Source organism: Lynx canadensis, chromosome F2, assembly GCF_007474595.2.
Source record: "Lynx canadensis isolate LIC74 chromosome F2, mLynCan4.pri.v2, whole genome shotgun sequence".
Lineage (NCBI taxonomy): Eukaryota > Metazoa > Chordata > Mammalia > Carnivora > Felidae > Lynx > Lynx canadensis.
Genome location: NC_044320.2, coordinates 27694294 through 27766382, shown reverse-complemented (window position 1 = coordinate 27766382; position 72089 = coordinate 27694294). Strand labels below are relative to the sequence as shown.

At 34.5% G+C, this 72089-nt stretch overlaps 1 long non-coding RNA gene and 2 pseudogenes across 1 annotated transcript; 1 reads left to right on the top strand and 2 right to left on the bottom strand.

Moving 5' to 3' along the window:
- Positions 1-29604: 29604 nt before the first annotated feature.
- Positions 29605-47172, bottom strand: LOC115505918. The gene is made up of 3 exons (XR_003966180.1): positions 47118-47172; positions 43567-43568; positions 29605-29617 (listed from the first exon to the last, which is right to left on the bottom strand). It is a non-coding gene; the product is annotated as an uncharacterized LOC115505918 (long non-coding RNA).
- Positions 47173-62418: 15246 nt separating this feature from the next.
- LOC115506270 lies at positions 62419-62812 on the bottom strand (annotated as a pseudogene).
- Positions 62813-70026: 7214 nt separating this feature from the next.
- Positions 70027-70470, top strand: LOC115506021 (annotated as a pseudogene).
- Positions 70471-72089: the final 1619 nt, after the last annotated feature.

Here is a 72089-nt window from a genome sequence, read left to right as displayed (position 1 = left end):
AATTAAAAATAGAACTACCATATGATTCAGCAATGCAACTTCTGGGTATAAATCTGAAGGAAAGAGAAACAATATCAAAGAGATATCTGTGATCCTATGTTCATTACAGCTTTATCCACAATAGCCAAGATAGGGGAAGAACCTAAGTGTCCACTGACAGAAGAATGAATTAAGAAGAAGTGATTATACCTACACGTATATGCCTCCATATACCTAATGTATCTATCTATCTATCTATCTATCTATCTATCTATCTATCATCCATCCATCCAATGGAATATTATTCATTCATGAAAAAGAAGGAAATCTTTCTGTTTGCATCAACATGGATGGATGTTGAAGGCATTACACTAAGTGAAGTAAGTCAGACAGAGAAAGATAAATACAGTATTATCTCACTTATATGTGGACTCTAACCAGTCAAACTCATAGAAGCAGAGAATGGAACATGTTGTCAGGAACTAGGGCATGAGAGAAATGGGTAGATGTTGGTCAAAGTGTACAGACTTTGTGTTATAAGATTAAGTTTGAGGGGCACCTGGGTGGCTCAGTCAATTGAAAGTCCAACTCTTGATTTTGGTTCAGATCATGACCCCAGGGTTATGGGATCAAGGCCCACATTGGGCTTGGTGCTGAGCGTGGAGCCTGCTTAAGATTCTCTCTCTTTCTCCTTTTGCCTGTCCCCAACCCACTCACATGCACGTGTCCATTCTCTCTCTCTCTTTCTCTCTCTCCCAAATTAAAAAAAAAGAAGAAAAGAAAAGAAAAGAAAAGAAAAGAAAAGAAAAGAAAAAGAAGAAGAAGAAGAAGAAGAAGAAGGGGAGGAGGAGGAGGAGGAGGAGTTAGGTCCAGGTAAAAGTTAATAGTACTCTGTTGACAGTAGTTATGAGAATAAATTTTAAAAATTTTTAATTTTTTATTTTAGAGAGAGAGAAAGCAGTAGAGGGACAGAGAGAGGGAAAGAGAGAATCTTAAGCAGGCTCCATGCTCATTGCAGAGCCTAACACAGGGCTGAGTCTCATGACTGTGAGATCATGACCTGAGCTGAAATCAGGAGTCCAACACATAACCAACTGAGACACCCAGGTACTCTGGGAATAAATTTTAAATGTTCACCAAAACAAAAACAATATGGTAATGAAGTGAGGTGAATGATGTGTTAATTTATCTTATTGTGGTGAACACATGATATATACTTGTATCACATCATCACACTACGCCTTAAACTTATACAACTTTACATGTTAAATACATCCAAATAAGTCTGAAAAAAGTGGTAAAATACAAATATTTTATTATTATAGCAATAAAGATGTGGTCAGAAAAAGGATCTTTTGAGACAGGGAGCCTATTGGGATTATAGTATTTCAGAGAAACAGAAGCCGTCTCATTTATAGAATTTAGGACACTTTTACAGATACCATGTTGTCTTCTAACATTAAAAGAACAATGCTAAGGATGCTCCCAGTCAAAACAAAAAGAGTTGTATGGATCAGTCTGTATCCAATTATGTCTTTATACTTCCTCCATCATATATCACCAAAATAAACCAGTAATCATAAAACAAACAAAAAACACTGGATCATTATCCAAACTGATGAGAAATACTAGCTTTGCAATGCAAATTTCACTCACAATTTGACACTTGAATTATTGCTTAGTTCTTTCAATTCTGTAAGTGTAACAATACTAAGTAACTGGTAAAACTTGGATCCATTGGAAAGCTTTAAGAACACAAAGGATGCACCTACTTGAAAAGGAAGGATTAGAAGTAAAAAATGTGAAGTAATAATTTACAGATTAAGTTCTGGCATAAAACAAGAAGTGATGAGATCAAAGTCACTGCTAGAAGGATAGATTTTGGAAAAGAAATGAGATTCTTCTATATTTTAATTGAAGAAAGAAGATATAAAAAGTAGAGATATTATAAAAAGATTACAGAATTTGAAAAATTATATTCAGTGCCTATTACATACATGACCCTCAATGCATAGTTACTGAATGATTCAAATGGTAAGTGCTATGCATTTCAAGAAGACAGCTATTATTTAATAATTACCAAAATAACTACTTTTAACAATTCTGTTTTTATTTATTTTTTTTTAATTTATTTATTTATTTTGAGAGAGAGAGAGAGAGAGAGAGAAGGCATGAGCACTGGAGGGGTAGAGAGAGAGGGAGAGAGAGAATTCCAAGCAGGCTCTGTGCTGTCAGTGTGGATCCCAAAGGGGGCTTGAACTCACCAATGTGATATCACCACTTCAGCCGAAATCAAGAGTTGGACACTTAAAAAACTAAGCCACCCAGGCACCCCAATAATTCTGTTTTTAGAAAAATACATTTGAAAATAGATGCATATTCCTTATGGTGTACTTTAATCATTTATGTATTAAAGTATTCATGGTCAATTAGGCTTTGGTGATGAAAGGCCCATTGTTCACCTCCTAATGGCTACCTAATTTTTACTTTGTTAACTAAGACAGAGAAACAGATTCTGTGAGGTTTATGTAACAATGAAGAACTGAAATGTTGCTTAAAGAAGATGAGACTTAATTTTTGTGATGCCAATATACCAAGTGGATTAATTAAATATATGATTTTCATCTGTATTTTCAGCTCTACAGTGTTATATATTTTTATAGCATTCATTTTTGTTATTTTTGTGTTTGGTTTTTTAACTGATGTAATATGAGAAAGGGAGAGATAGAAAAACAAAAATAGATGAAGACATATTCATTGGGAATGGAAGAGGGAAAATCTAAAGCTGTAGGAGAGGCTTTGAGAAACTTCCTTAAACATAACCTTGAACATAACTATGGTAGGGGGTGAGGATAAAATTCTGTACTATGTGCTTATTGATCTTGATGAATAAGTAGTCTAAGAAATTGAGGAGATATGAAAAGAAAATGAGAAGACAAAAATAATTATTGTTTAAGTGCTTAATAAACAGAACTTTTGTTTAATGTCAAGTATTATATTTCTATTAAAGGAATTAAACCTTAAACATACAGCCACATATAAAATTTAAAACTATAAATAAGTGTGTCTCAAACTTGATAAATTATTCTTAACAATTGTGTAGAACATATGGTTTCACCATGTCACTTTAATTTTTAAATATTTTATGTGTGAAATAAAAAAATATCCTTTTGAACTTCCTTCTGTAATAATGAGATCCATTATTTTTCCTATCAGAGTATATAAATTGCATTGTAATTGTTTCCTTGTTATTATAAACTTCTCTAATCTTAACTTCCTTCTCTGCTTATAAAGTGTAAAATTGGATTTTATAATATTAAAAATAAATTTTATTGACCTTATATAGTGAATATTAATCACTTTTCTGCAGCTCCTGGCATCCAAAATTTAAGCTCCAGTGAAGTGACTTACACTGTCATGGTGTTATTAATTAGCCCATTCACTCACTCATTATTCATCATGGCCCAAAGCAGTTTTGATCCTCAACTGTTCTCCCATAGCTGAATAGTTTGGCTAATTGGGGCATGAACCAAACTCCTTAAAGCATTTTGCATTTGTTTCTGAAGTAGAACAATGGGTTGGCTTTAACGTATTTTTTTCCCCAAATATTCTCAAATCAAAGAACAAGGCTACATCTTGAGAGATGCTTTTGCTCCTGTTCTCTAAATGCTATTTAGAGCTCTACTCTAACATTAGAAGAGATACTCTTTCCATTTGAGCATGTCTTGAGGTGTCTATTTTTTTTTTTTGAATGAGGGTGTGGAATGGATAATATTTATGGTGTTTTGAAGATTCAATGTTTTATAATTCCGGTCATCTCAACATATCTATTTCTTTTATACTACTATATGAACCAATCTATGGGCCAAAAAAGAAAAAAAGGAAGAGAAAATGACATTCAGTATCATTATAGAGACCTCAAAGTCATTTTATTTTACTCACAACCCAATCACATATTATATTTGTTAATAAACAGAAAAGCTATCATATTTATATTTCTCTTAGGTTCCTTGAACTTATTCATATTCTGAAAGAAGTGCTACTAAAAAATCAATGTCCAAAATACAATAGAAGGAGGGATAAAAAAAAATCAAATACAAAGAAGGTTTCTACCAGTTAATGGTTATATAACGTCATGAACTCATTTTAATCTCCTCAATAGATTATCATTTTGTAGGAAAACATGATGGAGCTTGCAAGCAGACTGAAATGAATGACAGTGATTTAGTGATTTGAATACTGTCTCATCTGAGAACTGAGAACATAAAAAGAAGGTCTGAAAATGGACAGTTTATATTGCCAATTATCACAGATTCTGTGGGATAAAAAGAAAATATTTGGGGGCAGCGCGGGCCAGGGATGGCAGGCATGGAGTACGGAAGGCACAAAAAGAAAAGAAAAAAAGAAAACAGAAAATACTCTGTGGCAAGACAGTTTGCAATGTTACCCTTCCTATCACCGAGAGCTGATCAAGAATCCAAGATCTAAAACATTACAACAGTGGCTAAAACATGAAAATATTGTGTTTGTGGGGAAGCTTGTGGAGTGCAAAGATATATTAAAGAATAATGTAACTCTTGTTAAAGTCTGACCCTTTTAGAGTCATCGATGTTCCCAATTACAGGCTTTTCCCAATAAAGAACTATTAACTTTGTTTTATAAGAAGAGGCAAAGGAAGCAAAATTATGACATGAAATGAGCTCCAAAATATCTTCCTTGCAACATTTGGCTTGAAACATTCCTTCCCGTTGTTTTCTAAGCTTTTAGCATATTTTTACAATATAATTTATGAGGACTGCTGATGATCCAGGCTTCACCAGAAATATTATGACTTGGGTTCCTCTCCATATCTGGCATCAACAGATTAATAGACAAATACTACTAAATTACTGACATTACATAGAATCTAGTGCTGGGCTTCTTAACTTTCATTGCATTTTAGAATTACCTAAAGAGATTAAAAAATAAAATAGAGATTTCAGCTATCTAACCAGAACAATTAAATCAAGAGCCCCAGCAGTGAGGACTAGTGTTCCAAATATCAAGTCTGGCTTCACAACCATTAAAAAGTTCGAAGCATTCTAATGTAGTTTAGATTATTTCACTAGCCTTTCTAGTGGATGAAGAGATTTGGTTAAACAGACTGTAATATGGCTTAATAATTCTGTAGTTATTATGAGTTAAGACTTAAAATATATATGTGTAAAATATATTTCCCCAATTCAAATGTTAGCTATTCTAACAAGGTAATATCTGTCATATATTTATTGAAATACATGTGCAAAAAATTGCTATTTTCTGCTTAGTGGATTGGTAATATGACCCACAAAAGGGTTAGCCCCGTAAGGAAACTTATAAAATGTAATTTTTTAAAATTAATTGTTTATTAAGAACCTACTGATTTATTCTCTATGGTTCCATTAGTTTGGTTTCTATCTTTAGTAATTTTAGGAAAAATATACTTTAAAAAAAAAGTAAGCCACATTAAAAAAAATAAATTTCAGAGCCTGATAGTGATTTCTTATTGATGTAAAAAATAATTGAATACAGTGGTTAGAAAATTTTATTGGTATTAAAGAAAAGACATAGTCCCTGACTTCTAGAAACTGATCTAATTCTCACATCTAGACCCTGATGTCATCACACATTTATTTGATGCTTATAGCTAAGCCTTATTTTTCTCTTGTTGAAGATAAACAATCTCACAAAGCATTTGCTTCAGACAAGGGCACGATGTAACCCACAAAATATTGAACATCTCCCTTTCTCACTAAATGGGTAACAGTTAAAATTTTATTCTTCCAGCTTGTCCTGTTTATAGATAATAATTGAGATACACAATGAATCTTTCCCCAGCTCTCTGACAACAATCTAGAGTGAAACCCTGGTCCCTTAAGTACTCCTGGAAATTACCTGACCAAAGCCTAAATCCTTGACAGATTCCTTGTAATTCTTGTTTACTAAGACATCCACCCCATGCTTCCCATTGGTATATGTTTTTCTCATCGAAATGAGCAGTAAATCCACCTTGTTTAACTAAACAAGTAAATCCACTTTAACAGGTACCTGTTGGGCTTTGGATGAAAAATATTGATAAGTTCTCTAGGAGTGAATGGCTGACTGTCTACACACTGGCCTCGGCAGATGGCATCACTTTATAAACTCCTTTCTAATCTCGCAAACTCAGAAAGCATACACTTGCTCAATGAAATAATTTATCTTTCACTGGTTGCATTCCCAACCAGCTGGTAACAATGCATGATGGCTGATACTAGAATGAAACATGGTACTTCCAAGAGTACCTGAAACTTGAGGTCCTTTGGCTGTTTGTTTTTTTTTTTCAGCAAGGAAGGTTCTATGGTAAAACTAAACTATCAAATTTTATCTAGAAGGTATTTTAATAAAGCATGGAATTATACCTGGTGGGATGGGCATAGCAAATAATGAATTGAACTTTTATAGAATCAAGAAAAAATAGTCTCAACAGAGATATTAAATCCTTTGGATGGAGGACACTCTTCTTTGGACCTTGCTTGTTAAAGAACTGCCACTCTTATATGGTGAGACTATTCTCTACTGAACTCTGCTTTCCTTTCTGATTGGTATATTCATTATGTAGATTGGAATATATTAAATCAGGTCAATTCAAATATCACTAGCTTAGAGCTATTCTACTTCTCTTAGATTTGCTTCTATCTTTCGAAAATCATGATGTATTGATATTTAGAGTAAATCTCAGTGGGAAGATTATTTCTTTGAAGACACTAAAGTTTTGCCTCCTCTCCCTTTTACTTCCTGCTGTTAAAAAGGATTTCGTGCATAAAATAATGTAATGTGGCTTGGGGCTTTGAGGTTCCTTTATTATCCTGATACTTCAACAGACATTTGTATACTTTTCTCTTCTTGTGTATGTGTCTCAAGCATGTCAAACTCTAAGGTACACAACTGGTTCTTTAGATTGTTCAATCAGGAAACATATTACTCTATGTGCACACAAAGTTATGACATTTTTAAACGTGTCTTTCGATGTATGCAGCTCTCATGTAGACCACTTTTCTATCTCCCTGTAGTCATTTTTTATTTTCATGTCCATATACAGTAAACCTCCATTCTATATAATTGCGAGAGTTTCCAATTATTTCAGTTGTCTCTGAGAACTCTGACATACTTTTGTAATCAGATTTCACTTTCACTCCAAATTGTTCCTTGAAGCTTCTAACTATCCATAGCTATTTTGTTATAGCTTACCCTCTGGGAGGCAGTGTAAGAAGTAATGACTTACAAGTTACACAGAGAGATGCAAATACATGAACTATTCAGGCACAGTTGGTTAAAATTAATAGTCACTGTAGTATATACCTTAACTGCATTATTTCAGTTAGTTCTTATAAATATCTTATGCTGAACTATATATAAGCATTGTTAAGACCATCATTTTACAGATTAACAAACTCTATCTTAAGGTTAAATTACTTATTTAGGAATACATGTAACATATGATAGAATTTATATTTGAATGTAGTATTTTAGACTTTGGAAATTAACCTATCTCTATAATAAAGGTGCTGGATTGCATCCTACTGGTTGAGTTTAGATTTATTATAACGACTCCCTTTGAAATAATGATTAAGAGAAAAAGTGAAAGCTGTGTTCAAGTTTTAATAAAACTGTATAATAAATAAATCCTATTTTTAAAAAATATTTCATTGTTTTTTAAATAATTTTTTAAGTTTTAGTTTCTTTATTTTGAAAGAGAGAGAGAGAGCATATGGGAGGGGCAGAGAGAGGGAAAGAGAGAGAATCCTAAGCAGGCTCTGTCAGTGTAGAGCTCGATGTGGGGTGCAAGCTCACGAACCATGAGATCATGACCTGAGCCGAAATCAAAGAGTTGGATCTAGGGGTGTCTGGGTGGCTCATTCAGTTAAGCGTCTGACTTCAGCTCAGGTCATGATCTCACAGTTCATGGGTTTGAGCCCTGTGTTGGGCTCTGTGCTGACAGTTCAGAGCCTGGAGACTGCTTCAGATTCTGTGTCATCTCTCTCTGCCCCTCACCCCCCCGACTCTTGCTCTGTCTCTCACTCTCAAAAATAAATAAAAAACAGTAAAAAAAATCAAAGAGTTGGATGCTTAACTGACTGAGCTACCCAGGTGCCCTCAAATCCTGTTATTTTGATTTATAAATTTGTTAATTAATTCAATATCAATTGAGTACCAACCATGTGTCAGATGCCAGTTCAAGCACTGGAGTTTTAAGTGATTAAAAAAAAAAGGGGGAGGCAAATAAATAAATAAAATAATCGCATAAAATAATAATAATAAATAAGAGTAATTCAAGCAAAGTTGTTAATAGTTTGGAATAAAGAGGAGGAAAGAGATGGAAAAATTTAGACACAGACCTTGAAAAGGACTTGTTGACAGATAGGTTGTATAAGTTTTAGGAAAGTAAGGATGTACAAATGAGATGATTTTCATTTGGATGAGTAACTGGATGGATGGTGGTGCCACTTACTGATATAGAAAATTCTAAAAGAAATACCAGTTTGAGGGGAGTGACAAAGAATTTTGAGGGGTTAAGTTTTAGGGGTGAGTTCAAGTAAATATTTGGAAATAGTATACTGGAGATCAAAAGAGAGGTTCATGTTTGAGATATTATTGTATCAATATAAGATGGAATTTAAAGCCACGGGGCTTAATGAGGTCATCCTGGGAGTGAAACTTGATAGAGAAGTGAAAGAACCCTGATATGCTTTCAAGCATTTAGCAATTGAGCAGTGAATATAAAACTAAACAACAGATATCTCTCTCTGTCTCTGTCTGTCTCTCTCTCTCCATATATAGATAGACAGAGATATACATTCTTTATATATATATATATATATATATATATATGTATATATATATGTATATATATATACATATATATGTGTGTGTGTGTATATACATATGTATACACACACACACACACACACACACACACACACACACACACATATCTGAAGCAGGTTCTGTGCTGACAGCAGGGAGACCTTTGCGGAGCTCCAACTCACACACTATGAGATCATGACCTGAGCCGACGTCTCATGCTTAACTGACTGAGTCATCCAAGAGCCCCCAAGATTTTTATTTTTTAACACTTAACTGCATCTTGGCACTTAATTACTCAAAAATGAATTAGGACAAGTTGAAGGAAAACATAAAGGTGAGGACAGAAGAATGCACACATACACTCACACAATGTCAGAGTTTGCAAATAAACTCTAGATTTCTCATCTTTTTGGAAAAAAAACGACAATTTCCTTTGTTATAAAATGTAGGTCTAGATCAAATAAGATCTATATATTTAGAAAACTTTTAGTTCCTCTCACTTTTATCTGTACTTAATATTCACAAATCAACATAATGATGCTGGTGTTTTGTCTGTCTTTGATTTGTTTCTTATTGAAGAATATTTGCTATTGTTTTGAACCCACAAACTAATTTTTCTTCCATTTGAAACACAGAGATATAATTGGCTTAACATATAATCTAACAGAGAATGAATAAGGCTGCCAGGTTAAAATCATAGCCTTTTTTCAAATCATATCAGTAAGAAATTATCTTGATTATAAAAAGGCAAAAGCAGAATTTCTGTTATCCCTGTCAATGTACTATGGAATATGAAGCATTCTTAAGTATTATAGAAGTAAGCCTTGTGCACTGACCTTGTATACAAAAATGCATTATTTTAAAATAGTTCGTTTATCTTTTGAAATTGAATGAATATAAGCTATCAGTAAATGCACTTATACAACCTGTTTCACTTAAAAAATGAAACAAATATTTTTATATTTTTATGCCTTTTAAAGATAGAAAAGTATATTTATTTCCCAATTACATAACATTTTTCAGAATTATTAGTGTAAACTGAAAAGCTTGGTTTTCAAAGAGACCATGGACCATTAGCACTGTCTTACTGTTGCTGAATAGTCAAATACTAGCTATTTTTAGAAAAATGAAATGTAAAAATATAAATTTTAAAGAAAGGGATGTTTTTAAACCAAATGAACTCTTTTAAATATTCAGGAAGCAATTTGCTGGTGTGCTTTACACTTCTTCATATTTGGAAACCAGTAGATTACTGCAGAGAATAAATTGAACATAGAAAGAGCCATTAACACAGTGAAAAGTTGTTTACTACAATTTTATTTAGCACAGGTGTTTCTCTAATTATGAGATATTATGAACATTCATAGCATTCGATATCTTTCTGTGTTGTCTTTGAATGAGTTAGGACACTCATTAAAGATTATTAAGATAACAAGATGAAAGTGTTCTTAGTGAATTAAGAGTTTTAAATTATGCTTATTTATGGGTTCGTTATTTGATTCTTGGAGCATTTTTATTTCTAAGCAGCATGTTAGCCTAAAAACACTGTTAAACATATGAAAAAATGAACTTCAATCATCATATATAAAAGAGACAAGGTATGAACTCCTTATCTCATTGATTATAAGACAATTTAACGACTCTAAGGTGGAGATGCATGTTTTAACTGCTGTTTCCCAGATAGTAGATCAAGACCTACTATAGTTTTCATTGTGTGTATAGTGTATGTATATATATATATATATATATGCTCACATTCAAGCTTGCAAATAGTTATCAATGCTTTGAAGATAATACTGAAGATAATAGTGGAATACTATTTTAAGAAAAGCATCATTAACACTATTGATGATATTGGAGTGTATGAAAAACAAATTGGACATTCATAATTTGAATTAAAAGGTGATTTGGGAGAGTAGGACTCAATATGAAGAAGATCTACGATATCCTATTTTGCCTTGCTCTTTTTTTAAAAATTTTTTTTGGTGTTTATTTTTGAGACAGAAGGAGAGCACACGTGAGGGAAGGGCAGAGAGAGAGGGAGACACAGAATCTGAAATAGGCTCCAGGCTCTTAGCTGTCAGCACAGAGCCTGATGTGGGGCTGGAACGCACAAACTGTGAGATCATGACCTGAGCCGAAGTCGGATGCTTAACCGACTGAGCCACCCAGGCACCCCAATTTTGCCTTGCTCTTTTTACATATGTCGCAGGATGGCCCATGATAATTTTAAAAAATGAGTGTAAAACGAGTTTTTGGATACAACACCAAAAGCATAGGCAACAAAAGCAAACATAAATCTGTGGGACTACATCAAACTAAAAGCTTCTGGATATGCTTCAGTGCCTCAGTCTATTAAGTGCCCAAGTCTTGATTTCAGCTCAGGTCATGATCTCATTGTTGTGAGATTGAGTCCCACCCTCCATGATAAACGTGGAGACTGCTTAAGATTCTCTCTCTCCCTCTCCCTCTGTCCTTCCCCTGCTTTCTCTCTCTCAAAGAAAGATATAAACAAACAAACAAACAAACAAACAAACTTCTGAACAGCAAAGGGAATGGTCAACAAAATGTAAAGGTAAGTTATAGAATGAGGAAAAAATACTTGCAAATCATTTATCTGATAAGGGGTTAATATCTAAAATATATAAAGAACTTATACACCTTGGTAGCAAAAAACCAAACAATCTGATTAAGAAATGAGCAGAGGATCTGAATAGGTATTTTTTAAAAAAAGACATGCAAATGGCTAACAGGTACACAAAAAGGCACTCAATATCACTAATATCAGGAAAATGCAAATCAAAAACACAGTAAGATACCATCTCACACCTCTTAGAATGGCCATTATAAAAAAAACAACAAAAATAAAACAAATAAAACATATATTTTGGGGATGATGTGGAGAAAAGGGATCCCTTGTGCATTTACCTGGTCGGAATGTAAAGTGGCTCAGTCACTATGAAAGAAAGTATGGAAATTCCTCAAGAAATTAAAAATAGAACTACCATGTGATCCAGCAAACCCACTTTTGGGTATATATTGGAAATAAATGAAATCACTATCTTAAAGAGATCTCTGCACTCTTGTGTTCATTGCAGCATTATTCACAATAGCCAAGACATGGAAACAATCTAAAATGTCCAATGACGGCTGAAGAGCTAAAGAAGATGTGATACACACACACACACACACACACACACACAAACAATTTATTAATATCCTTACAGGAAATGTTGTTTTTTTCTTTTTAAAATATTCCTCAGGAAAAGCCCTGAACAGTTTATTTAATTCATTTGTTCAATCTACAAATAGTTAATTCATGAAGTGGTTGGAAATATTTACATAATTAATTATGACAACTTGGGAAAAATCAAATGTCATTACCTACAAGCACCATGCTCATTTTGTCTCACTGGTTTGACAATAAATGTGTTGTAATTTAGTTTAGTTTGTTAAAAATACAGAGCACTTTAAAAATAATTTATGTGCATTTCTATAACTTTCTTTGTAGGTGAATTATCCCAGAAATTATGCCAGATGTAGACAATACATCTCTAGTGATATACTTTAGTTAAGCTGCTCTAAGTTTTTAAAAGTTGTAAAAATGTTTGTGATCCACTAGGCTACTCATAGGGTGCATATAAAGATTAAATAATATATAATCATAATGATATAAGCACGAGAATCCAATTAGTAGTAATTTTTATTTACTAATTAAAATGTCCTCCTGATTTTAAAATTTACATGAGCAGCTTAAAATAGCATAAAAGTCTAAACTGAAAAAAAGGATTTATTTCATAATGTACATTTAAACTATGAAAAATTCTAAAAGCCAGACATAAAATATATTTTCTTGTACATTTTCTTTTGTACTATGGAAAGGCACACTTACATAATGTTTGGTGATATGCATATATTTGATGAAAAAATAAAACTAAGCCATTGCATCCTGTACTTTATTCTCATCCTACAGATGCTTTGAAAGCAATTAAAGTGTCTTCTAATCCTCAGAACTATTTTTGATGTGAAGTATTTTAATTGTTAGTCACTTCCCTCATGGTTTATTTATTTATTCAATTATTTTTAATTATTTTTATTTTGTTAATGCTTATTTATTTGAGAGAAAGAGAGAGAGAGAGAGAGAGAGAGAGCGAGAGCGAGAGCCAATAGGGGAGGAGGAGGGGCAGAGAGAGAGGCAGACTCAGAATCTGAAGCAGGCTCCAGGCTCTGAGCCGTCAGCTCAGAGCCCAACACAGTGCTTGAACCCATGAACTGCGAGATTGTGACCTGAGCTAAAGTTGGACACTTGACCAACTGAGCTACCCAGGTGCCCCAACCTCCATGCTTTATTTAAATAATCCATAACTTTAGGGTCAAAAATCAATTTAGAGGGAATGAAGAAAATGAAGTCTAACAAAATTATAGTAATTCCAAATGTATATAATATCATACATACACATATACGGCTAATGAAAAAATGAATTTCACCTGTTGTAATGAGCATAATGTCTCATTTACATTTCCAATAAAGTACATGTAGAAATTAAAGCCATATTTATGACTTAATTTGCAAATTCTACAAGTTTACAATTTCCAAACACAACTTAACACTAGAGTTTCATGAAGACAGTTTTCTTACAGTTTGCATGAAAAAAATGCTCATTTCATTTTGCTGAGTAACAGAATTACAGCACTCGAAAAATTACCTCAGTTAGTAAATTTTAACACCTAGATTTACGAGCTGAATGCTCTTTAAATTTAGAAATCTTTAAGGAATGTTTTAATAGTAATAATGTATTGACTAAGAATCATCATTTTAATGGTCTGCAAATAATGCAGATACATAACAAACTATAATATTTATAAGGGCTAAGATCCTCTGAATAAATATTTTTTTCTGTGTTCTGTATAATGACTTCTGTACCTATTTTTCTGTGATGTTTCTTTCTGAAGTAAATTTTTAAAATATTAACAAATGGCAAACCTCCACCTGTTTCCAGAGCGGCTGTACCAGTTTGCATTCCCACCAACAGCACAAGAGGGTTCCTTTTTTCTCTACATCCTCAACAATGCCTGTTGTTTCCTGTCCTGTTGATTTTAGCCATTTTAACAGGTGTGTGGTGATATCTCATTGGCGTTTTGATTTGTATTTCCCTGATGATGTCTGTTGGCCTTCTGTGTGTCTTCTTTGGAAAAATGTCTATTCATGTCTTCTGCCCATTTTTTTTTTCAAATTCTTATTTAAATTCTAGTTAGTTAACATACAGTATATTAGTTTCAGGTATAGAATTTAGTGATTCAACATTTACATAGAACACCCTGCGCTCAACACAAGTGCCATCCTTGAGGAATTGATTAAGAAGATATACAATGGAATAATACTCAGCTGTAAAAACAATGAAACTTTGCCATTTGCAATGACATTGATGGAGCTAGAGAGCATTATCCTAAGCGAAATACATCAGAGAAAGACAAATACCATATGATTTCCCTCATATATGTAATTTTAGAAACAAAACAAATGAGCCAAAGGGACAATAAAAAGCGGAGAGGCAAACCAAGATATAGACTGTTAACTATAGAGAACAAAAATGGTTACCAGAGTGGATATGGGGAGGGATGGGTGAAATAGGTGATGGGGATTAGGGAGTGCACTTGTGATGAACACTGGGTGTTGTATGCAAGTACTGAATCACTATATTATACATCTGAAACTGATATTAGGCTGTGTGTTAACTTACTGGATTTTAAATAAAAAACTTAAGAAATATACTAAAAAATAGCAACTTCAAATTAGACTGATATACTTTTGGTTAGTCAGTGCACAAAAGTATAATTATTGTTTTACTCATAGTTCAAGGCTTTAGATAAATATGTCATTTAGACTTTTAATTTTGTGATGTGTTTATTCAATTCACAATTATTTTCGAATAATTGAAAATAGCAAAAAGTAGTTAAAATATTACTTTATTTTACTTTTTTTCATTGGGCCAAGGATTACTTGAACATCAAATAAAGAACTTAGCTATAAATTTGAGCATATAGATCATCATGTATATAATCATTTGTGTTTTGATCAACACATGTCTTATTCATTATGAGTCTATTACTAAAAAAGATATGTAAAGTATATGCAACAAAAAAGCAAGATTGTTATCTTCAAGGATTATCAATTTAACGTGAAGAAATTATAGTAACCTTTAGACTAACGGAAATATCTCTTTTTAATACTAAATATCTCAGACATAGTAGCAAAAGTCAAAGAAATATTATTTTGAAGTAAAAGCCCAAGTTACTTAAATGCATTAAAACAAAACTACAATGTACCATATATTTCCCTAAGTGGTTTTAATAGATTTTTTCTGAATAAAAATTAAGTGATTTTTCTTGCAAAAAGAGCAAACTTCTAAAAACTCTTTAAGGACAGTGTCTATGACTAAGCAGAATACTAATTTCATATTGACTTGACCTACATTACCACATCTGTACTAAAAAGACATATATCTTTGTATTGCAGAAATTAGTATTCTATTCATGGATTTAGTGTTTAATTTGATTATTTTCATGTTCTCTATGTAGTCAATAAGATCATTAATTGTCATCCTAATGGTGGAATAAACTGGGGAGAGGATATTTCAGAGAACTGTTATGTCAGCTATAGAAAAGTTTTAAAATTTTGGGGTAGGAAATAGTGGTTTTTGATAATTAATGCTATTTTTAACAGAAAATTGATCAACAATGTGTAATTTTTAATTACCTATGTTATTTCACAATTCACATGAATATTCAGTGTGCCCTGAGCTTGAATTTTATCCTGGAAAAAAGATGTTGTAATGATTAAGAATTTAAAATTTACCAGGAATAAATGGAGCCTGGAGGAGTTCCTTTTCTGCGCTTAGTAGATTGTATAAAAGTTTGAAATTACTCACATGACCAAAAAAAGGGAAAAGCTACAGGTCAGAAATCTATCACATCAATCCATAAATTCAGGATGTTCAAGACTGAGCTAGAAATGAGTCCTGTAATTCAATCCAAAATGTCATGATATTTTCAAATTGTAGAAAATGATCACTGACAGGAAATATTTGACAAATTGTGACAAGATAAGCATGCACTGCTGGTCACAGTGCCTCCTGAAGCTTCTGCTATTACTCCCAGGCTACTCCTGCCCCTGGCAATACTGCCTCTTTGCCTTTTGGTCAGCAGATTCAATAGCTTTATACAAACTGAGTAACCTTTCATCTTTCAGAATTCCTTCTATGATGCCCTTGAGATTTTCGACCGGGTGTGAGCCTACATGGCAAAATTAGAACTTTGCCTGTTACTCAACATTGATGACACAATTGCCCTGGAATGATTTCTAACATAACATTTTTCCAAAAAAACTATTTATTGTTCAAAACAATTAAGAGGCACGTTTGGAGCTGGTTTGCAAAAGTGCAAGAAAATACCGCCCGGAGCTAAGTAAGATTTTCTAAACAATTTTCCAGTAGTTAGCTATGAGTGTTGCCTTTTCCAGTCATTTTTTGGATAATTTTTCCAACACTCTTTTCATTCATTTAAGTAATACTGAGTGCCTTCCATATGAGACACTGAAGTATATATACATTATAAAAAGACAGAATTTATTTGTTATATTTAATAATATAGAAATTACCATGGTGACATGAGAGAAAATAGAGAAGTCACATATTTTCAATATTGGGGGGGTGAGGTTAAGAGGTTTGTTTAGAGGGAATTATGCCCAGTCTTAAAATGTTAGTATGGCTTAGATGGGCAAAGAGTTGATATCATAAGACAGAGTTGCCAAAAATTTTTAGAAATGTGGAGCCCAGAATTGTAACCAAGTGATAATGGAAAATATATTTATGGGAAACATTGCATAACATGTTAGGATATGGGCTAAATCATAAAATCCATGAGGATTCATAAAAGGGTGTCATAAAAAGATAAAATGTTTAGAATTGCATTTTAGATAGAACATCCTGACTACTTAATGAAAAAGTATATAAAGACAACAAGGTGATATGGTTGGAATTAAGGCATTTTTTGAGTACCTTTGATATTGCAGATAGAGTTTTAGGCAACAACAATATGCTTTGGTTGATCTTAGAAAGAGGGCACAACTAATACAAGCTGTAGGAATGTGTCAGAAAGATCCAAGAAAATTAGAATATCATCTGGACCTCAATTTAATAACTCAATTTCATTAGAAATATTGCTAAACTATCATTTTCAAATATTCATTATTGCTAAAGATAAATAGGGAACACTGAATGATTCATTTAAGGAAAATGCCTTTCTCAAGAAAAAGGAAGGTAATGTGAGGTCTCAGGAACAAACAGAAAGTAGAATTTTACAGTGGTACTGACAAACAGTGACAAATAATGAAGACTAGCATGATATCCTATTGAATGTCAAGATAATAAAGTTTCCAAAGGATTATATAACAATAAAAACTATTAGATTTATGGCCAATTCAGTAGCAATTAGTTACCTCAAACCTATCTAGTCAATAGATTATGGACCTGAAATATTTCCCACTGAAAAGAATGAATGGATACTTGTCAGAAGATGGAGTAGACACACTCCTATTCTTCCCTCCAAGCACCACTAAAAATCCTGGCAATAACATATTAACCAAATAATAGGAGATGTCAAAATGTGAAAAGAAAACGGCAGACGGGGTAGAGACCTTGGGATTCAAGGGTCAACATGTTTGGGAGTTCTCTGTTTTTTCTTTTTTTCTTTTCTTCATATATCTTGACTCTGACCTTAGAAAGCTGGCAACCCAGAAACACCAGTAGAAACTGATAAAACAAGCTCAGACAGAGCCTATTATCTATAGCCAAAGGATCAGAAATGTGGCAGCCAAGCAAGATAAAAGATATTTAAACAATAACTGTTTCACTGCAGCCAAACACTACAGAAAAAACTGTGTTCTCACCCCCACCCCACCAGCAAGGCTGAGTAGGAATCACAGACTTTTATCATCAAGGGGCTGGAATGAGGAGCCCCAATACTGACTTCTACTAGGGTGAAGTAGGGAGGTTAAAAAATTTATCCCCCCTGGCACTAAAGAGTCTACAACCTCATTGTTAGTAGAGACAAAATGAGGAGATTGTACCTCCCCTCCCACCCACCAGTAATGAGGCACCCCTCTCCTATAACTGGGGTGGTATGGAAAGAGGCCTAGTAGAAAATCACGACTTTCTCTATCTCCTAGTAGTAATGAGACCACCCAGTACTTGGTGGCCAGAGCACCAATTCCACCACCACTGTAATGGCACAGTCCCTTCTGGTGTCAATGAAACCTGAATGGTGAACCTGGCAGTCATGAAGTGACATTCTACTACCCTCAGCCATTGTGCTGTCAGAAAAATCTAGCTAAAACAGAAAATTTTAGCAAGATCCATAGTCTCAGAATATAATATTAAAATATCCAGGCCTTGGGGTGCCTGGGTGGCTCAGCTGTTTAAGCATCAGACTCTTGATTTTGGCTCAGGTCATGATATCACGATTGGTGAGTTTGAGCCCTGCATCGGGATCCACACTGACCTTGTAGAGCCTGCTTAGGATTCTCTTTCTCGCTCTCTCCTTTTCTCTGCCCCTCCCCTGCTTGTGTGTTCCCTCTCTCTCAAAAACAAATAAATAAACATTAAAAAAATAAAATATTCAGGCCTCATTTGAAAATCACTCATCATACCAAAAACCAGTAAGTTTCCAAACTAAATGGAAAAAAGGCAGCCAATAGATGTTAACACTGAGAAGACAATGTGAGAATTGTGACAAAGACTTTAAACCAGTAGTGATAAAAGTGCTTCAAGGAGCCATTATAAACATGATTGAAACAAATTTCAAAAATAGCCTCAGCATGGGGCGCCTGGGTGGCTCAGTCGGTTAAGCGTCCGACTTCAGCCAGGTCACGATCTCGCCGTCTGTGAGTTCGAGCCCCGCGTCGGGCTCTGGGCTGATAGCTCAGTCTGGAGCCTGCTTCCAATTCTGTGTCTCCCTCTCTCTCTGCCCCTCCCCCGTTCATGTTCTGTCTCTCTCTGTCTCAAAAATAAATAAACGTTAAAAAAAAATAGCCTCAGCAAAGAAATACAGATATATTTAAAAATAACAAAATGGAAATCTTATAGCTACAATATAATAACTAAAATAAGAACTCAGTGGGTTGAAGTTTCCTTTACAGGATGTGAAGAGTATGAGGAGCTCTATGGACCCATGCCCAAGTGAAAAAAGCAGAACTGAAAAACAAAACAAAACAAAACAAAAACTAGTGCCAACAAACACAAAACAACCCTTTAGAACTTCTGGAAAATGCCCAAAGAGCATACAGAAAATTAATAAATATTTATTTATTCAAGAAACCTACTAAAACTCAGAGCAGTGAGATTTTGTGGCATTTGAGGCAAAAACCCCTCTCTCCCCCATTCCTAACCAGTTCAGCTTAATGAAACTTCAACTATGGTGAGATGACCAAAAAGAGAGGTTCTCTCTTCTGTCATTCCCATTCAAGACTTACCGTAATTCCCTAGGAGAGAAAGACTATTGGTATTTCTTATTCCCTCCATCTCCAAGTTGAAAGGCTAAATTTATCGTCAGGGAAGCTGAGGGATCAGGAACTCCCTTCCTCCACTGAGCCCCTACTCATAGGACTGGGCTTCTAACCCAGACATGGCAGGGCCAGAATATGAGGGCTCCAAACATTGTCTCCTCGGCATGGTCATAGGCCAGAGGTTCCAGCCAGGAGAAGAAAGCCAAGAACACCAGAGCACCACTTCCCCCCTCCATCTCCAACACGCAGCATGACTGCTTAAATTATTTTTCCAGCAGAGTACCTTAGTGAAGTACAGAGTAACCTGTAGGCCAACCAGTTCACCAAGAAGAACTAGGTAAAGAGACACTTAAGAAGAACCTTCCAGGAGTCAGTACAAATAGCAAAGACTGGACTCATAAACTATCAGTACCCAAATTTAATTGGATCTGACCAATGAGCAGTGTACACCCAGGCACTACGAGAACAATCTACTTGCAGTTAAGCGAGCTTCATGGGCTGAGTATAACATCAAATGATGCAGACAGTGTAACAGAGATGAAGAAAGAGAGGGTCAAAGAAAATCACAATTTTTTGTACTATGTTTACTGCATGTGAGATACAGACCTAAACACTGTATAACTAGATCTGATTTCTGCCGTTGGACAGGGCAACATAAAAAAAGCAACACAGAAAAGAAGTAAAGAATAAAATATCAACAGAAGAGCAATACACTGGGGGAGATGTGAAGTAGACAGTGCACTCTTAATGACTTGTTTCTCTTGTTTTGAGAGGATAGGGACTAACTAAAGACATATGGTCTAGAAAGACAAGGAAAGGAGGGTAGTAATTACCTTTAGTAGGCAGAGTTTATTTCTGGAAACAGTATGTTTAAAAAAGTCTTTTCTAGTAGAAAATCAAGGTAAGTTCAGGCTAAAGGAGCATATACAAAATGAAGGAACAAGTAAAGACGTGTAAGATAAAACGTTAAAAGCAAGTTCTCAATCCTGATTTATAACCAGTGTTTTGTGTCCTGACAATTTTAACTATGTAACAATGTAAATGCCTGACTCTTTCTTCAAGCCAATAAAAACTGAATTTCTGAGTATGGGAACAATGATCAATTTGTCCCATTATATTAGCATAGATCAGACCACATGGGAATATCTGCATCGATAAATATTTTGTATAAAAGAAATCATATCAGTATAATATAATTTTCCCAAGTTATAAATGTTTCCCAATGTGAAAACAAATATATCAACTACAATTTTGCCTTGTTTCTTTACCTTAGGTTCTCTTTGGCAACAGGAAGCCATTATCCTATAATACAAACTAGACAACTGGCTTTAATTTTTCTCCATCATGTCAGAAGTTCATAAATAAACTACTGTATTTCTTGAGGTAGGTAAATTCTTCACAAATAAACACAACCAGAAGCCAAATGTAACACAATTCTAAAGGAAATGACTGCTACTATATATCAGGAGCTGATTTAATATTTTCTTAAACTCATTTTGGAAACGTTCTTTTGAGAAAGCAATAATGAAAAAAAATCTTTGTTGTGGGTTACTGTCATAATTCTTTTGTGTTAGCAGAGATTACACTTACCTAAAACTGTTGGATTGTCAAATTTTTTCAGCCTTACATATTGACAGAATTAATCTTGAGCAGTGATATCGAAAAGGTAAGATTACTTTTATTTGCCTTATGCTTATTCCTTTTGAAAGATCAAATATTTTGTAGCTCCAAATTTTAATGAGTAAGTATATGTAGAATGATTATCTTAATAAGATTAAACAGATGTACCTTATATACAGCTTATATTTAAAAGTAAACAAGGTGTATAAATCCTTTTTGAGCATGAGCCTAATTATTTAAGAATACCCCATTTTTTTAGGATACTTAATCAAATTTAGAATTGCCCACAATTTAATATTGATTTTCATAAAGAGTTAAATCTCTAATGATCATGTTCTATTATTAGCCGTTCCTCAAATTAAGACTGTTTTTCAATTAAGTTCACTAAAAGGTTTTAAAATTTGTGTTTGTCTTTACCAAAAATAATAGCCTATGGTTAAAACCTATATATTATTCATATTTGAAACTGAGTGGACAAACATAAACATTGATAAATGAATAAAGTATTAAATGAAGTGAAACCAATATTAATGAAAATGTAAGCCTTGCATTAATCATAAATAATACAACTATCATCACTTTATCTATTGTTGTTTCTGGGTCTATAAAAATAATTATTCTACCATTCTTTTTAAAATTGTACTTAAAACTCCAATGGGGAAAAGACATGTGGGTATTATTCCAAAGCTGTATTAGAGATGAGTTCCAAGGGTTATAGGATAACAGTGAGGTTTTGATTCCAATAATTTTGCTATATTACATTACATATTGAAAGGCAGCCCTGAATAATGGTTAGCCTGGGCCCTGGAGCCCAAATCCCTATATTTAGTCATGTCTCTGACACGTACTTGGTCAAGTTTCCTACCTCTCTATGCCTCAGGTTCTCATCTGTAAAATAGAGTTAATATAGGTAACTGTTTCACTGAACTATTAAGAGATAAATGAAATAATATTAGTAATTATTTGGAATATTGTCTATAACATAATTTTTAAGTTCTAAGCAAACGTTTGTTAAAAATATTCATACTTTATTGGTAAAATGAACCCAAAGAACCCCATCCCTTCAGCATCCCCCCAGAAAGACTGTAACTTTGCCTGCCCTCTTAATCAGAGAAGGGCTGCCCCCGTGAGAACCACAGGAGCATTCAAGCTTGATGTTAAAGTTAGGTGGCTTTCCTCTATGGCTTTTCAGAATAAAATTTAGATCCATCAAATGAGAAATGCCAATTCAGTTTCATAGGTAAATTTGGTGGTATTACCTATTGCTTCTGAATAAAAGTTAATCAATTTGCATTTGTAAAGCATTTCCTTTTTATTGACTTTTGCTTTTCAAACAATCCTGACAAAAAGTGTGATGCTGTAATCATTATTTTATGATGTAGAAAATAGAAAAGCAATAATCTTCAACCTATGACAACCACAGAATAGAACATAAACAATTATTGGTAGTAGATGTGGATATTTTCCACAAATGTATACCAGTTAGCAACCAGCTGCACATCAGAGGGAGGTAACCAAGAGTATATTTGGGCACAGTATGTATTCTACAGTCAAAATGAAGGCAGATGGGGCGCCTGGGTGGCTCAGTCAGTTAAGCGTCCGACTTCGGCTCAGGTCACGATCTCACAGTCCGTGAGTTCGAGCCCCGCGTCGGGCTCTGGGCTGATGGCTCAGAGCCTGGAGCCTGCTTCCGATTCTGTGTCTCCCTCTCTCTCTGCCCCTCCCTCGTTCATGCTCTGTCTCTCTCTCTGTCTCAAAAATAAATAAAACGTTAAAAAAAAATGAAGGCAGATGATTCCCTAATTAATCTGTTACATAAATATATATGTATGTATATACATATATATATATACACACATTTGATATAGATATATCCATATGCACATAAATACATGTGTATAATATACACATAAATTATATATGCATACATAGGTATATGTTTATATGCATACATGTGTTTAAAGTATTAATTCACATTAAAACTACAGGTGATTATTGAATATACTAGAATTTCATCAAGTGTCCTAAACTTGTTAGTAAATGAAATATTTAATAATTTGCATGTTTGTCATTTGTGATGATCAAAGTTGATCACTATTATTTTCCATAACATTACTTAAATGGGTTTTTGTTTATTTGTCCTACTTTCTTACTAACACTTGATATTTTTAGGAACATTTGAATAGCAATCACTTTAATGGATTTATTAATAATAATAATTTCATGGCAGATGACTGTAATTGTTTATTCCCTTTAATCTTCACAATACCTTTATATGTAATAGCAAAAATCAGAAATCTTTATTAACAAAGTCATTTGACATTCTATATTATATTACATTACTGGTAATATGATTATATTTGGTCTTCTTTTCAATATGGCAATCTACTTTGTATTCCACAACATTTTAGTCAGTAGTCTTAGAGTTAACACCCAAGTTTTTATGTATTTCCAGTACTTAGTTTTGATGTAAGCAAGTAACTTACTTGAAATTATCAGCATTAAATAAAGGAAAATAATTTCATGAATATGAATACTTTCATATTTCATGTCCATGAAATACAGCCAGACCAATACTCAACCATCCTGCACACCTAGAAAACTTATCTGTGGATTAACACAACAATCTGCACAATCTAAACCACAGAATTCAGCAGATACATGGCACAGAGGTGAACTTGGGGACAGAGAAGCCATGGAGGGCAGGGAGCCGCTTTTGCATGTGGAGAGAGGACAGAGATGGAGAGGCAGTGGGGAAGAATACAGGAAAAGCACCCCCCCCCAAAAAAAAAGCAGCTGGAGAGAAAGTGGAAAATTGGAAACAGCTGCAGGGACTGAACTAATAAGGGAGAAAGGAGAAAGGAGAGGGCTTAAGTTCCATTAAGACTATAAATAGGGGGAGTACAGAGTCTGAAACTCTGCAGCTTGATACTTGGCAGTGCTCTGGTGGGAAGGGCTAATCCCCAGGAGCAGTGTGGGGTCTAGGAGGTTCTTGGGCCACATAGGGGAGGAGCAGTTCCACTGCTGGAAGGACATTTGGTAGAGGCTGTGAGGCCACCTGGGCCCAGCAGACCCCAGAGAACAACCACATTCACTGATGCTGGAACAAGGTTGTGAAGGGTGAAGCCTGGTGCCAGATGTGTGTTGTGATTTTCCATAATCCCTGGAACGCTGCTGCTATACTATCTCGCGAACTTTTTCTGGGGCAGGCTGGCACCTGCCCGCAGTCTCTGGGCATCTGCAGCAGCATGGTCCCTCAAACGTTCCTGGGTGCGGCTGGCACCCAGCCATTACTCGGTAAGACCCTCCGCAGGGGCAGAACGGGCCAAAGCTGCAGTCCCTCAGTAAGCATCTAGCAGCCGCATCTGAGACAAAACTTGGGAGGGAGGTGCTGCTTGGGGCTTGGTCACAGACTGTGTAAAAGCAGGGAGTGGACAGAAGCCAAAGACAAAGGACAGGTGTGTGATTGCTGACGGGGGATAACAGAGATCCAATACTAGAGACTGGGTAGCTGGGTGACACCAATTTCACCATTCCCATGCATGCACATAGGCACCTACCAGCACCACAACAATCCACCCCAGTAAGCTAAGCAGCTCCATTTAGTGGAGACTGGAGCCTTACACTAAGCCTCACACAAATGGGCCAACCTCGCTTTTCAAAAACACAAGTCAAACTACCTGCTTAGTTTACGGACTATAAAGCGCTTCATAGTTTGACTTCTAGGGGAAAACGAAGTAATTTCAGTCGTATTTCAGTTAGTCCAACTATTCAATTTTCTTTTTTTTTCGTTTTTTTTTTCTCTTTTTCGTTTATTTTCTTTTTCTTAATACAGAAAGAGAAAAAATTCATTTTTATTAAAAATGTATATTCTTTAATTTTTTTCTACTATATTTTTTTAGTTTTGTGTAAATTTTTTCAATTCTATTTTACTTCCATTATTTCATTTTAGTCTACTTCAGTGGATTCATTTTTTTCAAATTTTCAAACAATTTACTTTTTTTCCCCCTGTTTTCTTATCTATCAAGTACTTTCAACACCCAGACCAAAACACCTAGGATCTAGAACCATTTATTCAATTTTTGGTGTGTGTATTTGTTTTTAATTTTTAAGTTTAATATTTTTAATTTTAATTTTTTTAAATTTTTTCTACTTCATTATTTCCTTTTTTTCCTTCAAAATGACAAAATGAAGGAATTCACTGCAAAAGAAAGAGCAGGAAAAAACGACAGCCAGGGGCTTAACCAAAACGGATAAAGCAAGATATCTGAAACAAAATTTAGAATCACAATAATAAGAATACTAGCTGGAGTCAAAAATAGATTAGAATCCTTTTCTGCCGAGATAAAAGAAGTAAAAGCTAGTCAGGATGAAATAAAAAATGTTATAACAGCTGCAATCTCGAATGGATGCTACAGCAGCAAGAATGGATGAGCCAGAATGGAGAACCAGCAATATAGAGGACAAACTTATGGAGAAAAATGAAACAGAACAAAAGAGGGCAATTAAGGCAAAAGAGCACGATTTAAGAATTAGAGAAATCAGTGACTCATTAAAAAGGAATAACATCAGAACCTTAGGGGTTCCAGAAGACGAAGAGAGAGAAAAAGGGGTAGAAGGGTTTTGTGGGCAAATCATAGTGGAAAACTTTCCTAACCTGGGGAAAGACACAGACATCAAGGTCCAAGAAACACAGAGGACCACCATTAGATTCAACACAAACCAACCATCAACAAGATATATCATAGTCATATTCACAATACTCAAGCAAGGAAAGAATCATGAAAGCAGCAAGGGAAAAAAAGCCCCTAACCTACAAGGGAAGACAGATCAGGTTTGCAGCAGACCTACCCACAGAAACTTGGCAGGCCAGAAAGAAGTGGCAGGATATATTCAATGTGCTGAATCAGAAAAATATGCAGCCAAGGATTATTTATCCAGCAAGGCTGTCATTCAAAATAGAAGGTGAGATTAAAAGTTTCGCAGACAAACAAAAATTAAAGGAGTTTGTGACCAGTAAACCAGCCCTGCAAGAAATTATAAGGGGGACTCTCTGAAGGGAGAAAAGATGAAAATATATATATAAATGAATAAATACCAAAAGCAACAAAGATTAGAAGGGACCAGAGAACACCACCAGAAACTCCAACTCTAGAAGCATCATAATGGCAATCAATTCATATCTTTCAGTACTCACTCTAAAAGTCAATGGACTCAATGCTCCAATCAAAAGACATAGGGTAACAGAATGGATAAGGAAACAAGATCCATCTATATGCTGATGAAAAGAGACCCACTTTAGACCTAAAGACACCTTCATATTGAAAGCATCTATCATGCTAACAGTAAACAAAAGAAAGCCAGAGTAGCTATACTTATATCAGACAATCTAGACTTTAAAATAAAGACTGTATAAATAGATGAATAAGGGCATTATATCATAATTAAGTGGTCTATCCACCAAGAAGACCTAACAATTGTAAACATTTATTCACCAAATGTGAAAGCACCCAAATATATAAATCCATTAATCACAAACGTAAAGAAACTCGTCGATAGTAATACCATAAGAGTAGGAGACTTCAATACCCCACTCACAGCAATGGACAGATCATCTAATCAAAAAATCAACAAGGAAACAGTGGCTTTGAATGACATATTGGACTAGATGGACTTAACAGATATATTCAGAACATTTCATCCCAAAGCAGCAGAATATACATTCTTCTCCAGAGCACATGGAATGTTTTCCAGAACAGACCAAATACTGGGACACAAATCAGCCCTAAGTAAGTACAAAAAGATTGAGATCATACCGTGCATATTTTCAGACCACAACACTCTGAAACTAGAAATCAACCACAAGAAAAAGTATGGAAAGGTAACAAATACTTGGAGACTAAAGAACTTCCTACTAAAGAATGAATGGGCTAACCAAGAAATTAAAGAGGAATTAAAAAGTTCATGGAAGCCAATGGAAATGATAACACCAGAACCCATAACCTCTGGGATGCAGCAAAGGCGGTAATAAGAGGAGAGTATATAACAATATAGGCCTTCCTAAAGAAGGAAGAAAGATCTCAGATACACAACCTAACCTTACGCCTTAAGGAGCTGGAAAAAGAATAGCAAATAAAACCCAAAACCAGCAGAAGGAAGGAAATAATAAAGATTAGAGCAGAAATTAATGCTATCAAAATGAAAAAATCAGTAGAACAGATCAATGAAACCAGAAGTGGTTCTTTGAAAGAATTAACAAAATTGATAAACAGTAGCCAGTTTGATCAAAAAGAAAAAGGAAAGGACCCAAATAAATAAAATCAAGAATGAAAGAGGAGAGATCACAACAAACACAGCGAAATAAAAACAATAATAAGAGAATATTATGAGCAATTATACACCAATAAAATGGGCATTCTGGAAAAAAATGGACAAATTCCTAGAAATATATACACTACCAAAACTGAAAAAAGGAAGAAATAGAAAATTTGAACAGACCCACAACCAGTAAAGAAATCAAATTAGTAATCAAAAATCTGCCAAAAACAAGAGGCCAGGGCCAGATGGCATTCCAGGGGAATTCTACCAAACATTTAAGGAGGAGTTAACACCTATTCTCTTGAAGCTGTTCCAAAAAATAGAAATGGAAGGAAAACTTCCAACTCTTTCTATGAAGCCAGCATTACCTTGATTCCGAAACCAGACAGAGACCCCACTAACAAGGAGAACTAGAGACCAATTTCCCTGATAAACATGGATGCAAAAATCCTCATAAAGATATTAGCCAACCATATCCAACAATACATTAAAAAAATTGTTCACCACGACCAAGTGGGATTTATACCTGGGATGGAGGGCTGGTTCAATATCTGCAAAACAATTCACGTGATTCATCATATCAATAAAAGAAAGGACAAGAACACTATCATACTCTCAATAGATGCAGAGAAAGCATTTGACAAAATACAGCATCCTTTCTTGATAAAAACCCTCAAGAAAGTAGGGATAGAAGGATCATACCTCAAGATCATCAAAGGCATATATGAATGATCCAACACTAATATCATCCTCAATGTGGAAAAACTGAGAGATTTCCCCCTATGGTCAGGAACAAGACAGGGATGTCCACTTTCACCACTGTTATTCAACATAGTATTGGAAGTCTTAGCCTCTGCAATCAGATAACACAAAGAAATAAAAGGCATCCAAATTAGCCAGGTGGAGGTAAAACTTATACACAGATGACACAATACTTTATATGGAAAACCCAAAAGATTCCACCAAAAAACTGCCAGAACTTATTCATGAATTCAGCAAAGTTTCAGGGTATAAAATCAATGCACAGAAATTGGTTGCATTCCTACACACCAACAATGAAGCAACAGAAAGAGAGATCAAGGAATCGATCCCATTTACAACTGCATAAAAACCATAAAATACCTAGGAATAAATGTAACCAAAAAGGTGAAAAATCTATATGCTGAAAAGTATAGAAAGCTTATGAAAGACATTAAAGAAGACACAAAAAAGTGGAAAAAGATTCAAGCTCCTGGATAGGAAGAGCAAATATTGTTAAAATGTCGATACTACCCAAAAAAATCTACATATGCAATGCAATCCCTATCAAAATAACACCAGCATTCTTCACAGGGCTAGAACAAACAATCCTAAAATTTGTATGGAACCAGAAAAGACCCCGAATAGCCAAAGCAATCTTGAAAAAGAAAACCAAAGCAGGAGGCATCACAATCCCAGACTTCAAGCTGTATTACAAAGCTGTAATCATCAAGACAGTATGGTACTGGCACAAGAACAGACACTCAGATCAATGGAACAAAATAGAGAACCCAGAAATGGACCCACAGATGTATGACCAAGTAATCTTTGACAAAGCAGGAAAGAATATCCAATGGAATAAAGACAGTCTCTTCAGCAAGTGGTGTTGGGAAAACTGGACAGTGACATGCAGAAGAATGAATCTGGACCACTTTCTTACCCCATATACAAAAATAAACCCAAAATGGATGAAAGACCTCAATGTAAGACAGGAAGCCATCAAAATCCTTGAAGAAAAGCAGGCAAAAATATCTTTGATTTTGGCCATAGCGACTTCTTACTCAACACATTTCTGGAGGCAAGGGAAACAAAAGCAAAAATGAACTACTGGGACCTCATCAAAATAAAAAGCTTCTGCACAGCAAAGGAAACAATCAGCAAAAACTAAAAGGCAACCGACAGAATGGGAGAAGATATCTGCAAATGACATATCAGATAAAGGGTTAGTATCCAAAATCTATAAAGAACTTATCACACTCAACACCCAAAAAACAAATAATCCAGTGAAGAAATGGGCAAAAGACATGAAAAGACACTTATCCAAAGAAGACATCCAGATGTCCAACTGAAACATGAAAAAATGCTCAACATCACTCCTCATCAGGGAAATACAAATCAAAACCATAATGAGATACCACCTTCACCTGTCAGAATGGCTAACATTAAGAACTTAGGCAACAACAGATGTGGGCGAGGATGCGGAGTAAGAGGATCTCTTTTGCATTGTTGGTGGGAATGCAAGCTGGTGCAGCCACTCTGGAAAACAGTATGGAGGTTCCTGAAAAAATTAAAAATAGAACTACCCTATGACCCAGCAGTTGCACTACCAGGTGTTTATCTAAGGGATACAGGTGTGTTGTTTTGAAGGGGCACATGCACCCCAATGTTTATAGCAGCACTATCAACAATAGCCAAAGTATGGAAAGAGCCCAAATGTCCATCAATGGATGAATGGATAAAGAAGTGGTATGTATATACACATACACACAATGGAGTATTACACAGCAATCAAAAAGAATGAAATCTTGCCATTTGCAACTACGTGGGTGGAACTGGAAGGTATTATGCTCAGCAAAATTAGTCAGAAAAAGACAAAAATCATATGACCTCACTGATATGAGCACTTTAAGAGATAAAACAGATGAACATAAGGGAAGGGAAGCAAAAATAATATAAAAACAGGGAGGGGGAAAAACATAAGAGACTCTTAAATACAGAGAACAAACAGAGGGTTCCTGGAGGGTTTGTGGGAGAGGGGATGGGCTAAATGGGTAAGGGACATTAAGGAATCTACTCCTGAAATCATTGTTTCACTACATGCTAACTAATTTGGGTGCAAATTAAAAAAGTAAAATTAAAAAAAATAAATAAAATAAAAATGGGCAGAAGATATGAATAGACATTTTTCCAAAGAAGACATCCAGATGGCCAACAGACACATGAAAAGATGCTCAACATCACTTATCATCAGGGAATTGCAAATCAAAACTAAAATGATATATCATCGCCTCACACTTGTCAGAATGGCTGAAGTCAACAACACAAGAAACAATAGGTATTGGTGAGGATGTGGAAAGAACTGTTGGTGGGAATGCAAACTGATGCAGCATACGGTGCAGCATACTGGAAAACAGTATGGAGGTTCCTCAAAAAGTTAAAAAGAACTACCCTATGATCCAGGAATTGTACTACTAGTTATTTACCCAAAGAATATAAAAATACTAATTCAAAGGGATACCTGAACCCCAATACTTATAGCAGCATTATCTACAATAGCCAAATTATGGAAAAAAGACCTTGTGTCCATCAACAGGTGGACAGATTTTTTTACAGATTCATGAAAAAGAACGAAGTCTTGCCATTTGGAACCATGAATAGAGCTACAGACTATTATGCTAAGTGAAATAAGTCAGTCTGAGAAAGATCAATACCATACGATTTCACCCACATGTGGAATTGAAGAAATGAAACTGATGGTCATAGGGGAAAAAAAGAGAGAGGCAAACCAAGAAACAGACTCTTAACTATAGAGAACTGATGGCTACTAGAAGGAGGTGTTTGGGGGATTGGGTTAAACAGATGATGGGTATTAAGGAGTGCACTTGTGATGACCACTGGGTGATGTATGGAAGTGATGACTCACTATATTGTACACTTGAAACTAATATTACACCGTATGTTAACTGAAGTTTAAATAAAAACTTTAAAAAGGGGAAAAAAGTTAGAATATTTTAGTGTACTCTAAACAAATAAATCATTTCTTTTTTGTTCTATATTACATGGCTTTTAACGTAATTTCCTGAATTTGGTCTCACAAAGTTCTTTTTTCTTTTTGCATATTTCATACAGAATTACTTTGATAAAATGTAAAGATATTCATATCATCCATCTGTCAAAAATGTCTCTGGGTCTTATTTGTTTATAAGATAAAAAAAATTACAGAACAGCACAAGAATTTTGATGACCCAAAACTTCGGCATCTCTACTGTTTCCTAAGATTGTGTTATCTGCTTAGAACACTAATGTTTTCCTGACTCTTCAGCAAATTGCTCATTCACAGTAACTACCCTCTGCCATTATTTTTCTGATATCAAAGAAGATGACAATGTTCTTGTTGACATATAATCCACTACCTCACTTTATAGCACTCATCATATGGCACAGATGATATAAAGATATCTATTATCTATCTATCTATGTATCTATCTACCTATCGAATCTATCATTTATCAATCTATCATCTACATCATACATCTATACATCTACATCATACGCACACACACATACGACAGAATTAAGAAATGGTGAGCACTTCAAAAACAGATACTTTCATTCATATTTTTATCAGTGGTCTCTATTGTCTCAACGAATGTTCAATTGTTTTAATATGGAATGTGCTAACTTCAAACTCACCAAATTTGTGATTTCTTATACTTGACATTAATCACTTTACAAATATCCATTGAGTGGACACATGTTAGGACCTAAATGGGGTACAGAGATTTAAATGAATCGAAGGCATAACTCATCCTTGCCTTTGAGAAATTTACAGACCAGTGAAATACTAGTGTAAATTAAAATCAGTGCTCCAGGGCACCTGGGTAGCTCACTCGGTTAAGCGTGTGACTTCAGTTCAGTTCATGATCTCCTGCTCGTGAGTTCGAGTCCCATGTCGGGCTCTATGCTGGCAGCTCAGAGCCTGGAGCCTGCTTCAGATTCTGTGTTTCCCTCTCTCTCTTCCCCTCCCCTGCTTGCATTCTCTCTCTCTCTCCCCAAAGTAAATAAACATTAAAAAATTAATAATAAATAAGTAAAAATCAGTGTTCCTGGGCATCTCAGTCTGTTAAGATTCTCACTTCAGCTCAGGTCATGATCTCGCAGTTTGACGTTTCAAGCCCCACATCAGGCTCTGTGCTGACAGCTCAGAGCCTGGAGCCTGTTTCAGATTCTGTGTCTCTTCTCTCTCTACCCCTACCCTCTCATGCTCTGCCTCTCTCTCTCAAAAATAAAATATTTTAAAAATGCTAAAACAATAAAAATAAAAATATATGTACATATATTCATATAAATAGATAGAAAGATAAAGTTAATATAATTTAATGTCTCCTGTCTCTAAGGAATGAAACTTTTTCCTAATTCTTCACTCATGATGCACTTACTCCCTTTATTGTACTTGTATCAATCTATCTCTCTGGCTTTATTTAGACTCCTAGCTCCACTTTAACACTGTTAATAGCGATTCCTTCCCTAATAATCATTCTAGTGTTTTTCGCTACCACTAACTTTACATTCTTGGTAGATGTATGAAAGCCTACTATCATTATCTATTTTCTCATTTTAAAATGACTAGATAAACTTTAAAAACTGTGTATACTAGCAATTACAATGTATGCTTTCCTGAAGCATTTTATTATTGATTTCAGAAATAATTTATTTATCACTGTGATTCTGAAGCATTCTTCATGGTGACTAATCAATACATTATTTCCTTTCCCTCACTACAGAGCTATGTACTCTGGAGTCTAGTCTTTCCAATGACCATGCATAAAAGCTTAATAAAAATTTAGAGGACAACCAGGAAGTGAACCCTCAGTTGTCTTCATATTCATCTCAAGAGCTATCTGCAATGTCATACAATTTTCTACCTCAGTGAAAAGTTGCAACTCTTTTACTGTAATGATTAACATTAAAAAATGATTCATGCCCTTGTCTTTTTTTGCTTCCATTGATCTGTAATTATTAAACATAATTAAAATCATTCCAAATCCTTTTAAATAATTTAGCCAATTAAAATACGTTGACTTTTATTCAGAACTATTTTATTTTATTTTATTTATTTATTTAAAAAATTTTTAACGTTTTATTTATTTTTGAGACAGAGAGAGACAGAGCATGAACGGGGGAGGGGCAGAGAGAGAGGGAGACACAGAATCGGAAGCAGGCACCAGGCTCTGAGCCATCAGCCCAGAGCCCGACGCGGGGCTCGAACTCACGGACCGCAAGATCGTGACCTGAGCTGAAGTCGGACGTTTAACCGACTGAGCCACCCAGGCGCCCCTCAGAACTATTTTAAATTGAACCAGACTCTTTTTTTATTAAATTCAAATGAACATGGTTGTACTTATAGATCTCTGTTGAAATCAGTGTGGATTCAGTGACAGAATATATGAGCAGTAGAAAATAGAAAGGAATTCTAGAGGAAAAAAAAATCTTCCTTTGTAATTAATTTAGAGCTTGCCTAACTGATACTGCAGGTAGAATGCTTGCATGAGGAATAACCCAGATCTGATTATCAATCTGATTACTCTACAGTGGCGACCCAATGTACTTCTGTGGACTTTTCTTCCTCATTGTAGTGCGCCAATAGAAGTTTGTCATTTAATATGGCAGACCATTTGTCAACATCATAACTCATTAATCTTAAGCTGATTTTGAAGAGGTAAAACCAGAAATTCTTCTTCTAACTTATATGTTGGGTAATCATTTATGTAAGACGTCTCATAATTCAGATTGGGAGAGGAAACCCAAGCTAGGAATGGAAATAGTTTCTTTCCCTGTGATGAGTTCCAGAAACATGGTAGGTGAGTATAAAGCAGAAAATCTGAGTTTCGAGTTTCACATGTGGAACACAGTGCTTCTGATATAGTACATATGGCTTTAGAAGGCTCTTTGACTACTATAGGTACACAATTATTGCATATTTATTCACCCCTCTTGTCTTTCAATTATATGCCTTTTCTTGAAAAAGAGATTTTTAATACATTTCAAGGTATAGTCTCTCCAGCAATGAAAAGTTACAGTGCATAAGATTTCTATGACAGCTAAAGTAGTTCAGGACATTTCTTTCTTTGTTTGAGAGAGAGGGAGAGAGAGAGGTAGAGAGAGAGAGAGAGAGAGATAGAGAGAGAGAGAGAGAGAGAGAGAGAGATAATGCATGTGCAGAGGGGAGGGGCAGAGAGGTAGCTAGATAGATAATCCCAAGCAGGCTTTGGCTGTCAGTGCAGAGCCTGACACAAGGCTTGATTTCACGAACTCTTATTAGCTCATGCCTGAGCTGAAATTGAGTCTGTAGCTTAACTGACTGAGCCACCCAGGCACTCAGTAGTCCAAGATATTTAGACCCATGGCATCATAATTTGGTTCTAAATCTAACAGTCAAGAAATATTTTGTCCTAAAATATAATCTCCAGTATTACTGATGACAGGATATTGTTAAGAGACTACTAAGAAAATATTTATACTCGTCACATATGCAAAATGATCTCAATCTTTCAAACTCATGTCTAAATTAAGAATAACCTTTCCAACTAAAAGAACTCTTTCTTTCTCTCTCTCTCTCCCCCTCTCTTCAATTGTTACATGGTGACGACAATTTTTTTTGCAAACCCCCAGAAATCATAACATAACATTGTGCACAGCTGACCCACTTGACTATTTTTTTTCCCCATCCTTTTGTACTCTACTATATATTTGGAAACAGGGAGCTGGGACTCTGAAAACTGTATTTCCCAGAAGCCCTTCCTGCCTCCCCCAGTTAAGTTCTGACAGTGGGAGCTCTCCGCTGGGGATGCACAGGCATCTGGGAGGCTAAGTGCTTTTTATCTCTGGCATCTGTCAGCATGGTATCAGTGACAGAAGGGGACATCACAGAACTTTTTCCAGAACCTTGCATCAGCACTCTGAAGTTTCTTGGTAGTTCCTCCATCTCTACTGATCTGCTTTCTGTCCTTATGACTTCATTATTTTTGAGAATGTCATATAAATAGAACTATATAATATGAAGCTTTAAAAGGCTTGCATCTTTCACTTATCCTAATGCATTTGAAATCAATCCACGTTGTTGCATCTATCAATAGTTTGTTCTTTTTTGTGGCTGGGTTCTTTTCCATTGTATAGAATGAAACAGCTTTATTTATTCACTCACTAATTGAGGGATATCTGGTTTGTTTCCAGTTTGGGGCAATTATACATAAAGCTGCTCTAAATATTCACATATGTATTTTTGTGTGAACATGCATTTCATTATCCTCTGGTAAACAGTTAGGAGCAGTATTGCTGGATCATATGGTAAACACTTTTTAAATTAAGAAAAAATGCTGTTTTCCAAAGTGGCTATTACATTTTGCATTTCTACAAGCAATGTTGAGGATTATAGTTACTCTTTACCCTCATGAGAACATTATTATTTTGAATTTTAAGCATTGAAATGGTTTGTAATGAGCTAATATCAACTTGAAAATATTTTATACATAAATGAATTAAAGAAAAAATCATATTTTTTTTCATTCTTAAATAATTACAATTACTTGCTAATGACGATAGTGTTTTGTTGGGCACTACACAGCTTCTCAAACTTTGGAATCAGATTAGAAACTGTCACCCATGCTTTCTGTTTCACATAGTAGATGTAATTTTGCTTAGATTCATAAAATGTATATTTTATACTATATGTACTGATGCATTGTTAAGGAGTTCTGGTTCCTCCAATATGCCCTACATAGTACTTGAAGCCAGGTATCTGTAGTCGGATACTTGGTACCAGAGATTGTTCATTTTTCTTTTTATTGTTTAAATTTTACTTAGTTAATATACAGTGCAATATTGGTTTCAGGAGTAGAATTCAGTGTTTCATCATTACATACAGCACCCCGTGCTCATTACAACAAGTGCCCTCCTTGGTATCCAATGCCTATGTAGCCCATCTCCCACCCACCTCCCTCTGTAAACCCTCAGTTTGTTTTCTGTCATTAAGAGTCTCTTTGTGGTTTGTTTCCTTCTTTTTCTGCCCCATTCCCATTTCCCATGTGTTCATGTGTTTTGTTTCTTTAATTCCACGTATGAATGAAATTATATGATATTTGTCTATTTATTGACTTATTTTGCTTAGCATAACACATTCTAGCCCCATCCACATTGTTGCAAATTTAACATAGTCCTGGAAGTCTTAGACTCAGCAATCAGACAACAAAAAGAAATAAAAGCATACAGTTCAGCAAGGAAGAAGTCAAACTTTCACTCTTTGCAGATGGCCTGAGACTTTATATAGAAAACCTGAAAGATTCCACCAAAAAACTCTTAGAACTAATACATGAATTCAGTAAAGTATCAGGATATAAAATCAATATGCAGAAATCTGTTGCATTTCTATACACCAGAAACGAAGCAGCAGAAAAACAAATCAAGGAATCAACCCCATTTACAACTACACCAAAAAACAGTAAGATACTTAGGAATAAACCTAAGTAAAGAAATAAAAGATCTGTACTCTGAAAACTATAGAAGACTATGAAAGATACTGCAAAGGACACAAAGAAATGGATGCTTATGGACAGGAGAACAAACATTGTTAAAACGTCTATACTACCTAAAGTAATCTACACAGTAATACAATCCCTGTTAAAATACCACCAGCATTCTTGGCAGAGCTACAATTTGTATGGACCACAAAGACCCTGAATAAGCAAAGCATCCTGAAAAAGACAAACAGAACTGGAGGCAACACGATTCTGGATTTCAAGCTGTATTACAAAGCTGTAGTCATCAAGACTGTATGATAGTGACAGAAAAACAGACACATAGCTCAATGGAAAATAATGAAAACCCAGAAATGGATCCAGAATGGTTTCTGCTTCTGTTTCCCCTGGTGTATATACTGGTCTCAAACAGGAAAATGTCTTCCCTTCCATAATTCTATTATACCATGGATTTCTAGATCTTTGGCAAAAACCATAGTGTATTACCTGGTGATTTGCGATTAAACATGAAAACAGAAAGATTTAATTGACAGAAACAGAAGGTTAAGTCAGGTCATTTTTAAGAAACAGCAAAATAATATGTTCCTTACATTATTAAGGAGCCAGAGAACTTTACTATCTAAATAATAAGCCCAACATTGATTAGTTACACAAATATTTAAAATCTAAAATTTATTTGCAAAATGGCAATTCACTTAGGACAATCGGTCTTGTATACATTATTGTTTATTCTAAGTAGGGTTATTTGAGTATTAATGTATCATGAACATACACATGTATCACAAGTTAAAAAATGACCAATGCAATTTTAAAAAACTACTTTATGTTATAAACATATAAAGTAATTAAAGGAGTAAAGTTAGAAAATTAAATCCATACCCATAAAACTTTGGTTCTAAACCTATTTCATATCTCTTGAACTGTCACCATGGAAAAAGTTATAGAGTCTTTTGCTCTGATTTCTAACCATACTCATACTATTTTCATGATGCCTAAATAAATATTATATTAAAGTGCTTAATGCCTTATCCATGGAAACTACCAGCAATTTGGCCATAGCAATATCCTACTAAATATTTTCAGTGGTTTTTCATTAGTACAAGAAAATACCAAATACTGTAGAAATTAATCATTTTCAAGGTCTGATCTCAATTAACCTTTCGAACTTCTTTCTGCAAATATATGCCAAACTGAATTATCTCTATTCTGTAAATATTCATTGTATCTTTTTAGATTCCTGTACTCTAGTCCCCCTTTATACATGGGGGATATATTACAAGATACCCAGTGTATATTGAAACTGTAGATACTATCTACCCTACATATATTATGTTTTCTCTATGTATATACCTATGATAAGGTTTAATTATAAATTAGGCACAATAGAGATTCATGACACTAATAATAAAATAGAACAATTATAACAATATACTAAAAGTTATGTTAATTTGGCCTCTCTCTCAAAATATCTTACTGTATGTACACTCCCTTCCTTTTGTGATGGTGTGAGATGACAAAATGCGTATGTGATGGGGGCAGAGCTACTGTATTTGACATGCCTTTTGTCTCTAATCTTTGCAAGTTCAATCCAAATATCCTAGGCTAACTGTCATTTTTCTATAAAAAGTGAGTCCTAATATTGTCTCTTCATTTTGAATCATCTATCCATTTGGCTCATTACATTTCTGTATCTTTTGTACAGTGTATACAAAAGCCATACCTTTTATACCTTTGTACTATTTCGTGATTTGAAATCTATACTTTAGTTACATTTTTTAAACATACCCCTTTTTAGAATATGCATTTACTAAAATGGGTCAACATATTTATTTGTTTGAATACACACATCCAATTGATGTATAAATGACAAGTTATGAATGGCCATCCTTAATGTATTGCAATAATTTGTGCTTTGGAAGGAGAGAACTCAAGTGACTTCTATCTGTATTGGCCTATATTGGGCTGGCATCAACATGGAAGTCTGTGAGTAAATTTTTCCACTGTTCTAGTAAAATATTAGTGAAAAGGAACAGAAAAGTCCAAGTCATAATAAATTAAAAACTTGTTCATATAATTGATGATCTCTAGGAGGATTTGCTTAAAAATAAAGAGCAAGCTAATGGGTTAGGAAAACTGTTGGAATTAAAAAGTGCATTAATCCTTGAAGCAGATGGAGGCAAAGAAGACTGAAAGGAGGCAGGAAGATGATCGCCTCAGCCACACTGAATATCCATACATTTAATGGCTTTCATGATGGACACAACACCAAGCAGTCATGCCACTGTTAGTAATGCTGTTTTTGAGACAGCCATTGCCTATCTCTATCATGTACTTTCCAACAACAGCATTCCACCTATATCTTTCTCCATACCCATTCTGGCAAAAAAAGATATCCTGATAATTACGCTGTAGCTGGTAGTATGAGGTGATGGACCATAGCTTATCAAATCCTCTACGTGAATCAGCAATATGCATAAACAAATATAGCAATGGGAATATATCACCTGTGAGTATGTGTACACACATACTACATACATACATACATACATACGTACATATACTGTGTGGGTTTTTACATATAACTTAACCTCCCTAGCAGTAAGGCTGACTTCATATCATACATGGCATAGGGCAGGTTTTGTGAAAGAAAGCCACAGAAGTGAATTATTCTTTAATCTATCGAGGAAGAGTTCTCTGGAGAAAGAATGAGGGATGCAGAATAGAGCAGGGGAAGAAAGCTAAGTAAGAATCTGAATTAGCTTTAGTCTGGCTCCACAGAGAACCCAAATGAAGGAGACCATTATTGTCCCAGCCAATCAGTCATTGGCTATTCTCCATTCATCATGAGGGAGGTAAGGCAACCTTCTTGACAGAGCAGCTCCCCTGTAGCTAAGGGCAATTCTTCAGAAAAGGCAAGAGCTGTGTGTCTTCCGGTGTCAACACTTGTAATAGCTGGGGGATGATAAAGGGAAGTGAACAATTCTTGGTCCATTCATTTCTGATTCTTTTAAGAGGTGACTGTTGGGATTTTGATTGCAATTGCACTGACTCCACAGCAATTTGAGTATTATTAACTATTTATGTTAAAGGATAACTTAATCATGTACATTGTATTTAACTATTCTTCCATAAACATTTATATTTTCTCCATGAATATTCTGGACATCTTTTGTTAAAGGTGCAGATTTTTTTTTTTTTTTTTGCCTTGGTACTGCACTGGTTTCACAGGATTGCATAATTGAAAGGACTTTCAAGACTTTGTTGAACATATTTTGGAATAGATTTAATAAAGGTGAAAGACATGGAAGAGTAGCAGAAAGAAAGCGCAGGCACACATGAGAGTCCCGAGAGACTTCCAGGTGAAGGTTCACACATTAAATTCTTTCCAAGTCACCACAAATGTGCTTTGCCTCTGGATTAACAATCACTAGGAAGAACTGGGTTTAGGGGAATTTAGTGGTGATTCACAGTGGGGTCTTTTATGCTCCACTGGACATGCAGCATGCCAGACTGTGTAATCAATTAAACAAGTACAAGCTATCAATCTATAGGTCCGTAAACCATGTAAACAATCTGGCCATGGGTACCAGCGAGTTTCAAAGTTTGAATAGCACACAAAAATTACTATCTAGGTAATCTTGGTTTAGCTTGGCCATGGGTCAGTACTGAAGTTCCAGGCATTCCTGAATTAAAAAACCTGTTCCAACTCATATGTAAGTTAACTTTGTCTTAAAAAGACCACCTTCCAATGTTTTGTTCAATTTATAAGCCATTCAATATCATTCTACTTTGTACATACCATTTCATTATTTACTATAAAGAAAAAAATACCTATTGTATGGTTTAATATGGTTTAGGTATGCTTTAAATAAATATTTGAGTTACCATATATTCCAACACAAATTTGTTCATAATCTTGCAAAGCTTAGCAACTCTTTATCTTCATCCTCCACTACAAAAGTTGAACTTTATGAAATGAATCAGTAAGTTGATTCAATGTAAAAGTAGCTGATTATTAACAAAATCTAGCTCCTTTAATTATCTTACATAAGAAGAATCTCTTATGAGGTTTTAAAGCAGTTTCTCAGGACATTTGATATTGATATCAGTATTATTGGAGGTTGTATTAAAATCAATCAATTGTACAATCAAATATACAATCAAGTCAATCATTGTACAAGGTATACTGTGAATTAGACCATGTTCATTACAACTTGCTGAATTGACATTACATAATTTTTTCTTGACCTTCTCAACAAATGTGGTCCCTCCATATAACAAATGGTATCTATTGATTTATGTTAATGGATAACTTTCAGTTAATTCTGAAGCCATATATCTTGCATTGGTTTTACATTTCTAAGTAAAAATTACCACAGAGTTAGTGGCTTAAAACAATATAAACTTACTGTCTTAAAATTCTGTAGTTCATAAGTCTGACATAAGTCTTCCTGGGCTATAACTGAATTATTGGCAGGGCTGTATTCCTTTCTGGATGCTCTATACATGAGTCTTTTTCCTTGTTCATTTCGGTTATTGGTAGAATTCAGCTCCTTGTGGTTGTAGGACTGAGATCCCAGGGTTTTTGCTGACAGTTAGCTGAGGACCATTCCTACTTCTTGAGGCCATTCATATTCCTTGGCTTCTGGTCCTCTCTTTTCAGCTTGAAGGTCAGCAGTGGCAGGCTGTGTCCCTCTCTTCCTTCCTGTTTCTCCTCTTTCTTCAGTTTCCTCTGTCTCTGACCCAGTCAGAAAGAGCTTTCCACTTTTATATAGACTCATGTACTTAGATTGGTGCCACCCAGATAATCCAGGATAGTGTAATCTTCTCAAAGTTTGTACCTCTAACCCATATGCAAAATCTTTTTTTTTTTTTTTTTATGTAAGGTAATGTATTTAAAAGTTCCAAAGATTGGGGAACCATTATTCTCCCAACCAAACAATGTTTCACACTATAAACTGTACTCATAAGGGTTCCCAGTGGACCTTATCTTTAAGTATTTTTGCCATCCTTCTATTGGTATAATTTGAGCCAATTTTAATAGATCACCAATTCCTCATAACAGCTTCCTATTGGAAGCTTCCTATTGGAAGCATTTGGGTTTTGTTTATATTTTGGATCTTGGCATTTAGAGAGTAACTGTGCAAAATACATTACACATTTAGAATTTCCTCAAGCTATGGGATCATTAATAAACCACAGATTTATTTCTCATGCTTCCCCTGCCAAAATCTCAGGTCATTGTCCTTATGATACCTTTGCTTGCTTCTGAGAAGCATGCTTAATAGACTCTCTTAGATCAATGTGCGTTATGTTTCCCATATTTGTTTACTAGTTTGTTGTCTAAATACCTGTTGAGTTTTTCTTACACATTTTTAATGCTGTATTATATGTTATGTGTCCAAGGTATTCATCATTCTTTCTCTTCCTCCCAAAATAGCATATCTTTAAAGTGGCCAATACAGGCTAATAAGTTAGTATGGCATTTCTTATTAAAGGCAATTTCAACTTGTAAGAATCCTAGACCAATGTTATTTCACCTATGGTTATTTTATTTTAATTTTTATAGATTTTTAAAATTTTTAATGTTTTTAATGTTTATTTTTTGAGAGACAGAGAGAGAGAGAGAGAGACAGAGAGAGAGGGAGACACAGAGACCAAACCAGGCTCCAGGCTCTGAACTGTCCGTACAGAGCCCAACGTGGGCTCGACTCATCAACTGCGAGCTCATGACCTGAGCCAAAGTCTGATGCTTAACTGACTGAGCCACCCAGGTGCCTCCGCTATGGTTATTTTAAAGTGTTGGCCAATGGTGGTTTAGCCACCAATTATACCGTTGAACAAAGTCCTTTGTTTGCATTCAGGAGGCCATAGGTCTCACATTTTACTTTATAAAAGGGCATCTGCGGGGCGCCTGGGTGGTGCAGTCGGTTAAGCCTCCGACTTCAGCCAGGTCACGATCTCGCAGTCCCTGAGTTCGAGCCCCGCGTCGGGCTCTGGGCTGATGGCTCAGAGCCTGGAGCCTGTTTCCGATTCTGTGTCTCCCTCTCTCTCTGCCCCTCCCCCGTTCATGCTCTGTCTCTCTCTGTCCCAAAAATAAATAAACGTTGAAAAAAAAAATAAAAAAAAAAAAATAAAATGGCATCTGCAATATATAACTAAGATTAATGTAATTCTTTTGCTCTCAACCTTTTGTGTGTTACTAGTGTACATTAGATTTTCATTTCTGCATTATTCATTTCCTGACTCCTTACCCATCACCAATTACTTCTTCTTTCCTTGTGTCAATAGTTTTAATCCAGATCTTCTACCTAAGAGCAAGACTATCAGCTTCAGCCACAAGATTTACTCATTGGCCTAACAACAGTATGAGATTGCCCAATGCTACCACTCATCCATTTGCAGTCATAAATTGGATAAATATAAGCTTATATTAGAGTCATTCACTGGTCAGGATAGAAGCAGACATTTTTAACTCACCTTATACAACTGAGTAAAAGAAACAGCTCATCCTATCATTCCTTAGGAATTCAACATAATATTTAGAGATAGAGTCATGGTGTTATGCTACCAATTGATCTTTTCTCTCTAAATCATAAATGCAATCCAAGTCTTGTCACCACAGGATCAGGCAGAACACAAGAAAAAATTAGATGAAAGGAATACATTTATGAAAGTCTCTGTGTCATTCTCCACACTTTTTGTTTTACTTTCCTTACAGTATTTCAACAATTCATCCAAAGCTGATCACCTTTTACTACCACATGTATTACATTTTACCAAACATTCATTCAAACATACAAACCAAGATATCACCTTATTTGTTATCACCACCCCCTCCCTCAATTTAGTATGTGAATGTTTGATTTGCCCATTCTAATATTCAATCAGTACACTACAATAATCACTACTTTGCAGTGGGAAGGTATATAAATCCATGGTAAACAATACTCCTGAGCCCATTGGTGGAATATACTTGCATCATAAATTGGTTCCTTGATGATGTATTATAGAAGTAGGAGATTCAAAATAAATATTTTCTATTCTAGATATCTATTTTTGTTAAAGATATTTGCTTCAGTTACTGGATATGCACCTAAATATTTAGAATGAGTATCTATCTTAATTAAGATCCACCCTTAAAATTCATGGAACATGGCTAACAGACCCATGGCTAACAAACAAGCTATGGGGTGGCCCAGACTATGCTGGTAGACACTCATAGCTCTCTTTATGTCTTAATTGTCTCGTTGATAATTAGAAAAAAAATTACTAGTCACAATTTAAAGTTCTGACATAAATGATAGGGTACATATTTTTTTGTTTGTTCTTTACTGTTTTGGTTCTTCTGTTTTGTTTTTCCCTGCTTGTTGTTGCATCGTTTCAATGTCTCTATGGTGACGGCTGCTCATCCCATATACCTAAGTAGCCACTTTCAAAAAACAAATAAGGACATCTTCTTGTTGACTCTAGTCATCTTCAGAATTTGGATGAATGTTCTTTTTTTTTAAGATTAATTATTTTTTTTAATGTTTATTTATTTATTTTTGAGAGAGAGAGCACATGAGCACACAAGCAGGGGAGGGGCAGAGAGACAGAGAAAGGCACAGATTCTGAACCAGGCTCCAGGCTCCAAGCTGTCAGCACAGAGCCTGATGTGGGGCTCAAACCATGAACCGTGAGATCATGACCTGACTGACCTGAGTTGGATGCTCAACTGAGCCACCCAGGTGCCCCTGGATGAATGTTCTTTTGATGTGTATGTGCATGTTCTAATTGTATTCACCCTGTTCCCCAGAGTTCATAAAGTTTTCCATAATATAGTGTCCCATATAGGGTTTCCTTTATCTTCTAGTCATGTAAGATCCATTTTTCCAGACAGTATTGTTAGTCCATTGTGTATGGTCCCAAACCTGTAAAAATCTACACCCTATCATGATTGTTACTTAGTTCCTATGGTGCTTTGAGGAACACATCCCTTATGTGTGCCCATTGACAAGATTTGCCCTTTCCCCCTTAAGCTAAAGTGCAACTATCACCCACCCAGTCACATTGTAGCTTCTTTCTAACAGAGTGCTGGCTATTTCCCCTTAAGCAACCATCTGCAAATCCTACTGCTGATTTGGATTCCTCTAGCAACTGACTCTATCTATTCACAAGATATGTTTCTAGTTGTTACAAAAAATATTATTTATAAATACCCAAGATCCTAAGAATTTCCCCTTTCTGCCGACCTATCAGAATCTAGTCTACCATGATCATCTATTTGTTTTTCTCTCATTTATTTATTCCTGTTCTCATTCCTTCCCTTGAAAATGTCAGGGCTGTTCTTCTCTATTCAAATGGATACAGATTTAGGAAAGACAATGAAGGCAGGGCATTAGCACTGAGGTCATCCTGTGGTCACTGGACGAGCTCCTACCCCAAATTTGCTTCGGATAACAATACTGATGGGGTTAGATATACACCTAGAAGATAGAAACAGTTTTATTACTTACATAATGAGGTATTCTGGGAAAAGCAGAGCATGCCTCCCAAGTTGGTTTGAAAATAGTATGTAAGAGCAAGAAATAGACACTGTCTTGGGTTTTTTATTGTCTTTAGGGTTAGAGCCAGGTTGAGAGCTTCCATGTAGAGGCAGGGGTCTTTGGTGGTTTGAATTATCTGCTGGTATAATAAGCGGGAGCACCCACCCTTTCTTATTTGCTTGCTCAGATGTGGAACAGAAAGAAAGAGGAGGGGTTGAGACTTAAAAACAAACAGTAGTCAATCAGCAAAAATGTATTCTGACTCATTATAATGGAAATAGCAAGGACCTAGAAATATATCAGTGCCTTCCTCCCATAGCTTCCTTAGCTTTCTGACATTATTATATATATATATATATATATATATATATATATATTATATATATATTTTTTTTTTTTTTTCCAAGGAAATAGAAGATTTCTAATTTTTAAACTGTACCATAGTCAACCAGAAAAAGAAAGATAACCTGGTTGGGGAAATATGTTGTAGTGTTAGTAAGGAAAGTAGAAGTATTGTGGATTCCTCAGGGAAAAAGAAAATACAGAAACTAATTCAAGCTGAGAATCATAAGTTCAGAGGAACTATACTTCTGAAAGAAAAGTTATCATTACTTTAAATTGCTTGAGGCATGGATCATTGAAATAATAATATTTAATACACAGTTTTCTTGGGTCTTAAAATTGGATATCCCAGAATACTAGCAACCAGGGTGACACATTTTAGTACTGCATTTAAGTATATAGGAGGCAAATCTATTATGGAATTCTAAAGCGTTTCATTATATTAAATGTTAAATAATTGAGACACTGAGAAACGCATGCCATACAGTTAATACGCAGCTTGCTTATTTTTTTATAAGCTAAAATTTAATGGCACAATCTATCCAAATTGAGAAAGGAAAAAGGACAAAGGAATAATCTTAAATTATGTTCCAAATGTAATGAGATATATGGAAATCCCATGAAAAGATAATGTTTTAATAAAACAGCTTAATTCCCACCTTGAGACAAAATAAATGGGCCATGTCTAGATATTTATTTATTTATTTATTTATTTATTTATTTATATTTTTCAGCATTGTGAAAATATAATTGGCATATAGCATTAAGTTTAAGATGTGAAATGTAGTGATTTTATATAAGTATATGTTGCAAATAATTACTTAATAATATTAGTTAACATATCCATCACCTCATAGTTATAATTGGTTATAATTGTTTGTGTGTGCAGTGAGAACTTTTAAAATCTACTCTCTTAGCAACTTTCAAATATACAATCCAGTTTTGTTAACTATAGCCACCATGCTGTACATCACCTCCCCAGAACTCATTTTGTACCCTTTAACCACCTTTATCCATTTCTCCCACCCACTCTGTCCTCTGTCAACCATGAATCTGCTCTTGGTTTTCATAAATTTGTTTTTTTTTAAGGTTACACATAGAAGTAATAAGGGACTTATACAATTCAAACACAAAAAATAAATACTTCAATTAAAAATTGGCAAAGAACCTGAATAGGTATTTTTCAAAAGAAGATATTCCAATGGCCAACAGGTACATGAGAAAGTACTCAACGTCACTAATAATCAGGAAAATGTAAATCAAAACCATAATAATATATCAACTCACAGGAGCACCTGGGGGGCTCAGTCAGTTGAGAGTCCGACTTTGGCTCAGGTTATGATCTCACGGTTTGTGAGTTCGAGCCCCGTGTCGGGCTCTGTGCTGACAGCTCGGAGCCTGGAGCCTGCTTCGGATTCTGTCTGTCTGTCTGTCTCTCTCTCTCTCTCTGCCCCTCCCCCACTCACACTCTGTCTCTCTCTCCTTCAAAAATAAATAAACATAAAAAAAAACGATATCAACTCACAACTGTTAGAGTGGCTATCACCAAAAAGACAAGACATGATGAGCACTGACAAGGATGTGGAAAAAGAGAAACCCTTATGTACCACTGATATAGCTACTATGGAAAACAGTATGGAGGTTCCTCAAAAAATTAAAAATACCACTACGATACAATCTAGCAATTTCTCTTCTGGGAATATATTCAAATGAAATGAAAACAGGATAATGAAGAGACATCTGCATTGCTATGTTAATTGCAGCATCAATGATAATAGCCAAAATATAGAAACAACCTAAGTGTCCATCAACAGATGAATGAATAAAGATGTAGTATATGTATACACATATACATGTATATACACATATATACATGTATATAAAATAAGAAGATAGCATACATATACATATATATGCATATATATATATATATACATACATAAATATGGATAGAATATATTCAACCATGAGAAAAGAATGGAACTTTGCCATTTGTGACAACATGGATAGACCCTGACATCATTATGTTAAGTGAAATACCCTTCAAATTTTAATATTAGATTTAAATCTAATGGGTCTTAAACCAGCTTCTATGTTAAATTATTGTCATTTTTCTGTGTGTGGCTCATGATAGAGCTATTTATTTCTCTTGAGTGATTTTTCCCAGTCCCTAAACTAGTCAGATTATACATTCTTTTCTGCTTTCTTAGGCATGTGGCTAAAATCTTTGAGACCATGTTTTATATTCCTATATTTATGCAGATTGGTTTACTTTCACTTTCCTCTTCTGCAAACCATGAAGACATGTTTTCTAAATGCATGTTGAAATTACAACTTTGGCTTTCAGGTTTGAGAAACTATGCTGTGGTCAATTACCCATGTGCGATCATGGTATTAGTTTCTTCTTCTTGCTGTCTTTATTTCTCATTTCTAAAATGGTCTACTTCCTCCTTTTCTAAATGGTGGTTACATTTTTGGATTTTGTTATCTCTAGCCCACATTTTAAATTCTTTCATAAAAACTCATTGGTATTTTTTCCATAACTTATTTAACATGACTGATCATTTGAAGGGAAAGACAGGAAGGAAGGGATTGGAAAGAACTCCAATTTTACTGACTATAAGAATACACACATGATTTTAGGAACATTTATATCCCTTATCTTCTTCCAAATAAATTCTGTTTCTCATTCAAGACACTTTCTATAGCTTGTTTTATATAGCCCCATGCCATTTACCACTTTCTTTATTGAGATTATTTGTTGGACTTCACCACTAGATTGCAAGTTAAATTAGGACAGTTTTTCTACTTTTCTTGTTCACCATTGTATCCGCAGAGTCTACCACAAAGCCTGGTACTTAAGGAGTACTTGATAAGTTGAAAGAAATGGTTAATAGCTCACTCTTAGCCCTGCTTCAAGAGATATATATAAGAGTATACTGAATCTGGGAAAAATGAGAGTCCTGTTAAAGTTTCTATATGCTCAACCAAGTGTCTTAAATATTTGTCGAAGTTGTTTGAGTCTGTCATTGACAAATAACCTGTAATTCTTCAGTAACTTGTAGTTAATGTATGACCTCTATTTGATACAATTATGTTATAGTAAAGAGCAAGTGATAGTCACATAATTTTGATATGATCTCTTCATGAGACTATATAGCAAAATTATTTAAAGTAGGAAGGTCTTCTGGTCTGATAACTTTTTTGTTTTTTAGTCACGCAGCTCATTTATGTGGCCATGCAGTCCTAATGTGGTACAACTGAGAACCCTAATTTGGGAACACAAGACCTGTACATGTCAGTGCAATGCATGCATGCTGCCAAATACTGTCCTTTCCAAAGGTAGGTAGCCATGATACCAGATGAAATCCTTTTTTGTCTGATGAATTTGATTTTCTAAGAAAAATCAAGGCCACTGTTACACTGTAAGGAGCAAAAAGTGTTATTTAGATATTTTTGAATGTATGAAGAAATAGAGCATCGAAAACTATGGCTGTGGTTGCAAAAATTAGCATAGCAGCTAATATTGACTGAATACATACAATATAAGAACAGATATATTAAACTAATCAATAGCATTGCATAAAACATGCATCTATCTGTTATTTTGTATAGATTTTGGTTATATTTGGTAAAACAAAACATTCAGGTTAATAATGGTTACTATTAATTGACACCGTTATATATTTAAAATCTTCCACTGAAAATTTTTCAGGTAAATTATATTAACACTCAGATAACCTCCTACAGATAGTTAGTGCTATTACTACTTTAAATGGAAAAAAATATGGCTCAGAATATCCAATAACAAAGTAAAACAGATTAGAAGTGAAAGAATTAAAATAAAATATAAGCCTAGTATGTTTTGACTTAGATCCTAGAATTGTTCTATAATATCACAATAGTGTATAATCTAGGTCACATATTTTTTATGAATGTATTTTGGTTTTAAGTCCCATTTGTAAATGGATCCCAAACTAATAATCTGTCAAAGCATATCAAGGATAACATGATATCCTTGAAATTTATTTTGGTAAAACATAACAAAATATAGTTTTGACAAATGAGCTGATCAAATTATTTAATATTTAATTTAGATTATAAAACATAAATAAAGCAGAGTTATTTCAATGGGTTTACCATAAAACACACAAATACATAAGCATGCATGTATAATTTACTAAAATAAATTTTAGTGTGATATTAACATAAACAGTATAATCCTCTGCTAATGTTAATTTTATTCAGCTTTTTAGAAAGTATTTTTACCATCTTCTGTCCTTCAATTTTTTAAAACGTTTATCTATCTTGAGAGAGACAGAGAAAGCACAAGCGGGATGGGGGGCAGAAAGAGACAGAGAGAGTGAGAGAGAGAGAGAGAGAGAGAGAGAGAGAGAGGGAGAGAATATCAAGCAGGCTCCACACAGTCAATGCAGAGCCTGACACAGGGCTCTATCTCACCAAGCTTGATATCATCAACTGAGCCAGAATCAAGAGTGAGATGGTGGCAGAGCCACCTGGGAGCCCTGACCTTCAATTTTATGAATAATTGAGAGCTGGATGAGTATGCAAAAATGTTATTCTATATCAGTACTAATTTATAATTAAAAAATGCTGTATGCATTTTTATTACCATAACTTTGAAAAGAGGTAATGATATTTACTTTTATTAAACTATACAGGTTTTTAATGCAAATAAGTAGTGCTTTAGTGTTAGGGGGAAAATCTCTTATTTAAATTCAAGTTATTCCAATTTAGGATTTAAATCCACTTGTTAACATTCATATAGTAAAGCAAAATTAAGTGAGATAAATATAAGACAGATTAAGTTGCAGTAAAATAATGTTAGCAAATGAAGTGGAACGTGTATGATTACCTATAAAGAAGAAAGCCATAGTTACAGATTGGTTATGAATTTCTGGGCAGATATAACAAGAAAATCTGATCAATAGAAACTGCAAAAATGGCAGAAAACTAGACTAGAAATACAGCAGTGTGGAAGCTTTTAAAGAATTTAGAAAGACCAAATGTTTTACAATCGCAGTAATTAAAATCCGTATCTTTCTTTTATTTCATAAATGCTATACTAGTAAGGAATAAGCATTTATACATTACTTTAGAAACTGGTCTATCAAATTAATTTTATTGAGAAATACTGTATGATGAATGAGTTCTTTTCTGACATTATATTGAATTAGTGAAATATGAAACTATCATTTTTCCCATACTCAGCTACTTCTTTGGGTTTTAGAAGTAGTAAACAGAAAATGGAAACATTGGAAATAGTTTCTATGCCATTTTATTTTTAGATATGTTTTATAATATTTTAATGTTATATGAAATAATATATATTAAATAAGTTAATGAGAGGTTAATATAAGTAGAATATAATGTCTATTTCACACACATAGCAACTATCCATAAATTGAAAATAAATTTTTCACTCACTAAGATGCTCTTTACATTTCTGTTTTCAATGTAGTAAATTGTTACCAAATAAATTCTTAACATGTTTTACTGCTATTGGTTTTCACTTATTGCAATCCTATGAATAGAGATTGGCATTTTAAAAGCTCAAAGCCAAGCAAGTTTTTTTTTTTCCCTTCTTATATCAGATAACATAGCACTTTTCATCAAGGTACACTGTGTTCAATTAATAAATCTGTTACCATTTGAATCACATAGAATTTTAATGGAAAGTGACAGTCTGGTTTATAATGATTTTGTTCAATAAATTAATTTCTGGGCATGACAAAGGGACATGCTGCAGTAGTTGAAATATTACTCTGTCATTAACAATTGATCATGTATCTGGCATTTGCAAAATTTTGTTATTTTTGTATGCACTTCATAAGCATGCTATTTTTGTAAGTTAGTGACAAAAACTGTAGAAGCTAATAGAAACTATGTACAACTCTAAAGGGGAATATTCTTATTAACTAAAATTATAGAAACATACTTAAACAATGTATATTATAGAGGCATTAGTTCATAATCACACATATTGCACATTTCAAATTTATTGGCTTTTATGATTCTGCTTCCCTTAGAATTGGATTAAATTTAAAATAGAAACTAAAATCATAAAATCTAAACATTTTAACCAACTACCTAGTTAATTATAACCATATGAAAGATAATGGGAAAATTACATAAGTTTTTAAAAACGACTTTTTCAATGCAGATAAGAAGTAAATATATCACACACATATTAAAAGATTCAGAATTAGAGAATGATGGGGTGGGGAAGCTAAATCAGTGAGCTTTTTTTTGTACCATCTAAGGAAAATATCTGCTAAATCAAAAATGGCTGGTTAGTATGAAAACAGATAATGTAAATAAAAGAGAGCAAGATAAAATCAATACAAAGTACATGGTTAAAGGACAACTATTTCACTTTTCAAGAAAATATGTTTTGATGGACATAGCCACTTTTCACTGGCAAGGAATCCAAAAATTCCTGATGTGGTAAAAATCAGAAAGCAGTAAGGAAACTCTATAAAATATTCAGCACGATCTACTTTAGTAATTTTAGATCTTGTTCAAATAACTCGTCATATCATGTATACTTAATTCCCCTCTACACATCCTATGACAGTCAAATTGTGAGCACACTATATTTTCTCATAAATATGTGATCTGTCACATTCATTGTATGTCTTCTCCCCTCCACAATATTCTCTACTCCCTGGCCCTTATTCTCTGTGCTCTGTCACTGTGTACCTCGTATCTACAGAAAACTGATATCGAAAAAAAAATCAGTTTTAACATGAGTTTTTTAAAGAGCTCCAGAAACTAGTTGGCAATGAGCAATTACTCCTATTTTAGATCCAGCTGTCCCAGAGAAAGTGCTGAAGTAAAAAAGGGTGCAAAGGTTTAAACCAGTTTACCCTGACTTCTACTTTTGTAGGATCACCACTGAATTGCCCTCCAAAGTTTTCTGCCCAGAAACTGAATTTTCCCTTGAGCAATTCTGTAGTAAGTTCACACAAAACCAGTTCTAAAATGTGAAAATGTATTTAATAAACACAATTTAAACTTTAAAAAAGATTTCTGAGTGAGCCAGTTTTCATTTACCAATATGATTTTTTTATTACTTGTGAAAATGTCTTACATCAATCATGGTTCACATAGAAGAATGTTCATAGCAGATTAAAATATCTTGTCAGGAAAAAAAAAATCACGTCCATTAAGAGTAACATTGAAATGTATTATTTTTATATCCATATAAACTCCAGACAAAGATGAAGATTAAATAAGTGTAAATGCATGTAAAACTAGAAATGAATCTGTTTTGATTCATTTATTTTGCACTTCATTTGAGTACAATATGAAGCAAAAGAGACATTATTCAAAATAATGTATGTAATAAGACTATATCCATATCAGTTTAAAGTGAGCAAAACTCAACTATATTACTTAGAGATGCATACAACTATGAAACATGAAAACGATTCTCACAAGTTCAATGGTTACCTCCAGTAAGGAAGATGTCTATTAAAAACCCATATATTTTAATACAAATAAAGAATATTGAAATAGGTGATATAGGTGAAGGGGATTAACAGTACACTTAGGATAATGAATGCTGAATAATGCATAGAATTGTTCAATCATTATATTATACCCCTGAAACTGATATAGTATTATATGTTAATTACACTTGAATTAAAAATAAATAAGTACCATTTTAAAAAATAAAAGAAAAAATAAGAATATTGATCTGTCTTTTAAATTTGTGATGAGTAAATTTTAAGATTCTCAAATTTGAAACTCCCATGATTTCGCTATGCCTTCTAGACAAATCTAAATAGTGCAATTTTCCCTATTTAGAAATATGCACTCCAAACGTACCATAATCTAGTAGTGTAAACCTACTGTAATCTACCTTTTTAAATAGAGTCTGTGCCTTGTAGTTCTTTCAGAAGTTATTCTAAAATTCTAAAATCTGTTATTCTAAAGGAGTCCTGTTTATGTGCTGCTGAGGTGTGGGGGAAAAGTCCAAAAAAGTTTAATAATCTAATTTGTTTGAACAATTCAGTTCTTATGCAGTGTTTCCAGTTAATGAGTGTAGCTGAATTCAGAATAATGTCTTAAATATTCTATATTCGTGTAATCAGTGATAAATAACATCATATTACATATGAATTAACTTTATTGTATATTCCAACATACAGCTAATCAACTTTTAATGTATTTAATTTAACCTCTTTACTTGTTCCCTATTAAATAATTAGTAGCCATATTTCACTTTTCGAACCATTACATACTCGTTTGTAAATCTCTAAAGCAGAGACCACATGAGTAGTGCCTAAGAAAAGCAGCAGCAAGGGGCACCTGGGTGGCTCAGTTGGCTATGTGCCCAACTCTTGGTTTTGGGTCAGGTCATGAGCTCATGTTTCATGAGATCATGGCTCTGCATTGACAACATGGAGCCTGCTTAAGATTTTCTTTCTACTTCTCTCTCTGCCCCTCCCCCACTCCATCTCTCTCTCTCTCTCTCTCTCTCTATATATATATATATATATATGTAAACATTAAAACAAAAAGAAAGGCAGTAGCAGGACTTGCTTTTGAGAAGATCACATATACAAGATCTAAAGTCTTGAAAATTTGAAGTATTTACAAATAAAATGTAGCTATTAAAATAATTATAAAAATGGAAAATTTATTTAGTTGTATTGGTTTGTATTGTTTGAGAGACAAAAAGTATATCAATTTCAGTTTACCTTTTCAGGCTTTAGAGCATTATGAAATCCAGACGATTTCCCTAGGAACTCTTCTGTTCCAGAACATCAAAAATACTGAATTATTTACACATACATATATACATATTGTATTGTATGTATATACTTGAAATATTAATGTATATATGATTAAATGTATTTTTGTATGTACATACTTACAAGGCTCATTAAAGCTACATAATCTTTGCAGTTATCATACATGTAGTCTTTATCATTTTTAGCAGAAATTTACTTTTCTTATAATGTATATCTAAAAATACAATGGCAGTACAAATAAATATAGAATAATTTGGTTTTAGTACCAATTTTGGGTAAATCCAAAGCAAGATTAATCTCTGTAAATAATGATACTAATAATATTCATAAAAATGTTATACAATTATAACATAAAAGTATCAAACTCCCACTCTGATAAAACAGTAATATCATACTTATGCAAACATGGTAATAGTTCAAGTACTGGAATTAAATTTGATGCAGACAAAAGTAAATATTAATTACATTTCTAAGAAGGTAAATGAAAAAATATATAAACATTATTTGTAGTCCTAACTACATATACATTGATTCTAAACTTTATTGAGATTTTCATGAAGTTTTATTACAGTTACAGGAGATAATGCTTCGAATGTTAGCTTACCACAACTTGTTCCTCTAGTGCAAAAATCCTTAATGTCATGCGTGAATCAACTCTAACATAACCCATTCTATTTTATAACCTCATTAATCAACAACTCCTCCTATTATGTCACAATTTCAGATATGACATTTAATCTATTTTGTGATAGAAAAATGAATTCACCAAATGAATGGTAGTGCATTATTTTAAAAAGTTTACTATAACTTGAAATAAAATAGTTCAAATCTTGATAATAGAAATGGGTTTAATGTACATGCTTTAAAAGTGGCAATAACTTTTTGGATCACAGCCTCCTAGCAGACTGTCATGTAGATGAAAAAGGGGGGAAAAAGCAAGGTATTTTCTCTTTATGGGATATTTCAAAATAAAAGTTGTCGACAAACTTTGGAAAAATCAAACAAAAAGCTATAGCACAATAAATGTTCTTCTATTCTTTAAAATACCATTCAATGGCATATTTATCCTTGGAATATAATACCATTTTTAAACTATAGCAATACAAGGTGCTACCATGATGTTACATAGAGATTAAAGATTCTTCTGAATTGCTTTTGTCATAAATAACTACTTATAGCATCACATCAACATATTGTTGCCTAAAATCTTATTCTTGATTTTCGCGCATTTTGTGGCTTTACTACTGCCAGTAAACATAGGGGAGGCTGTTTAGATTCTGTCTGCATGTTAGGTTAAATACACACACACACACACACACACACACACACACACACCCACCCACCCACTCTGTTTTTATAGGTATCTTAAGCCAAGTGTTCTAACACATGCACAAATTCTCTGGTGGACCTTCCTTTCAGGAATACTTTTCCCATATTCTGTGTGTTAACACAACATACACATTAAAGTAGTACTCGCTACCTGTATTTGCTTATGCTTGCTACGATGAACGTATACTCGAAGTTTGTTGGAACTGTTCCCATGCTGAGACACTTCTAGACAATTTACTTAAGAAGTTTATATCCTGATCACCACAAATGCATTTATGAATTCAGTTCCTTATTAATACAAAACACTCATACAAAAAAAGTGAAGAGAAAATGAAATAGCCAGGGAAAAAATAATTAGTACTACAGAGACCTTAATCGAGAGAATTAAATTAGCTAAATGCAAATGAAAAAACATATTACAAAATCATATGTGCCCTATGATACCATAGTTTTAAAGCAAACTCATACTATATGGAAGAACTTGAGTGTAATACTTGATATTTATCTGCTGTGACACCTCGGTTATTAACTCTGAGTATATGTTTCTCTATTTGGTGAAGAAATATAAATACAACTTCTTTATACTAATGAACTATTCTGTTGTAACTTCACATGTAAAAATTCAGGGTCATTTTGTATTTTAGTCATTCTTTCCATCTCCTAAATCCTGGCTGAATTTACTGAATGTTAATTTGTACATGAAGAGCCTATGATAAGCCATCTTATTATTAATTATGCAAGAGGAAAGTATTATGTCACTATCAGTTACATAAATGACTCAGAAAAAAATAAATTAAAGAACAAAGATCAAAGTTACTTAGAGAAAAAAAAATGAAAAACTTCCCAGAAGTTGTTTGTTGTCATTAGTAGAGAAAAAGACTCAATCACAGTCTTTTTAAAAAAGAGAATCCACAGGTTTTTGTGTTTACACAGTAACAACCCGTAACCTGCAACTTCATTTGGGTGGACACCTGTGAAATATGTTGCTGACAACTTTTCTTTTGCCATATAAGGACACTTAGTTGTCATTTTCAGACTACTCCAATAAAAAGAGAAATGGTTATGTAAGTTGAGAATTTCAGCGAAGAAACATGTAAAATGAGGAGCATACAGAGGAAAATTTTAGCTTCAAGTCACCAAGTATATTTTTACTTCAATAGCTCATAAGTTAACTGGAGATTAAAAAAAACAAAAAACAAAAACAAAAAACTAGTGTTTATTTGATGTGGATGGAAGCTATTGTGGAGTCGTGGGAATTATGACGTTTGTGTTTGTCACAGGGCCCGGAATAAAAGACTCCTTAATGTTCCAGCTGTTACAGGCCCATTCTGAAGATGATTCAGAATCATCTCTTGCTTTACAATTTAAGAGATTATGCATAGATTTTGCAAAAATAAAATTTTCACTGGAGCATTGAGGAGGTCTAAAACTCATACTCCAAATAAGAAATTTGAGTTGAATGTTATTATTGTCAATCATTTTGTTTATTGAGGCAATGGCCATGTGATTTCACCCTGGAAAAAGAGTGTTCTGGGAAACTTTCTATGGATGAGCCCCTCTCCATCTGTCTCTCCTAAGACAGATTAGTCTTTATTTTTCAGATTCTGAAATAAAGAGAAAATTCACTAGAATAGGCCTGAAAAATGAACAAGTCTAACAAATTAACAATGTGTAACTTGCTTTTTAAAATTACTTCCTTTTTAAAAATAAAATTTGGTTAAAAGTTCTGTTTGATGTTTTGAGGTCTGTCCTCTGAAATTCTGAAACTTTCACAACTTGCCTTATAAAATAAATGAATTTAGGAACTAAAAAATAAAAAAAAAATTCTTCCTAATCAGCTAGGAATTTCTAAAACATTAACATATAAGTTAAGTGGTTATTCAAATCTATCAAGGTTGGGAAGTTCATTTATTTAACTATTATTTTCAACTGTGACCAAATAGTCTTGATTTAATTTGATTAGCTTAATAAAGTGAATTGAGGTAAATTACTGATTTAAACATGAAAAAAAATAAACAAAAATTTTGAGGTTATAACCAGTCTCAGTGAAGCCAGGACACTCCAAGTATAAAAACAAAGTAATACTAATAATAATAAAGATTAGATTTATTGAGAAAATATTTTAAATTTCCATAAGGTATAAAAAATGTAAACATAATTAAAAGTCAGTATGAAAATCCACATGCTATATCTCAGGTACTTTTAAAACTAATTAATTAAAAAAGTCTCAGTGCAGAAATAAAATTATTTGATTTTGAAAAACAGAGGTAAAATAATAATAAGTAAGTATCCATTTGTCCACTCTTTTCCTAGTCTAGCAATCAATCCGTCTACTCAGCATTTATCTACTGACCCTCCAGTATGTTTCAGGCAATAAGCATGGAAATATATTAATTCTCATTTCTAGTAAATGAAATGAAATTTGTAAAATAAAATAATAGCATATTGTAACACATTACTGTAATAAAATAAAATTACAATGAAACCTAATATGTTGAGACAATCACATTTCATAGACTGAAGAAGTGCACATAGCTACTTTCATAAAATGTTCATTGAAAGCTAAATTGGTACAAACTTTCTTCAGAGAGGGAGTCATCATATTTTATGTCACCTTAAAGAAGCAGGTATTCAGCCCTACTTACAGAAAGTGTACAATAGATTTTCATGGTTCAACTTTGCTTCTGCATATTGCTACTTTTTTTCTGAGTTGTTTATATTGTTTTAATACATTGAGTAAAGAGTGATGGGCAAGAAACAATTAAATTACCAGATTGAAACTATTTGAAACCATTTTTTGACTAGCCATCTCAGGATGCATCAGCTGATTTGGAAAATGCTTCTTCCTGGTGGCTCACATATCAAGAAGGTGAGATATAATTTGAAGTCAAATTATCTTGCTCTGGCTAGATTATTACTTTGGCTACCTAACTGGAAAAATTTTCCCTTAAATAAAAATCAAAACCACACTGAGATACCACCTCAGGCCAGTCAGAGTGGCTAAAATGAACAAATCAGGAGATTATAGATACTGGAGAGGATGTGGAGAAATGGGAAGCCTCTTGCACTGTTGGTGGGAATGCAAACTGGTGTAGCCACTCTGGAAAACAGTGTGGAGGTTCCTCAAAAAATTAAAAATAGATCTACCCTATGACCCAGCAATAGCTCTGCTAGGAATTTACCCAAGGGATACAGGAGTGCTGATGCATAGGGGCACTTGTACCCCAATGTTTATAGCAGCACTCTCAACAATAGCCAAATTAGGAAAGAGCCTAAATGTCCATCAACTGATGAATGAATAAAGAAATTGTGGTTTATATACACAATGGAATACTACTTGGCAATGAGAAAGAATGAAATATGGACTTTTGTAGCAACGTGGATGGAACTGGAGAGTGTTATGCTAAGTGAGATAAGTCATACAGAGAAAGACAGATACCATATGTTTTCCCTCTTATATGGATCATGAGGAACTTAACAGAAGACTGTGAGGGAGGGAAAGGAAAAAAAAAGAGAGGGAGAGAGCCAAACCATAAGAGACTTAAAAACTGAGAATAAACTGAGGGTTGATAGGGGTTGGGAGGGAGGGGAGGGTGGGTGATGGGCACTGAGGAGGGCACCTATTGGGATGAGCACTGGGTGTTGTATAGAAACAAATATGACAATAAATTTCATATAAAAAAAAAAGAAAAATTTCCCCTTGATAATGGCATGATTACCCCCTTAAAAAAACACATGAATCAACATGTTTTATGAATAAATAGGCTGCAACATTATTCTTTGGTTTATTTAGCTTAGCCAAGGTTTAAATATATTTACACTGAAATAAGTTCTTAAGCAGAAATTCTAATAAAGTCTATGGTTAGACTTCTGTTTATACCTCTTTTATTGACAAATTATTGTTTTGTGTGCTTGTGTTTAATTAATACCCATTTTCTTAATTGTGCATATTAGTATAATGAAAACATTTGCAAGGCTTTTTTCCTGTTATGAAATGTTATTTTTTTAAATATATTAAAAGATCAAGTTTATACATAAATTTGAATATTACTTTTCCCTAGCACAATCAATATTTATATTTTAAAGATGATAAAAGTAAGTTATAAAGTAAAATGTATTTCATTTCAGATTTGTTTGTCCCAAGTAAAAAAACAAACTTGAGACATTCTAAGCAACAAAATGAAACTTCTAGTAAGGAGTTTATTAAACTTCATATACAAAAGGATTGTAATCTCCCAAAAGAGGGAAATGAGGAATGGGAACATGGTCTTGAGCTCAGAAAGCCACTCTTTCAGTTTCTTTCTCTTGGGGTCTAATGTGAGTCCCACCCCTCCAATCCATATCTAATTTATTCCTTTTTAAGCAGTTTAGAACAGGTGTGTGTGTGTGTGTGTGTGTGTGTGTGTGTGTGTGTGTGTGTGTGAATACAGTAAAATATGGCAGGCCACATTTAAATAATTACAATTTAAAACATATTCAGAAGAGGGGCGCCTGGGTGGCGCAGTCGGTTAAGCGTCCGACTTCAGCCAGGTCACGATCTCGCCGTCCGTGAGTTCGAGCCCCGTGTCAGGCTCTGGGCTGATGGCTCAGAGCCTGGAGCCTGTTTCCGATTCTGTGTCTCCCTCTCTCTCTGCCCCTCCCCCGTTCATGCTCTGTCTCTCTCTGTCCCAAAAATAAATAAAAACGTTGAAAAAAATTAAAAAAAAATATTCAGAAGAAACTAGAATCCCTCACTCATAATTTCAAATCACCAGAGCATGAATCATTACCCTTATTTTCAGCAGGTTTCCAACCCTATCACAAATCCTGGCCACACAGTGTAGCAGATAAGTAATTCAAATATGGTGGTCCCCACCCAGTGCTGTGAGAGGGCGGTTTTCAGACAAAAGTGATTATTAAGCCGATCTTCCACTGCAAAAGGGTTTCTTCAGTATCTGTTGTATGAACAAAATCAGAAAAACAAACATACCTGGAAGTAGATGTAGCAAATGTTAACATTATTTTATGAAGGATTTATTGTCTCTTTGTCATTTATACTTTCTTTTTATAATGATTTGAAATTGCTAAGTATTGAGAAGCATACTTCTAAAGGTTTAATTTTTTTTTTATTTTTTTTTCAACGTTTATTTATTTTTGGGACAGAGAGAGACAGAGCATGAACGGGGGAGGGGCAGAGAGAGAGGGGGACACAGAATCGGAAACAGGCTCCAGGCTCTGAGCCATCAGCCCAGAGCCTGACGCGGGGCTCGAACTCACGGACCGCGAGATCGTGACCTAGCTGAAGTCGGACGCTTAACCGACTGCGCCACCCAGGCGCCCCCTAATTTTTTTTTTTTTAATGTAAGACACTTGGTTGAATTTTGGCTTCATTTTTATTTTGTTATCTGCATTAGAAAATTTTGGCTTTACTTCACTATATTACAAAATTTGGCATGAATCCTGAATGTGAGGTGAGCTGCGAGGAGTAAGGGGTGGAAAACGGGAAAGAGAAACCATAGCACATTAGAAAAGCTAACTTGACATGGCCTGTTGTATAGCATAAATTCAGGCAATATGTATGTTCCAGGTAGGACATTTTAATCCCATTTTCAGTATAGTTTTGATTTTAAATGCTCAGAGAATATCTTCACTGTCTTCAAAGTAAGGGTCCTTAAATTATGAGGAAAAACAGGTGCCTAAATTAATAATTGGGATGGTTTGAGATCTTCCCCCTTCCATTCAAACTGGAGCGTAGTACAACTTGTGGAGAGTAGAGAATAAAAAGTTTACACTCTGAAAGTTTTGTGATTTCATTTATCTCCCTCACACATGCATTCTGATCATACTGGTCTTTTCTCTTTACTCTCCATTAAGACAAGGGAAATAGCACACACACACAAAATAATTGAAAAATGCAACTTAAACTAATTTTTAGAACACAAGCAAGCATTTTAGCTACTTCTTAAAAAGCCCCACATTAATGAAGAAAGCTGCTAACAGTGAGGACCAGTCTGTTTGGGGCCAGTATTGACACATGTATAAATATATCTAGGTTAGGAAGATTGCCTCCAGGATACCATATTACCTTATGTTATCATGTCTCCATAGACTCCTCTTAGTTGTGACAATATCTGACTTTTCTTGTTTTTGATGGTCTTGAAAGTCTTGAGTAATACTGGCCTGGTATTTTGGAAGATGCTCTTATACTCTTATATTGTTATGTATATGGTGTGTTTTTTTTCGTGATTAGATTGGGGTTATAGGTTTTTAGGAGAAACACCTGAGAGGTGAAGTAATATTTTGAACTCATCATATCAAGGGTGCATACTATTAATGATCTATACTGTAGATATTTATCACCTGGCTGAAGTAGTGTTAGACTTCTACACTATAAAGTTAGACTTTGATCATTTCCACATGGTACTTGTGAGAAAGAAGTCAGTGTGCACAGCCCAGAATTAAAGAGTGGGTGTTTATATCTTCCACTCAAAGCACAGAGTATCTACATAAATTATTTGGAATTCTTCTGCATCAGAGATTTGTTTCTTCTGTCCCATCAATTTGTTTATTCAATTATGTATGTTTCTTAGTATCAACACATGGATATTCATGTTATGCCTTGAGGTATTATACCTACTTCATTTTGGTGTTCAAACTGTTCCAACTTTGGTCAGGAACTCTTTCAGGCAACTTCTGTGTCCCTTTGTTTTATGTCCATCAATGCATTTTTTGGAGATCAATGTATTTTTTTAAGTTCTTAGTTTATTAATCATCTCATGACAAATATACACCATCACCACAGATAGTCACTGCAGATTCTTTACTCTTTCTGTTGTCCAATTTCCAGCTCACTTTTTGCCAGCACCAACATTGGTTTTTGCAGTTCCCCTGACTTTCTTCGTTCTGTTCATGGATCCCTTTTGCTGTTTTCTTGACTTCTTTTTCTTCTCATACAGACCCTGTCTTGCAAGTCTATGTTTGGGTTCATTTTTCTTTGCATAATCAAAGGAATCATAAAACATGTCAAAGCCAGTTGTCTTGCCATCACCAAAATGGTTCTGAATCCAAATACAAAGATGACATCTGATGTAGTCTTGTACATTTTGGCTATTTTTTTCCTGAATTTCTGTCTTAGGTACTGTTGACTTTCTGGGATGAAGAACGTCAATAACCATCTGCTTCTGCTGATGTATTAGGATGGCCATGAACTTCCTGGATAGCTACTGTGTCATTCATACTGGTGGTCACGCTTATAGCAGCGAGAGAGGACGAGATCAATGTATTTTTAAAGTATCTTTATCATGGAGGGTATGATCTTGCCCCATTTTACATGACAAATCATTACATTTTTAATTTTGATAACCAGATTTTATTTGTTTTATAATTCCTCTTCTTTTCTTCATTATTGCTTTTCTCTTGACATGGCATGATTTCTCTGAGGTCTTTCTTAAATCTTTTTTAAACATGCTAGTTTACTGATAACAGCCAAATTACAGAAAGAGCCCAGATATCCATTAAATAATGAATGGATAAAGAAGTGCTATATATATACATATACATATATAATGTAATATTACTCAGCCATAAAAGATGAAATCTTGCCATTTGCAACGATATGGATGGAGCTAGAGTGTATTATGCTAAGCTAAATCAGACAGAGAACGACTGATACCATATGATTTCACTCATCTGTGGAATTTAAGAAACAAAACACATGAACATGGGGATGGTGGGGAGAGAGGCAAACCAAGAAACATACTCTTAACTATAGAGAACAAACTAAGGGTTACAAGAGGGGTGGGGATGGGAGGATGGGTTAAATGGGTGATGGGTAATAAGGAGGACAATTGTGATGAGCACTGGGTGTTGTATATAATGTTGAATCACTAGATTCTACACGTGAAATAAATATTGCACTGCATGTTATCTAGCTGGAATGTTTTTATTTAACTTGTAGAAAAAGAATAAGTTTTTATTTAACTTGTAGAAAAATGAAAGAAAAAACAAACATGTTAGTATTTTATTCATTCTAAATTGGTCAATGTATATTAATTATTTGGGCTTTTGTTCCTGCTTTTTTATGGGCTCATTTTCTTGATCTTGTTTTATTTAAATCTTTTAAGATAAGCTCATTGTCATTTTATTCATCCTATGGTTTCATCTTTCATTTGTGAGTGTTTTTCTACAACTTGCTTCCTACAGAGTTCAAGAAACTTCACAAGTCCTTAGTCAGTTTCTATAGTAATTGTTTGCCTGTATATTCCAGTACTGAAGGTATGTTGTAAATTTTGAACCCTGATTATAAAATTCATATGTTTCAGATTTAAGGCTTTAATTTCTCTCAAAGGAGTAGTTTTTAAAAGTCGAAGTCACAGGTAGATGACACATCATTGCAATCACTGTAGCTAGAGGTGAGTTGAGAATGTTGGTTGATTTAGTAATTTATTTTTAAGTTGTGGAGCAGCACTTCAGAGTTTGAGGAATGTCACTCCCATTTCCCTTAAGTGAAGACATAAAGTCATTCCATGGTCTCAGTCAATCAGATTCCACAGTTTACAGTACGCATGGTCTTCTTAGGATGTGTTTGCTCTTTCCTCTGTAGTTTTGAGTTCCTTCTCTATTTCCAGCACTTGTTATTTCACTTTATTTTTAACTGAAAGAGTCTGATTGCATTTTTGATGTTTGACTTTTGATACAGTTTAAGCCCAAGACTTCTTTATAGATCTCTTGCGCAACACCTTAGCAAGCTCATTTAAAAGTCCACAGGCTCCTTCCTTTGGTTCTGGTAGAAAGTTCAAATCCCACAAAATCCAGGACAATGAAGGGGACTCTAAACCTGAAACTGCCCTCTAATCACTATAAAACCCCAAGCCATTTGTCCCTCTTTGCTATATTAAGCCGTTTTTGTACATTGGTGTAGGTCTGCTTGCTCTCCCAAGAAAACCTTATAATGTGAGTAATAAGTGTTCTTATACCTCTTAGTTCTTGGGTAGCATAATCTATCTTGATATTTGAACTGAATTCTGGATTGGGAGTTAATCTTGCCTTCCTTTGGGCAACCACAAGACACTAACACAGGTGTAGCACAGGAGCAATTTTTATATTAATTTATATTGTGACAGGGTCCCAAAGGTCATCTCACTATTTTTTGGACATCCATGTACAAATATTTTCAATTTCAATAGTTTTAGAAGGTAAAATAAACAGTGGAGTATATTGCATTTCATCATTATGTTGATGAAGGGAAAAAAAGATAATATGCCACATAGTGAACATTGTAAAATGAGCACTCTCCTACATTGATGATAGGATAGTAAATTATTACCCTCCTGGAGCCAATTTGTTAATATTTGAAAGAAGACTTTACAATGAGAAACACAGAAAGGGTAGAGGAAAAATGACTACAACTGGACAAAGGGAAGGAAGTCACTAAGCGCCCAAATATTTTTAAGCTTCTCTTTAACTCTGAAAATAAACTTTCAAAATGATAAAATCAAAAAATATATAAAATCAAAGCAACACTTTTTAGGCACATGCTAAACATGTATATCATAATTAAGTCTAATATTGTGTAATTTAAAACTTATTTTAAACTTACCTCCCACCTCCAAACACACATACACACACACACACACACACACAGAAAGAGAGAGAGAGAGAGAGAGAGAGAGAGAGAGAAGTGGATTCAAAATTTTTGTTAAAGGGTCAGTATTGAAAGAATATATAAGTGTAAAGAAATAGCCTCAGGGAGCCTGGGTGGCTCAGTGGATTAAGCATCTGACTCTTGATTTCAGATCAGGTCATAATCTCATGGCTCATGAACTCAAGCTCCATGTCGGGCTCCATGCTGATAACATGGAGCCTGCTTGGGATTCTCTCTCTTCTTTCTCTCTGCCCCTCCCCTGCTCATTCTGTCTGTCTCAAAATAAATAAACTCAAAAACAGAAACAAAGTCAACATCATTTTTTTAAACTTTTGTACCTCAGCCTTAGAATTATAAAGCTAATCAAGGAAATAAATGTACACTTAGTCCCTGTGACAATACCATCCAAAAGCAGCCTATAATTTTATTCTGTCCATTATAATTTCACATACTGAAGGTAGTGATATAAGATTTTCTTCATTAATCTCAAGGTTTTTTTTTAAGAAATGGAATTGCATATTCTTACTTTAATTTAGTTGTGTTGCTAGCCAACTTCTCTGGGAAACAGGCTGTGCTATAGATATTTGTATGCAAGAAGTTTGTTGTTTTCAGGAATAACATCCATGAGAGAGTTAAACACACACACACACACACACACGCACACGCACACGCACACACACACGAACAGGCCTGGGCAGAGGGACAATAAGAACTGCATGCCACTGCAGCAAAGACCAGTCAGTCCCACTAGAATAAAGATGAATCTCCTTCAGGGTTGTCATGAATAGAGGGAAAAGGAGTAAGCCTTTTAACAGTTCCTCATGTCAACGCACCTTACTTACCATCCCTGTTCTGGACATTCATTGGATGTCGACTACATTTCCAGAAGGATACATAATCTTGGTGAGGTGGCTCTCTAAAACTTAGTGCAATTTTTTCAGACAGACTCAGCTGCAAGACTACACTTCCAACAGCTGGAGAGATAAGTGCTTTAGTCCTGAAGGTGGTTGAGGATTGTTGAACCACTTGGGCTTTTTGCAATACTTTAAGTTTGATATGTTGGAGTTAGAGATATTTGGACTCATTCCAAGTTCAGTTTAAAAGCACTCAAAGCTTTATCAGGCTTATAATACTCCCTGGACCTCAGCTAATCCTTATTGGTGGAAAAAAGAGATAAAACAATTTTACAGCTGTGTAGGCTTTGAAATGCCTTAAAAGTGATGAGAACAATGTGCAAAGTTCCCCACAATAAGGCCTTTTGCCAATTGAGTTCATATCTGGATATCGCTGAGAAAAGATGCCTGGCAGTATATGGGGATGGTTTCCTTAGAAAAAGGTCACATCAAAAGCAATGCACTTGTTATGTGTGTATTAGTGACAGATCTATATCCTGAACATAGAGACACAAAATATTATATTTTGAAAGGGGAAGATAGCAAGTGAGTGAAATCTGTTAACAGAATAGAGAAATGACTTCTTCCATGCTTCATAAAGAAAATTGGTCACATACTTGTTTTGCAATCATAAACATATCTAACATGTTTGCTGCAATGTCAAGTACTTATAAATAAGGAACAAAATGATAATTTTAGTTTTAAAGAATGTTTTGATGGGAAATTGAGATTTATAAACAAGGGATTTCTTTGTATTTTCTCTTTTTAAAATGTATATAGTTGAGAAAGACATATCTTTCAGGGTAACAAGATAGTGTACCCATCCAATGAAATTAATGATTTAGTTTCTGCTGCATTCTTTGACAATAAAATTTTTGGATTTTAATGTGTGGGCTGATTCACATGCCACTTCTAATGAAAAATATCAAATGTATTGTCGTGATTTTGCACTACCCAGGATAGAGAAACTCCAAGACTTCATTTTTCATTTCATTTCATTGTCTTCTACTCAGGAATATCCAGTGACCTATGTTTGGCAGTTTGTGTAAAATGTATGCATTGGAAATCAGAACTTTAGGAAGTTCGTGTAACATCAGTCCATCTTAGTCACCAATATGTGGAAAAAACTAAATTGCATTCTGTCACAGCTGCCTAATACGTTGGTAGAGATGGTATCATCAAATTAAGCAGAAGTGTTTTGTGTCTACATAAAACAATTTAGGGAGGTAAAACAATAGTCACAAGGTGCTCATATGAAATGAATGAATGTGAATGTGTTTAATAAAGTGGTGCAAAATTAGTTCACTTCGAATATAATAGCACTTTAAAATAAAGTTAAAATAAGAATAAGTTTCTCTTCTCACAAGTAAGGAGACAGAAAATAAACAGGATAAGAATACAATTAAAACATAGATAACATGCTTGTGTTTTAAATCTTGCTTTTGATCTTGTATTAATAATTTAACATTTAAGGGGCGCCTGGGTGGCGCAGTCGGTTAAGCGTCCGACTTCAGCCAGGTCACGATCTCGCGGTCCGTGAGTTCGAGCCCCGCGTCGGGCTCTGGGCTGATGGCTCAGAGCCTGGAGCCTGTTTCCAATTCTGTGTCTCCCTCTCTCTCTGCCCCTCCCCCGTTCATGCTCTGTCTCTCTCTGTCGCAAAAATAAATAAAACGTTGGAAAAAAAAATTTAAAATAATTTAACATTTAAGATATTTTTTACTTAAATTACAGAATAAAAGTGAATAAAGAAAAAAAAGAATTAGAGGAATTTTAAAGTGCATCACCTCTTAGGATTTAACTTCTTTTTTTTTTTTTTTAAAGAAAGCATTACTACATATTAGAAGCTATTACACACCAGAATAGATATATTAGAAACAATCTTTGCAGTTCATGGTTATTTTTGAAACATTTATTTATAGGCTGATTTAAGAAGACTTCACTGAAAAATTATTGAGTATTTTCTATGTGCTAGATTCTGTGCTGTTAGAAAAAAAGCCATAATCTCTACCAATGTACTTTTGCCTACATGCATACCATACATTAACTTACGTTAGTTTATGGATACATGTATACTTACACACACATATGCACACACATACTTTATTTTTTTTTTAATGTACCTGAAGTCAAATATACTTCTTACGTGCAGTGAAATATCTGAAGGCCGAGTGAGTTAGACTTTGGCAGATTTAAAGTGGTAACACAACCATATGCCAAGACTGCTTTATATAACAAAAAACATTATACCATTTGTTCCATGAATTCCTCTTAATTTAACCTACCATTGGTTCCTCTGACATGCGCATTTTGGATTATAGTACTGAGAGTGTTAGTCTCCTATTAAACTTTCCTACATGTTTCTTTGACAACATTGCTCTAATATTCTTATGTAGATAGAACTCATGTTTTTCTTTACTTGACACTTCTTCATTTCCTATGGCTGAAAGTCACAGTGGCATGCCCTTCACATACCATAAGAATAAGATATGTGACTTAGATTTGTGGCTGTAAATCACAATTATTTTTCCAGATCATACAGCTAAGCTCATGTCAATCAAGTAGACAACTTAGCTTCTTGGCCACGGTATTAGGCTCAGGATTGGCCATACCAACCAAATATGTTTACTGAGAAAATTTCAATGTGTTTGATGTATAGTCACTGATAAAGACATGATATTTTAGGCTGCTGATTCATTAAGCCATTGGAATGCTTCTTGGTGTTGCAAACGGGGGTAATTTTCCCCAGGCATTGAGAATCTCTTAGAGAATAAAGTCAACAAACAAGCAAACAAATCTACAGAAAAGATAAAGAACTGATACCTTCTTATGAATTATTGTATCCAAGCATGAACTAGTTCTGTTATATGATCCAATAAAGCCACACTCCCTTTTATTCTTAAGACAGTTTGAGTTCAGTTTCAATGCCTTACAATGGGAAAATGATTCCTAATGAATAAATTTACATCAAGAGAATACTTCAGGACTAGGAAATAGGCTAATCTTTTTAAGATGTTACCAAAAACAAAGCAGACAATGATAATATTTAGAACATTACTTCTATGATATTTATAGGACATCACGATCAAAATGTATTCAGTGATCATAATATTCAATAATATGATAATTTACAAGAGTGTGGTAAGTTTGAGTAGAGAGAGTCCTTTGGTGTAAATAACATTTACAAACCTTGTAAAATGTAAATCAGATTATACTGTTTCTCTTCTCAAAATACTCTACTGTAAAGTAAAGCTGAAGAGTTTATAGGCTTCAATTCATCCTTCTTATCTGCTTTATTAGGTCCCTGAATAATCTGCACCTGCCCTCTTTCTTATTCTGCTCCAGACACATTGGCCTCCTTACTATTTCTGTAACTCATCAGAAACAAAAACAAACAAGCAAAAAAAACCCCATGGCTAGAGTTTTTATCCTCACTCTTCTCCTCTTTCTAGAATGCTCTTCTTATAGATATTGACATGACTGACTTCTTAATTATATTTGAGAATTTTACTAAAATGGTAATTTTTAAAGCCTTTCTTGGCCATTCAAATTAAATATCATATGTTCACATTTTCTAACTTTCCCTGGTTTATCCCCCAGCACTTATCACTATATAATACTTTATTTAAATTAATATGCATATTGTGGGGTGCCTGGGTGGCTTACTCAGTTGAGCATCTGACTTCAATTCAGGTCATGATCTCACACTCCGTGAATTCAAACCCTGCATCGGGCTCTGTGCTGACAGCTCAGAGCCTGGAGCCCGCTTCAGATTCTGTGCCTCCCCCTCTCTCTGCCCCTCCCTTGATCATGCTCTGTCTCTCTCTGTTTCAAAAATAAATAAAAACATTAAAAAAAGTAATATGCATATTGTTTATTGTCTGTCTTTGCGCAGAAGTATATATTATAAGGGATGGATGGCTGGTGTCAACAAGGGCAAGTTTGTGAAACCTGGGATGGTGGTGATGGTCCCAGCAAAGAGCTACTTCCAAGGCAAAGCAGTCCTTGTGAGGAACATTCGTGATTGCCACCTCAAGCTACCTCTATAGCCATGCTCTTGTGTCTGGAATTGACTGCTATCCCTGCAAAGTGATAGTTACCATAGGCAGGAAGAGGTCAAAGATTGAATCTTTTGTGAAAGTTTATAACTACAATCACCTCATGCCCACAAGGCACCCTGTGGATATTCTCTTGGACAAAACTGTCAGCAATAAGGATGTGTTCAGAAACTCTGCTCTTAAATGTAAAGCCTGAGGAGGGGCCAAGGTCAAGTTCAAGGAGATATACAAGACCTGCAAGAACAAATGGTTCTTCCAGAAGCTGCAGTTGTAGCTCTGTTTTGTTTCAGTCATTACAAAATAAAGGAAAAAAAAAACGTTTAAAGTGTTTATTACATAACTGCTGTTATGTAGACTTTTTTCTTTCCTTGTTTTTTAAATAAGTATATCCTCAGTGCTTGAATTAGTGGTTTAGTAAAATAAGTGTTCAACAAACGTTTGTGAAATAGTGAATGAAAATGAGATTTGAAATCGAATTCAGCATTCAATACCTGTTATACCACTTATGGAATGGTGATATTGGAAAACTAATTTGTCTCTGTGACTTTAGAACTTGGTAATTTGCATAAAAGTAGCCTTACTGTCTTTCTTACAACTTTATTGAGATATTTATTGAGATATAGTATATATAGTCATTTGCACATATTTCAAGTGTATATGTATTTTTAAAGTTTATTTATTTTGAGACAGAGAGAAAGTACAAGCGGGGAAGGGGCAGAGAGAGGCAGAGGCAGAATCCTAATCGGGCTCTGCACTGCCAGCACAGAGCCCCATGCAAGGCTCGAACTCACAAACAGTGAGATCATGACCTGAGCCAAGATCAAGAATTGGAGGCTTAATCAACAGACCCACCCTGGTGCCCCTCAAGTGTATATTTTGATAAATTTCTAATGCAATCCTTCCTTCCTCTCCCCACTAGTCCCTTGGCAACCACTAATCTTCTTGTATTTGAGTTTTCATATTCTAGGATTTTATAACAATGTAATAATACATCAAGCATAAATTTTTCTTTCTTCTTCTAATTTCTGAAGAAAACACCAAGAAGTTTCCCAAAATGATGTATCATTTTACATTTCTACCAGCAGTAAACGAGCATTCTACATTCTAAGACAGTTGGTATGGCTAGTCTTTTAAAAAAATTTTTTTTAAGTTTATTTATTTTGAAAGAGAGAGAGAGAGACAGAGAGAGAGCAAGCGGGATAGGGGCAGAGAGAAAGAGAGAGAATCCCAAGCAGGCTCTGCACTGTCAGCACAGAGCCCGATGCGGGGCTTGAACTCAAGGACCATGAGATCATGACCTGAGCTTAAGTTGGACGCTCAACCAACTGAGCCACCCAGGTGCCCCAGTATGGCTAGTCTTTTAATTTTAGGCATTTTAACTGATGTATAGTGGTATCAAATTGTCATTTAGATTTGCATGTCCTAATGACTAATGATGTTGAACATTTTTTTGTGTGTTTGTCAACCATATATTTCCTTCAGTTAAGTGTGTGTTCAAAGCTTTTGCTAATTAAAAACAAAATAATTGTTTTATAATTATTTTTATTTTTTAGTGTTTTGTTTATTTATTTTGAGAGAGACAGAGAGACAGCATAAGACAGAGAGGAGACAGAGAATCCCAAGTCGGCTCCACACTGCTAGTGTGGAGCCCGACATGGGGCTTGATCTCATGAACCATGAGATTATGATGCAAGCTGAAATCAAGAATCAGATGCTCAACCAACTGAGCCACCCAGGTGCTCACATAATTACTTTTAAAATTTGTTTTACAATTGTTGTATTTGAGAGTTATTTACATATTCTGGAAATAAGTCCTTTACTAGATATATGTTTTGCAAAGATTTCCTCCTAGTCTATGGCTTTTAATTTAATAGTTTTAATCGTGTGATGAAATTCAATTTATCAACTTGTTGATTTATAAT